This window comes from Pterocles gutturalis, unplaced genomic scaffold (assembly GCF_000699245.1).
Source record: "Pterocles gutturalis isolate BGI_N339 unplaced genomic scaffold, ASM69924v1 scaffold11425, whole genome shotgun sequence".
Classification (NCBI taxonomy): Eukaryota; Metazoa; Chordata; class Aves; order Pterocliformes; family Pteroclidae; genus Pterocles; species Pterocles gutturalis.
Window position 1 is genome coordinate 1 of NW_010140913.1, and position 51,354 is coordinate 51,354.

The 51,354-nt window shown below is 45.1% G+C and overlaps 2 protein-coding genes across 2 annotated transcripts in view; both read left to right on the top strand.

The window, feature by feature from the left end:
• Positions 1-4,162: 4,162 nt before the first annotated feature.
• Positions 4,163-34,122, top strand: TRPM8 (transient receptor potential cation channel, subfamily M, member 8; the record flags this gene model as incomplete). Its single annotated transcript, XM_010083850.1, has 21 exons — positions 4,163-4,340; positions 4,707-4,879; positions 5,499-5,673; positions 6,738-6,805; positions 9,385-9,582; positions 11,884-11,986; positions 12,313-12,431; positions 12,747-13,037; positions 14,137-14,232; positions 15,071-15,200; positions 17,453-17,598; positions 17,993-18,105; positions 18,565-18,781; positions 22,353-22,444; positions 23,487-23,628; positions 25,186-25,357; positions 25,598-25,775; positions 28,506-28,696; positions 30,920-31,037; positions 32,230-32,263; positions 34,072-34,122. Coding segments are annotated over 21 exons (2,985 nt in total), but the record flags the coding sequence as incomplete, so codon positions are not given.
• Positions 34,123-48,950: 14,828 nt separating this feature from the next.
• The window catches only part of SPP2 (secreted phosphoprotein 2, 24kDa), a 5,875-nt gene continuing 3,471 nt past the window's right edge, over positions 48,951-51,354 (top strand). The window contains exons 1-3 of the mRNA XM_010083849.1: positions 48,951-48,999; positions 49,104-49,228; positions 50,580-50,702. Of these exons, the coding sequence (XP_010082151.1) occupies positions 48,951-48,999; positions 49,104-49,228; positions 50,580-50,702 (297 nt within the window). The remainder of the gene's footprint in view (positions 49,000-49,103; positions 49,229-50,579; positions 50,703-51,354) is intronic.

The window sequence follows — 51,354 nt, forward strand, 5'->3', positions numbered from 1 at the left end:
CCTCTGGCCTTTCTAAACCACAACACTTATGCCTTGGACTGGACACTCTGGAGGATGTTGTGGGATGCTGGAATGGGGCTTATGTGACCCACGCTCTCATAGAATAATTTTGGTTGAAAGGGCTCTCTGGAGTTTGCTAGCCAAAACTCTTCCTCAGAGCATATCTGCATAGATCAGCTTGCTCAGGCCCATAACTGATGGAATATTGAATATTTCCCGGGGTGGAGATCCTACAGTTAGTGGAACTTTAGAGGTTTTATTCTGTTGTGGGTTTTTTTTTTTTTCTCATGTTTTTCCTTGGTGTGGAGGAGTGGAAAGAAGAAAACAGCTGGTGTTGCTGTTTCTGATGATTTAGGCTGATACTGTGTGAGGAGTCACATGTGGCTGAGCTCATTTGCCTCTTCTAAATGACTGATATGTGCTGCCAGTGCAGCTTGCTTGAGACAATCAAAATAAATGAGGAAAATCAACGTATGCTATGTAAATTAATCGGGTTTATTTTATGCGAAGTAAAAGAAATGAGAGACATTTGGGTGGGAAGCAGGACTGAAGGTTTTGAATCATGTTTAAACAGATCCAAGTACTTCACGTACTTGTTGATATGCGTATTTTAGCTTCATACTACTGTGTTGTAAGCTGCTGTGTACCTTTACTGAAATAAGAAATTATTTGCTTTATTGCAAAATTTGAGTTCTCAAAGCTTAAATGTTCTTTCCTCCTGTTGTGCCCCCTTCCCACCTTGGAAACTGGTTTGCGTGTCCGTAGTTGTTTCACGAGGACTGTCAGTGCCACTGTATGTGTTTCAGAGCATACTTGGTTCCAATGCTGTATGTAAGTCTGCTCATCTGTCCCATCAGCACATGGGCTGGAGCCATGTCTCTATTCCACATTCTCCTTCCTTACATTGCAAGGCACCTGCAGGTCTTAAATATTGCAAAATGTTTTCTCTCGATCTTGTGCCCAGTGGGAAGAACTTCAAACCCAAGGGAATTTAAGAGTTGCAGACCCTTATCAATGAGGGATGGGAAATTTTACACCTTGCATTGTACTTTTTAGGATGGATGGGTCCTAAAAAGTCCTGAGTGAAAATATTAGATATGAACAGAGCAATTTAAGTCCTGCTTGCACTCTTATTTTTGCAGCATTGTTCGGATCTTGTCACATCCAAGGACATTGCAGTTACTGTATTTTATGTTTTGGCAGCCCTTAATCTGGGAAAAAATGTTTCTCCGAGTACCTTTCTGAGTTCAGGTACTGGGAGGCACTTGGCGTGGCCGGTGTCAGTGGTTTGGCTGGATCGGTGATGGTTGGGGTGCACCAGCCGGCTGTGCCAGGAGGTGGCAACGTTGTACCTCAGAGAAGGAAAGTGGCTGAACAAGGGGATCCCCCTGCTTGGGCACAGCCTGCCTAGGACTCTGGAGGTGGCAAGTGCCAGATGTATAGTTCTGGTACATTGAATGCAGAGATGAAAACAACAAGTTATTCAACTGGAGACCTTACCTGTTGCTGGAAGAAAGGTGGTCATACAGATAGGAGGTGCTTTGTGTGTCAGGAGGGTTTAGGATAAATGTCTGCTAACTGCAGAACTAACAAGATTTGCTGTGGGGATGGCTTACCAGCTCTGCAGAGCAGCTAACGTTTCAGGCAGGCTCCCCTCTCCCGCGGGGGACCCTCTCCTGAAAAACACCCAAGGCTTCACGTGGCTGATGCTGCTTAAAGCAGAAGCTGGGGATGTCCATTAGCTCTCCTGCGTAGCTGCTGCAGCCTGCTAGACTTGCTCTGTGATATTCTCTTCTGAGCCAGGTGCAGTAACTCCTCCTGGGAACCCATCCTGGAACAGATGACTGTTCTTGTGTTTGAGTTAAATGCCTCTCAAGATACAGACAGTTCTTCCTCAAACTAATCCCTTGGTTTTGCTCTCCTGCAAATACTGGGCAATCTGTACAAAATCCCCCGTGATTCTAGTCCGAGTGACTCCTTGTCATCCCCTGGTATGGATTGTATAGCCATGACTGTCTTCCAAAAGTCCATCATCCTGAAGTACTAACAGTGATGAAATCACAAAGGGGGTCTTGAAGAGCATAGCAAGAAAAAGCCAGAGAGCCTTTTACATAAATGGAGACTCAGTAGGTCCCTCTGAAGCCCCATTATCTATCATCTAGCATGTTTTTTGGCATCCTCATACAGTGTTCAAGCTTTACTGCATGTTTGATGGAGTTGTTTTGTGTTATACTTTGTGGTATGTTAGGTTATGATTCGTGTTAAAAGAAATGGAGAAGAGCTGCTCTCATGCTGTTGTGCTGGAGAAAACTATAGCAGCCATGGCCCAGAAATCTCCCTTCTCAAGGACCCTTCTTGCAGTTTAGGAATGAAAGAAATGGGACAGTAATGGGATTGTGTGAAAGAATTCACCCTCAAGACAGGGTATTTGACTTGTCTGTAAAAAAATCAGAGACCAAATATAAGGGCACTTGAATTGAGCAGTTTCATTAACACCACTGATTGAGTTGTAATCTGTGTTGCAGGTTTCTTTAAATGTCTGGAAGTATGTAATGATGTAACTTCCAGGAAAGATGTGACAACACAAAACAACCTATTTCCAGCAAACGCAGGTGAAATGCAGAGTAGGAAGGAAAGGGCATGGTGATGTTCCCGTGCTGAGCGAGCGCCTTCCTTGTGCACAGTGCAGTGCCTCCCCGGGCAGTGTGGCATTGCTGGATAACTGCACAGCATTGTACAACGTCGCAGCTGAATCATACACCCAGGCCAATTTTAGCATTTGGAAGTACAATCCTTGTGTGGTTGAAGACATTGCAAGTGAAAAAGTGCTTAAAACAAAGGGTTGCTCTCACAAAGACAGAGATGCCCTGGGCCTGCCTTGGGTTGAGGACGTGTTTAGATGCTAATCTGTGGAGTATCACCTGGGTCTATCCTCCCTTGCTTCTCCCTTTCCAGTTCATTCAGTGGAGGTGCTTGAGGTAAAGAGCTGAGTGTTTCAGCTGAGAGACTGTGAAACTGAATTTCCCCTTCAGGCTATAGGACAAGGCTCCTCTGTTTAAAGAAGTTTTTGAATGATGTGATCGTATATTGTTTAACTGTGGGTTTAATCTTATGCTAAACAAATGATATGAAAATATTAATGTAGTTGTTTTCGTAGGTGCATTCTCCTTATTTCTCTATGAACTTTGATGTGCGTACATTAACACAAATGGGTTTTTGAGACAGCTTTGCTTCCCCCACCCCCTCCAGAGTGTATGAATTCATGTACCAAACAGTGATGGAGAAGTAAATTCCTGTTGGGATTTCTCAAGCATCCCCTCTTCCCCCCATAATTCCAGTTCTAAGTAACTACAGTTTGCCAGCAGAAATCGGATGGAAGAAACAGAAAAGACAGGATGAGAGGATCAAAACTGTGATGATAGGGGAAGGAACTGCTAACAAAACGAGATGAGAGAATGCAACACCCGTAAGGCCACAAGATACAGGAGACTCCTCGGACCCCTAAAGGACTCTTTAGCTAATTATAATAAGAAGCGGGGCTGGGAAACGAATATGAATGAATGTATTGTGAAACTTAATGGATATGCAACATTTTGGGGAATAAATAGGGGGATAGGTTTTGTGGAAAGGCACGCCTGTTGGTAGAGCAGATGCTCCCCTCACGCCCAGCACTGCTCGCTTATTCTCCACCTACAAACAAAATAAGATTTTAACTTTTTTTCTAGCCGCGAAAGTGCCTTCGTTGATAACAACTTGAAATGCTCTTATGAATATATGCTATGATAGAGAGACCATGCACATGGAGCCTGCAATTTATAGTTTATTAAATTAAGGATTTAATAATGTAATCAAAATACAACTGTAATTAGTTAGTTCACTTACAACAATACTACCACTAATCCAGAATCTAAGCTATAAATAGTATTCTTACAGTTAGTTGTTACACCATAAGCTTCCTTGGTGTTGTGTTCATCCTTACAACATTCCTCTGGATCCCAAGATCCATGCTCTTGCCTTCCTGTAGTGGAAGGTGGCTTGTGGGTGCCTAGTTGCAGAAGGAGGATAAAGATGCATTAGAGAAGAAAATGCTATTCCTTGTCTGTTCCTAGCTGTCACTATTTATCCATTGCTATATTTGTTCTCTTATTTTCTTTCACCCAAGTACATCCGTTTGTCGTGCGACACAGACTCCGAAACGCTGTATGATCTCATGACCCAGCACTGGCACCTGAAAACCCCTAACCTGGTCATCTCTGTCACTGGGGGCGCAAAGAACTTTGCGCTCAAGCCCCGGATGCGCAAGATATTCAGCAGGCTGATCTACATTGCCCAGTCCAAAGGTAAAGATCTGCCTATCTCTGTGTGGTTTTTTTTTTTTTTAATTGCTGCCTAATGCTGTTGGAGAGGTAACAGCTCAAAGGGTCAACAGGGAAGCAGTGTGTTGGATTTTTGTTTGTTTGGTTGGTGCACTTGTGGCAAATGTGACCTCTAATGATTTGGAGTAACAGGGTTGAGAGCTAGTCGTCAGGTGCCCATGATAACATCAGGTAAGTCGTGTAGCATATCTTTTGTGTTTAATTGAAGAACAAATATCTCTTCTGAGGTAAAGTCTTGAGAGGGGATTGGGTTGTGGTATCTTAAAGGTCATGCATTAGGAGGGTGGGTATTCCACTACTTTCTCCCAGGAGATTGGATGTTGTCCCCAGGGGCCTGGATTTTCACAGGAGGCACGCATTATGGGCTGATGAAGTACATCGGCGAAGTGGTCAGAGACAACACCATCAGCCGGAGCTCGGAAGAGAACGTGGTGGCTATAGGCATCGCAGCCTGGGGCATGATTTCCAACCGAGAAAGTCTGATTCGCAGTGGTGATGATAACGTAAGAAACATGTACAGTTGGTGGGGACACAAAGCGGAGGCTTGGCTGTCAGTTGTACCGACTCATTGATACTGTCGTCCTGTGTGTCAGACACACTGCTATAGCTCGCCTTGTCTTTTGTCCACTACATGTTATAGATCATAGCTAAAAAAAGACTCTGCTAGATAAAAAAAAAAACCAACCATTTTAGTTTACTGAGGGTTGTAAGGAGGTTTGGGGGTTGAACTAGATGATCAAGAGGTCCCTTCCAACCTAAAACATTTTGTGACTCTGGGAGGCACTGAAAGTAAGTTTGCCACAGATTTAATGTTTCTGCTGGTTGAAGGAAGTGTGCATTGCTTAACAGGATCTCTGAAAGGACTAAACCGTTGCAAATAACTTCTGTCGCTCTTGTAAAAGAAAACTTTCTCTGCAAATATTTATGCTTTGCTCTTGTATAGGGTTTCTCTCGCTGTCTTTGCTGCTGTTGGGACTGCCAGTGAGCAGTGTCTCAAGTCAGGAAATCCAGACTCCTAACTAATGAGGAATAGTTGGTGGCTAGGGGTTCAGCTCTCACTGGTTTGTCTTTGAAGGCTTGTGCGTGCTCTGCCCTTGTTAAACGCTGTGCTTGTGCTTGTAGGGGTACTACTTGGCCCACTACATAATGGATGATCTCAAGAGAGACCCGCTCTATTGCCTGGATAATAATCACACCCATCTCTTGCTGGTTGATAACGGCACCCATGGGCACCCGACGGTAGAGGCAAAAGTACGAACTCAGTTAGAAAAGTACATTTCGGAGCTGGTTATCCCAGGTAGGTGTGGGCATCAGCTTGCAGACCTCCTTCCCCTTAGTCCTCGCATGCTTTGGGGCTGATTAACGCTATTTTATGAGAACAAGAGAGTAGTGGTGGCATCCCTTGGACGTTAAGCTGGAAGGGATGTGTTAACTGCATTACGTCTTCAGCTCTTTCAGGCTTCTTCAGAGCAACATCCTTCCCCTTGTCTTTCTTTTTGTATGTGATAATAGTCCTTTGTGGGACACAGCAAATAATCCATTTCAGCCATCCAGCCCTTCCCTCTCTTCCTGCTGGGCTATCTGTTGGAAGTTGACCCTTCTACTCCCCACCTGGAATTCCAGGCAGCTGAAGCACAACTACACAGGAGCTGAAATTAGGCTTTTCCCAGAATATTGACTTGTGAGGGTGGTTGGTTCATCTGAAACCTACTCCTAAATAATTTCTCTTTCAGCTCCTTCTTTGCCAAAAAGTAAAAAATTAAAAGCCTTGTCAGGGAATTCTTAGTTAATGAGTTTTTTGTGGTTGGTGTTGTTTTTTGTTTTTTTTTTTTTACTGTGTATCTAAGCTCAAGCACACTTGCTGTTAGTCATGATGAAGCACCCAGAATCATTACGAAACTTAGTATGTCTTTTAAATTCTAGCTCCTAGGTTTACAGAGTTGCTAGCTTTCCTTCACAAATGAAAATGTGAAGTCAGAAGTTCTGAATCTTCAACTTGTGATAAGAACCTTCCACCTAGACTCAAAATGGTCAAAGCAGGAGGTAAATAGAATAAAATCAGGTGTTTTGGGGACTTTGGAGCTAGTAAAAAATTTGATTGGGAGCAGGAAAAAAGCATCAGGTGGAGAAGGGTGTCTGAAGGCAGCTATGCAGAACATTAGGCAAAACTGTGTTTTCATTAAAAACAGGAAATAACTGTTAATAGACTTGGCAAAATCAACAGTAAACTCGTAGTGGAATGTCTGCGTGAACTGCTTGGAAATTCTTTCATTATACTCAGGAAAAATAAGTTGTTCAAACTGTGTTAATGGGTTGAATGTTTTTCCTTTTTTTTTTTTTTTCTTTTGGCATGTTTCACAGAGTCTAATTATGGTGGGAAGATTCCAATTGTGTGTTTTGCTCAAGGTGGAGGGAAAGGGACTTTGAAAGTAAGTTTATTTCCTTATTTCCAGGAGCGACAGTAGGGATATTGCTTTAGTATTTAAAGACAGGTTGCTCCACAAGCAACATGATAAAGTAGACAGTCATATTATTTACTCAAGCTTGCCCAGCACTTGCTATAGCACCTTGCTTGCAGTTGCATTTAAGCTTATGAGGTTTGTTTCAGTTAACATTTTCTATGCAAAATTTCTGTCTCAGGCTGACATTCTGGAAACTTTTGGCTGGGATAGTTCAGTTTTCTTAGTTCTCCCATAACAAATCCAGAACAAAAAAGTTTGTTTCTTGTGTTTATTTGAGCAGCGATCAGAAGAGTCTTTGTCAGCCATGTAGCATTTGATGCTTTTTATACAAATTTGCCTAAACTTTGGTTTGGGAAAACTTGACTTGCCCACGTGCAGTGGAGATTAGTGCAATTAGTGTGAGTTCTAGATCTGTCTCAGTGTTAAACAACAGGATTGTTACTTCCTCCTCTACTTGCAAGAGTGACGATGAGCGGTCTGAGTGAGGAGGGTGGAACTGGGGGAGCAAAGGGACCTGGGAGCAGAGGATGTGAAATCAGGCTGTGTGGGAAGGGAACAGCCAGGGTGGGTGAGGATGAGCTGGCTCTGACTTGCAGCAAGACAAAGAGCTGACATAGCCCGGGCTGAAGGACCTTGAGAGGGGGCTGGGTTTTGCAAGGTAGGATACAATGAAGAGTATGTCAGTGCTTCAGTCAGTAAAACTGAAGCAGGGTGATATTATAATTATCTCTTTCGAAGATGTGATCTTGGTGCTACCTGTTCTGACTGGAGCTGTGCTGTCAATACTGAGGCTAATCAAACTGTTTTGCTTGTCAGGATGACAGTGGGAATTCAACACACAGCCTCTGTTACCGCTTTATTGCTAACACTAATCCATCGGTCTGAACAACTCCATGAAAGTTCAGATCATTATCCCGGCCTCCCTGTACGCTTCCTGGGTGTTCTGGTTCCATTCACATGATGAATTCTAGCTTTGCCCACAGGCAGATTGCAGGTGAATACAGATGGAGTTCAGTGTGTTAATCAGTGGTCCTAAAATGAAGCGAAGCATCCATTCAGGTTTGAGAGCAAAGCTTTGCTGAAAATTACATGTTGAATGTGCCCATCTCCTTTTAGTTCCAAAATGCCACCATCTAAGAGAGGATTTGACCACGGTGAAGGAGCTGTTTCTGTGTGCCATGCAGTGTAGCTGCGTGGGCAGCCTTGTGGTTACAGGGGTGTTACGGAGAGAACTCCAACCCACTGCTGAGAAATGATACGTAACACAGGCTTCCTAGCTAACTAATCAGAATGAATGAAAGCCTTGGTAAATCAAATGCCCCATTCCTGGCAAGAGGCTCCTCTGAAAAGGAACTGGAGGGTTCGTGCCCATCTCTTGGCTATTTGTCAGTGTTACTAGTCCATTGAGACATTCATCTCTGCGTTTTTGCTCATTTGTAGGTGAAGCCATTTTCTCAAGGACTAAAGCGAGTGTCTGACGAGCCCACAGTGACACAGCACAGTTCATGCTGTGGGTGTCTGTCCTTGCCATGCCCTCCTCTTGGCCAGGAGAGACTCCTTCTTCCTTAGCTCCTGTGACTGGTGCATGACAGGAATCAGCCCTAGCACAGGAGAAGTAAAACTGTTTCAAGCTTCTGTTTTAAAGTTCCTGTCAAGTAAAACTCGCACTTTAGCTGGGCTCTTCTTAAGAAAACCACTTGGGTCTAGTTGGCAAGAAAGAACACCTTGCTTTTATCGTGGACCTGTTGTTCAGTATACAGGAGTAATGTGCTCACAGTTTTAATGACTCCAGGTTGATTTTTCTCATGAACCTGTCTCTTCAGGGAGCGAATAAACATTCTGTCTTTCCCCTGATGGATGCATTGACTCCTTTTGTGCAATTTGCCAGCAGACAGCTTGTATTCTGGTGGCTGTGTCCTCAATGGTTGTGATGCAAATGAAACAAATGTCTCCTGTTGTGGTCTTTGCAACAGGGGGGCTAATGGCCCTTCCAGCATTACTTCAGCACCTTTTTTTTTTCTTGCCCATAAGCAGTGTACACCACTTGTGTGAGATATCACATAACTAGCTACTTGGGGACGTTTGGTAACATTGGAGTTCAATATTCTCATGATACTACAGAAGTGATCTCTGTGTAAAAACAACTGCTGCTTGGACATCCAGCAAATAAAGCCAGGGCCCTCGTACGTGAGCAGTGCTGCGCCATGAAACAGCAGTGACTCTGGCTGGGCAATGCTCCAATGTGTCCTGAATGCCATTTCCCCTTGGCAATATTCCTGATCTGCTAATCAGCTCTGACGTTTGGCAGATGGTGATTTCTGTCCCTCAGTTTCTGTGGGGCTCTTCACAGCTCTGTCATCAGGTGGATGCTGTTGTAAAGGGCTGGCATTGGTAAGGTAGCAGTGGGCAGTAATCAAAGTACTACTCATGGGTTCCTGTTTTTCTCACCTAAGTCAAGCCTCCAGCCTCTAGGCTTTCTTAGGGAATAGTAGGCTCTAATAACACAGTCGTGCTTCAAGTGGTCACCTCTCTCTCTCCCTCCCTAGTCTATCAATGTGGCCATCAAGAGCAAGATTCCCTGTGTCGTGGTGGAAGGCTCTGGCCGGATCGCTGATGTTATTGCTAGCTTGATAGAGACAAAAGGCACTTTTACTTCTTCCTGTGTCAAGGAGAGCTTGCTCAGGTATCTGCCTCGCACCATTTCAAGGCTCTCGGAAGAGGAGACGGAAAGTTGGATCAAGTGGGTAAGTGTGTGCTACTGCAGGGAGCTAGCAAGGCTGAGAGTGGGAGAAGGGCAGAGGATACAGGGGGTCAGGAACAGCTAGTGACTTCCAAATCAGGGATGTTGCTCTCTGGTGAGACCTTTAGGATGTACAGGGACATGTCCGTGAGGGTTTAAAAAATAAATATTCTGAACTCTTACAGGGATTGGAACAAAAGGAGTGGGAGATTGCTATCTTTTGGAAAAGTAGCACATGTCTAGGCACAGGAGAGCTAAGGCCAGATGTTTTCTAACTGTCTGCTCCCTGGATGCTTTTGTGGTTCCTCTGGAGCACTGGCTGCTGGATGTGTCTCTTGGTTGATGTGCTGGTTGGTGTTGCAGTTTCTCTGCGTGCTTTGTGAAGGTGGAGAAACTGGATACTTGCTGAATTGGGCCTCACAATGCTAAATCCTGCTGAGGTGCGCAGAGACAAATGGTTATCGCTGCTACCGCATGGATTTTCAAATCATAGTGTTCTACTTCAGGATTCTCTCATTTGTTCCAAAAGTTCTTGTCTTTCTCCCTGCATCGCTTAAGTATTTGGCAGAACAGTCACTTGAGACTAGGAGTGGAATGTTTAGGACTAGGGGTTTGGTCAGTATTTTGCCACAGCAGCATCCCTGCACCATCTCCACTGCGACTGTTCGCGTGGACTTACTGGTACTGTGGGCATAGGGTGCAGCTGAAGGTACAACAATGCACATACACCAGCAAATTCTCCTTTTGCTGTTCTTTGCCTTGTTGACCAGAGCTAGAGCCTTCAAGATATAGTCACTGTTGTGATCTCATAGGTAACTGTTTATTACAAGAGTGGTTTTTGGAGGCTGGGGAAACTGGAGAAGTAAGGAGAGCATCTGCTATTTGCATGGGCCAGTCTCAGGAAACTCTTGTACCTCTCCAGTGACTGACCTTCAGATGGATCTATTTTTTAGCTATGCTTTTGTTCTCAATAAAGACAGAAGAAAATGGAGCTCCAGAAAAATCTTCATGTTCTGTTATTTTTTAGAAGTCTTAGTTCCAACAACACTTCAGCTCACTGAACAATCCATTAACTTGAGCTAATTGGCTTTCTCAATTAACTGCCCAGTGCTTTATCCTGGGATCTGATTCTCTTTTCCTCACTTGGTTAGTCACCTCCTACCCACCTTCACAGTGGGGAGTGATTGTGTATTCAAACCTCCAAGTTCATAATGGGGGATGGAAAATGTTATATTGCTTCTTGTACACTGCAGGCCCCTTCTCTCAGCTCTCTGTGCGCACCCCCCCAGCTTCTTTTTTAGTGAGTGCACCATTGCAAGTTGTTTGCAGGCCCAAACACTCAAGCTTCTGTGTGTGTTTTCTTTGATATGAACCAAACGAAGCTGCTGGTGTTGAAGGAGCTATTGTTACTGGTAAAGCCTGAGTCTGAGCTCTTGGTCAGAGCTTGGCAGAGTGGGTCCATGGGGCAACCTACAAGTTCCGCTGGGCACAACCTGCTCCACTGGACCCTGTTTTGAGCAGCGGCATCTGCAGAGCTTACGATCTCAACAACTCTTTGCTTCTGTATTAAGAAGCTCGCAGGAATAAGGCATGGCCTTTTGCAGAGGCAGTCCTGCAGAAACCAGGTTTGAACTCGGACTTTGAGCTTGGGGACTGCGGCATCCAAACGTGAAGAGGAAGAACTGCCCTCTGAGCAGACCATGAGCCTCTGGTTTCCAGAAGGAGCTCCACACTGGAGAGCGGGCTGCTGCTGAAGGCACTTTTCCCTGTTCAGTCACCTGGCCACGTTCTTCACAGCTGAGCTGAGCTGCCTTGGTGTGCGCCTTGTCCTTCAGTCAAGACTGGCTACGATTATTTGTTCCTTATGTGGTAGGAGTAACTTTATAAGGCTTGGTTATGTGAGAAATGATCTCTGTTTTTGACAAAGCAGAAGGAGGTGGAAACAGTGTTCTCTAATAAACTGCTAGACGTTTGTTGAAACTTGTGCTGTCACAGTCAGTTTTGTCTTTACGAGTAGTTTCTAATTACTGAGATTATATCTTTTTGGTGATGATGTTCTGCAGAGAGGGAATCACAGTTATTTGCTATATGTTCAGAGGATAATTCATCTTTTACTTTGACTTGAAAATAAATCTCATAATCTACTTCTGTCTGGACTTGATTAAATTTTAACTGTACATGGAAATGGGGCTGATGAGAAGCAGCTTTGCTACGATGTGATGGGAAATTTCTTTTAAAGATGCTGTAGGAGATCAACTAATGAACAGCCTAGATTGCTTTGAGATGGAACTTCTTCTTTTTGTAGATCAAAGAAGTCCTTGAGAACCCTCATTTACTGACAGTTATCAAAATAGAAGAAGCTGGAGATGAAATTGTGAGCAATGCCATTTCTTTTGCTCTGTACAAAGGCAAGTGATTGTTTTTCTGTTCTCTTTTTTTCATAGATTATTTTTTTAAATAGATTTAATAGATTAATAGGACACTGAGGAGCCTGAAGGAAATGTGCTGATTTGGATTGATGAGGTGCTCCTAACAGCTCCTATGTTGGGCCATAAATATGTCTCTAAGCCTCCAGCATCCTCTAAAACCCAATCAGAAAGATGCATGTGAGTTGGGGGAAAGACACATGATAGTGGTCTTGTCAGGTAGAGTGTGAAAAGCAGAGGTGAATAAGCATGCCAAGAAGATCTTTTGTCTCTGGTCTTTTACCTAGAAGACTGTTCTTCCTCTGCAGCTTTCAGCACCAATGAACATGACAGAGATAACTGGAACGGGCAGCTGAAGCTGCTGCTGGAGTGGAACCAATTGGACCTGGCCAGTGATGAGATCTTCACCAATGACCGAAACTGGGAGGTACGGACCACTTCTGTCTGAGTACAACGACAGGGGAACAGTGGGAAGGGAGACGTTGTCACAGCAGCCCCTGTCTCAGCACCCCAGCCTCTGTGATGATAAGTAAGAGTGTCTATTCCTCCACGCACTGACACCACTGATTGCAAAGGTTATCTGCCCATGCCAGAAGGACTCTAGGCCATCCAGCAAAGACAATCGTATACAGAAAAAAATTGATTCTGATGACAAAGTGGCAATTAGCTGTGTGTGTCAGGCCCTTAGATAAGCTTGGTGTCTCACACGCTCCTTAATATTTGCTTTTCTGTTTCTTCCTAGTCTGCTGACCTGCAGGATGTCATGTTCACAGCCCTAGTGAAAGACAGGCCCAAATTTGTCCGTCTCTTCCTGGAAAACGGCTTGAATATGAGGAAGTTCCTTACCACAGAGGTCCTTAGAGAGTTGTACACCAACTACTTCAGCAGCCTGGTGTTCAAGAACCTGCAGATCGCCAAGAATTCCTATAATGATGCGCCCCTCACATTTGTGTGGAAGATGGTTGAGGACTTCCGAAGAGGTCTCAAAAGAGATGACAAAAATAGCAAGGATGAGATGGCGATACATCTTTCAGTAAGTGATGAACAGTTTGATTCCACTATGCATCCACTGGAAGGATGAAACAAAAAAATTGTTTCCGGTATAGCAGGATTTGCTTTAATAGTCTGAGCCATGTTTTACATTTAATGTACTGCCCCATTTTACAAATGCATGTAAGGGTCATTTAACTGCAAGGAAAATAGATGAGTGTATTTTGGTGTTGAGTTAAAATATTTTCTATTAGAGCAACCACTCCTCTAGTTATGCTTGGATTTTATACCAATATAAATTCAGAGTCTGGTACAGAAGTGCTAACTGGGCGTGAGGAATCTGGGCTCTTATATTTTGGTACAGACTCTTGTATCTTAAACCTTACTTTCTGTAAGGGTGTCAAGCACCTTCTGGACTTTATTTCGTTGGCAGGCAGCACCAGACTTCTTAGTTACCACATCACAGTAGGTCCAAACATCAGATCCTGATGTGAGTTTTAAAACTGTAGCTCAGGCATCAGATAGGAAACTTTTGAAGTCAGTTTTTGACTTCAGAGATGCAATGCAACACATGTGACATTCAGGGGAAGCTTGATTTAAAAATGCTGGTTAGCTTTGAGAGTTTTCATTAAAGCTTGTGGCTCTTAAAAGTTTTGTTACTCAGGAGTCCTTTTGTGATGGTTTTGCCATCCCCAGGTGCTAACTGCTCTAATGCAAAGAAGATAGTGGTATAGAAATTCCTCTCTGTTTAAGTTTTTGTGAAGTTCAGAGTCTTGCTTAAACACAAAAGGTATATCAGTGTAAAGTCATTGTTCCTTTTGGAGGATGTCAAGCTGTGAGTGAGGCTGTCTGAACTGGAAGGGTTAAAGCAGAAAGTGACTTTGACCTAAAATGTCCTTTAATGGCCACTTTAGGAAAAGCAGGGAGGCTGCTTCTTCCACACCAACAGGAAAATATAAGGCTTTCATATAAATATAAACTAAAGTTAGTGTGTGGTAAGTGACAGATAGCCGAGAGAGAGGATCAGTGGGCTGGCTGTAAAAGGAAGAAGATATGAAAGCAAGAGTGGCAGGCTAGGATTTCTTCCAGTTGAATACAGTTTGGTGAGCTTAGGTCTCAGGAGTTGTTGCTCTTCCTTCCAGGATGAGTGTCCTATCACAAGGCATCCGTTGCAAGCTCTGTTTATTTGGTCAGTTCTTCAGAACAAGAAAGAGTTGTCTAAAGTCATTTGGGAGCAAGTAAGTTGAATTGTCCTTTACTCCTCTTTGCAAACAGCACGGTGGTGTTCCTTTTCTTTGGTTTGTAGGCCTTGGAAGGCTCTAATCCTCATACACACAACCACAAGAGGGAATTGCTAGATGGCTCTGTAACTGCGTTTAATATTACCCCTTTTGTGTTTGGGGGTGGGTTTTATACTTTCCTAATGTTGTGTGAGTCAGCAGCCCAGCTAGCATTTACCTATAGTTGTGTGTTCTCAACTGTGTTCAAACTTGGATGCTGAGTTCCCACCCATTCCACAATGTAGATGTGTTCTGATCCAAGGTGTTTGATTAAAATCCGTTTCTAATGTTGGTTAGGCAGTGCATTGAGTGATAACTATCCAGTACGTCATCCACAGGCTGTAAGTGTGAGGCAAGTGCAAGCAAAGCTAATGGATGTTGCTGCTCACCTTGGTCTTTGTGTCCAAAGCAGAGTGCTGCTTCCCTGCACGTGCAGATGTTTTGAAGGGAACAGACTAACATAGTCCGGGCAGTTTGGTGTACACCCAACTGGTTCAGGATGGTGGACAGTGAAGATGGTAGTGTAGCTCATGGCAGAGCAGTCGCTCTTTCGTGAACCCTCAGCCAGAGATGCAAAGCTGATATATAACTATCAAACACGAGACCTTCTCAGACTGGTCACAAAATTGTTACCACACCAGTACGCTGATGGTTACCATTCATTTTGTGGAACTGGGTCTTCATTTGTAAGTCTTGACTGGGAACTGAGCAGCTGCAAAAAAGGGGGATAACTTTTAAAGAGTTTATCGCATTCTTTTCACAGAAGGCTTTGCATGACTTAACTCTTTCTCCGTAGACCAGAGGCTGCACTTTGGCAGCGCTTGGGGCCAGTAAGCTGCTGAAAAGCATGGCAAAGGTGAAGAATGATATAAATGCTGCTGGTGAGTCTGAGGAGCTCGCTAATGAGTATGAAACAAGAGCAGTAGGTAAGTGCTTTCTTCCAGTCCTCTAGAAATTTAATAGAAGAGGTCAGGAAATTGTTTTCTTTTTTGGCACATGACTTCTTTTAATGGTCTCCAGGTCTGATGTGTAGCAATGATTGCATAGAGATGTTTTTATTTTGTACAGAAAACCAAACTGGTAACCCTGCTGGTTTTGTTCAGCACAATGCAAGGCAAGATAATTCATTCGATTTGCCTGAAATGCTGCCTGGAAATTCAGTCTGATTTATAAAGAAGAGAAATGACATCTCAAAAGGAAGTAGAAAGAAAGCTTCATTTAGAAAACTAGATATCCAACATTAAATGCTTCCCTTTAATGTAAAAATGTGGTTTTACTGCTTGGAAATCTCTTCCATACCATCTGTTCCTAGTAGAAACTGTGTCCTGTCTGAACAGTTTGCCTCCAAAAGTGGGTGTAGGGATGGAGGGTTGGTAGAGAATTTGTTTCATTGGGAAGAAAAGGTACCTAACTCTAATGACAAGGCTGAAAAAGAGTGCCCAGAAATAGCAAGGAGACTGGAGAAATAAAAGAAGCTTTCAGCATGAGTGCTGGTAACATTCAGGTTGAGAAGAGACATCCTTCAAATGTGCAGTACTTTTGGGGACTGAGCATGAACTGCAAAAGGTAAAAAGTAGATTGAATTCCTAAATTCTGAACTGCAGAATCACATAACTTCCTTATTCTAAGTTGTCAAGATCTCTCATTGAGAATTAGGTTTTTTTTCTTCCTTTATATGATCTTCAGTTTATGCTACTGCAAGGACTGTCAGTAATTCAGAATTGAGCCCTGCATCTCATGGGCTGCAGTGACCAATAGTTTCTTATTTCATGAGGGCAACTGGTGCCAGGAGAGCAGGGGGATGATTTTTTTTTTTTAGAACTTCAATTTTCTGGAGCAATAATGCTGATGGTTCCTCAGTGTCTAGTTATCCTGCAGATTATTCAGAGAAGCATGCTAATGAAAGCCAGCACAGCTGGCAGATGTCAGGACAGGGATTCATTTGCAGCACCCACAACTTACAAATTGAAGATTATCTGTGATGCGCCCTGTGGAGCAGGACCTTGGCTCCTAAACTGGGAGGGAGATACAACACAGCATTGCCTCTTGGGCTTTATGACAGGTTATGGCCTTGTTCTCTCGCCTAGTGCAGAAAACAGTGGATCTGTAACTGCAGTGCTCCTGAAAGCAGATTGTTTGCTCCTTTTTTGGGGCTCACAGCAGCTAGGCTAGCTTTGTTTTAATTTGTGTGTCTATCAGAAGGACTGCGAAGCTATTGCGTGCTCCACTAAGGAGTGCCACGGGGCAACGCTGAAAATAACTTGCTCATTATCAGAAAGTGTCTCCTACTTCCTGAGATGAAAGCTGCTTAAACAGACTTTCCTAAAGGTTTTTGTATCCTTCAGGACTGATGGAGAAGTGAGCAGGTCCCACCGAAGTCTGTCTGTCGAGATCTGTCTGCATATTGCAGTGTACGTGGTAACACCAGCTGAAAGTATCAGTGTGTGTGCATCCTTGCTGTCGTGGTGGCACAGCTGTTTGGGAAAAGCCTGGGAAAATGTGCCATTGGAGAAAGGAGATGCTAGTGAATGCTGGCATGTTGTATAAGAGGCTGAATTGCTCTTCAGGGCAGTTGTGCTTTGTCAGATGCACAAACAGAACTGCCTTCAGGTGCCAAACACCCAGAGCTGGAAAGAGAAATAATTTTTCACTCTAAGCACGTTGTAAGTGGCAAAAATCTGTGGGCAGAATAAGATACTTGTTTTAGAAGAGCTACGAGCATGTTTGCAATGCGTTTCCCCGTGAAAAAGCATCAGATTCTGCCCTGGTTGTTTAACGCTGCTGTTAACATGGGACTGCTGAGACCGACTGTGTGTCATTAGATCAGTGTTAAATGAATGAAAAGAAGATGAAACAAGCAAATGTACTGAGTCATTTGAGTAGGAGTAGTTAATCTTTTTCCTACATGTGTTATTGCAGAACTCAATGCTATCTCTGTATGAGCTGATTTAGTACTGCAGTTTTCCATCCAGGCATAAATTCTGCATGAAAGCTGGGGTGGTAAAGCAATGCACCCCTTGCTTTACCATGCTGACAGCGCAGACAGAGTTCTTGTATCTACATGCTTTAATATTACAAATATTACACTTTGGAAGTCACTGAAGACAATTGCATCCAAGTTGGTGGGAAGTTTGAGTCTGAAGTTGGAGCTCAGTGTGGGACTGCCTTTTTCCTCCAGAGCTGTTCACCGAGTGCTACAGCAATGATGAAGATCTCGCTGAGCAGCTGCTGACCTATTCCTGCGAAGCCTGGGGAGGGAGCAATTGTCTGGAACTAGCAGTGGAAGCTAAGGACCAGCAGTTCATTGCACAGCCAGGGGTGCAGGTAATGTCACTGGAAATCAGGTGCACAGATTGCTGTAACTCCTGTCATCTGGGTGGCTTAAAAAAAAGTGAACATTCTTTATGTGAAAATGCTATGTCCGCATTGAACAGTCTGTGAAAGGCAAATGCTCAGACACTGTCTTGGTAGAAGTGAGAGCCTCCAGGCAATGTTTCCCAGCCCTGCGAGCACCAACTGAGCTTTGCACAGCCGCAGCAAAGCTATGTCCTGCAGTACACTCCCAGGACCAGTGTTTGCAGTGCTGTGAAGTGCAATCCAGGGAGCACTGACTGGGGCTGGTGGGGGGAACACGGTGTGTGGCTCCTTTTCTTGAAAGAGAAGCTGGCTGATTTTGTTGCTGCTAGAACAGATGAGGATATTTTCTTCTTCCCTGCAGAATTTCCTTTCCAAGCAGTGGTATGGTGAGATTTCAAGAGACACTAAGAACTGGAAGATTATACTGTGTCTGCTCTTTTTCCCTTTGATCGGCTGTGGTTTCATCTCATTCAGGTAATCAACTGGCTTCTTATTAGCAGAGGCAAAGCAAGTCAATTAATCACAGAATCATAGGGCAATTCAGGCTGGAAGGGATGTTGATCATCCACTCCAACCCTCTGCTCAGAGCAGGGTGAGCTGGAGCAGGTTGCCCAGGACTGTACTCAGTTGGGTTTTGAGTATCTCCAAGGTTGGAGACTCCACAGCCACTCTGGGGAACCTGTGCGAGTGTTCAATCACTCTCAAATAAAGGCATAATCGCTGAATAAACTTTTGAAGGTTGTGTCCTCACTCTGATCTGGAGTTGATATGCCAGTTTATTTGCATACCTAGTAAGTGGATGCAGAATGGCATTACCTTTAATGTCCTGTGCTAGGCTTTGCACCTTTCTCATTTTCACTTTGATCAAGAGCACAAATGTTTCCAGGCATAAAAACTATGCTTTGAGACCTTTTCCCTCTTTTAATTCCTCAGGAAAAAGCCCGTGGAGAAGAGTAAGAAACTCTTCTTGTATTATGTGTCTTTCTTCACCTCTCCATTTGTGGTCTTCTCCTGGAATGTCATCTTCTACATCGCTTTTCTGTTGCTCTTCGCCTACGTGTTGCTTATGGATTTCCAGAAGGAACCTACAGTCCTGGAGATGATCCTTTACGTCCTGGTCTTCATTCTCCTTTGTGATGAAGTGAGACAAGTAGGCAGCGCTTGCAAACCAAAAATGTTTAATGCTAGATTAAAAGCCTTGTGGGTTTTCCCCTCCTAGTAAGGCAGTGTAGGGTGCTTCAAAGTTACAGGGGAACCACTTCCTGGGAGATATGTTCAGGCAACTCAAGGCACAATGAATATTTTTCCCCTGGTGTTTAATTCCTACTTATGCCCCAATGGCTGCGGTGTCCATGCACCAAGAGGAGTGTGTATTGACTTTGAAGCTGTGTGGATAAACTGATGCCAGTGGAGATATTTCTCAGGAATGCTGGGCTTGGATTGCCAAAGCGGTTGGGAATAGGAGGTTAGATTTAGTACATGTATCTGGGTGCATACTTCTAGATCAAGCGATTCTTGCCTCTCTTCTCCACATCCCCCCACCTTTTTTTTTTTCCTTTTTGATCTGTCATTGTGTATTTCTGTTTATCTTTTAATCATAAATACAATTTTTGCTAGTTTCACGTAGTCCCCAGGGCCAGCTTTGGGCTGCCTGCATTGCTGGTCTGGTGTGGGAACAGTGTGTGGGGCTGCCTGTATACCCAGCTGCTTAGTTGGTGTTCTTCTCACTTCATATGTAAGGGGACACCTGAAATATGGTGGTTTTCAGGCAAACTGCTCTCTACCGGTCAGTGTTCAGGGCAGTGGGAAGATGTAGGGGAAATGGGTGTGTGGTTTCAGGGCAGCGCTGCTTTCTGATTGTCCTCTCAGGCATTACCCCCCCAATGAGTGTCTGTGGGTGATCTGCTGGGTCAGACCACCCTGCAGCAACATTTCCTACACGAGCTCGAATGGCATTGCTGAGCATTGATGTTACTGTGCTTCGCTTGCTGGGTGGTCTTTTTCCTTTTTAATCATCAAGGTTGTACCCTGCTTAAGGCAACTTTACTTGCTAAGGCAAATGGGGGAAAAGTAAAAGACTGTTGCAATGAAAACACTAATTGAGTGTTTTTCTGATGATTTAGGTTCTGATGTCTCTGGACCTGTCCTTGCACTTCCTGTGTGTCCCCAGCAAAATCCCTGGGGAAAGCCTTAAGGATAGAAACCTTTTTTCCTACCAGTGTCACTATGTCTCACTACCCTGAGCAGGCAGAAAAACATCAGCTCCCAGTAATCCCATTAAGAGCTAGTGGCCAGACTGCACCAGTTTGATTGTGGGCGTGAAGGCAGCTAAAGCAGACTTTATTGAAGATTGAAAGTTCTCTTAAGTCAGTGTCCTGCCTTCAGACCTATTTTGCTAAGGAGCAAAATGCAGAGCAGTGTCCCAGTCCTGTAAGCTTCTCCGGAAACTTTCTCCCTGGCCTCCTCCAAGTTAGATTGGGTGTGCATCAGTCTAACTCTGCAGTCAAAATTGCATCTGTGTCCTTAATATTTAGAACAAAGAGGTATGTCTCAGATTTTGTATCCACATCAAAGGAAAAGTAAGAGTAACATTCCCTGTGGTCCCACTGTAGCTGCTGCAGTCTGATTGCTAGTTTTGGGGAGAAATCAGCTCTCCAGTTAGAGACTGGTGTGTCTGTAGAGGTGGTAGCTACTAGAAATTGTTCCAAATTTAAAGCAGATTGTTTCACCGCCCAGGAGAACGGCACTGTATCTGAGCCGCAAGCTGCTGGCTCAAGCCTGCTTTCACATCTGATGCTCCTAGAGATTTTTAACTAGCTGGAGCTACTTTCTGGTGTCCCATTTAGAGCTGACGTGGCAATAGCAAAATCAAAGATGCCTTTTTCCTGTTATCTTCTTAGCCACATGGATGTAGCCTCCAGCCAGGTGAGTGGGTAGGCTTGTGGGTTGCACAGGAAAGCCCTGTTTTCTCAAACAGAGAAGGAATCTGGAGAGAACCTCCGTGCATGGTAACTCTTAGCAGTGAGAACTGCTTGGTATTTGAAGGACTGTGCTGCCCGTGCTGCCCTGCGATCTCAGGTGTTCTTATTTCTCTTTTTGCTTCTGTTTTGTCTTGTTTCTGGTTTAGAGCAAAACCTGTTGCCTTTCCTCCATCCACAATTGTGCTCTTAAGGGAAGAGGTGTCAGGCTTAAACCTGCTGCATTTAATGCAGCTGTAGTGCGGTGCTTTGTGCAAGGCGTTTGGCCGCTCTGCAGCTAGCTGTTCACATCAAACACCACTTCACTGCCACTGAGCAAAACAGCTTGTGTTTGATTTAGGGAGTTACTAAAGAGAAACAGCCCCATGTCAGCGATGTCAGATATGCTGTTCCCCCTCAGCGCTCAACCTTTTCTACCTGAAGTATTTAAGAAAGTTGTCTATGGGTCCCCAAGATGCTGAAAACAGTGTCTGTAATATCTTGAGCCTGACATCTGCTCGTCTTGTCCATCTTTAGCGATGTAAATCATCATATGAAGAAAATGCAACAGTTGTGCAACTAGACTGGCAAAGTGGGGCACTCTACTTACAGCTCCCTCTGCATTTAGAAGAAAATTCCTCTCAATCTCTGTTTCTCTTAAAAGTACTGAAAGCAGAAGTGCCTTCCTTGGGTGTGTTAGCTATAGAGAGGGTCACTGATCAGTACTCCACTGAGCTGTGGTTAGAAAACAGAAAAGAATTACGATCAGAGACTCAGTCTGCTTCTTCAGGCAGGTGGAGGTTTCTCCTGGTAAAGCTGCTTGTCGTAATGAGTCACCTCGACTTGGGTTCAGAGGTCGGTTCTTGCACAGACTTTGGATCCAGGGTGTGCCAGCAGTCGCTCAGCCTGGGAAAGGGCAGCTTCTCTCTAGACTTGCAATTCAGAAATAGAGGCAACTAATTAAAACAATAAATTAACTCTCATCTTTGATCAAAACCACGCATGTGTAGCCAGGGAGAGATTACTGACTTAGCTCTGAAAAAAGAGAAGCCAGAATACTTCAACTACCCCAGAACAGTGACCCTTCTGCCTCCCTCCAGTGTTTCATCTGCTCTTATTAAGCCAAACCGAGACTCCTTTGACCCGTTTGGCAGCATCTACCCCAAGGTCCCCTGGCAGCATGTGCATACCCAGTGAGCAGTAAGCACTTGGCTCTTGTCAGGAGTGTTCCTTCCTGTCCCCATGCCCAAGCACCCCTGTGGTTGCAGCGTGTCCTTTGAGCACAGTCATGCACACTGTGGTGCGATGGTTGTGGCACCAGTGTGCTTTACTGGTCCCAGTGCAAAAAGCATTAGCTTGGGACATCTGAACTGCAGCAGAAAATGAAAAAAAAAAAGAAAAAAGGAAAAAAAAGGAGAAAAGAAAAAAAGAAAAAATAGAAAAAGAAGCTCTAAACAAAGAAAATCTTCACCCACGGTCTTATTAGAAGTTAGCAGTAAGAACATGTTGCCAGTAATGTCTAGTGTTGCTGGATATATTTAAAACCCTGTTTTTGGGGAAATTAAAAGCAATCTGAACTCTAGTGTACTTATTATATGTGACAAAAAGTTAACTGGGCAAGGAAGCAATCCTTGCCATTGCAGTGGGTGCAGTATTCACCCGTGAGGACATTCAGTGGGGATAGCTGGGGGGAGGAGGGGCGAGCTTTCTGTGTCGCTGGCCAGGGCTGTGAGATGGTTCCTTTCTGCTCTTTTTCCTTTCCAGTGGTACATGAACGGCAGTAAGTATTTCTCAGATCCGTGGAATGTTATGGATACGCTAGCAATCTTCTACTTCATAGCGGGGATTGCGCTCAGGTGAGTAGTATCTTTTCTTGTGGCTGTGTTATGGCTTTGCTTCCTTTCTTGGGTTTGACTACATCCTGTAACTAGACTTCGGGAAATGATGTGTTCATGAAGCTCCCTGTTCTTTGTGAAGGCCCCAGATACTGGTAAGTCTTTACTCTAAATCTTTAAAAGCACGTGATGATCCTTGAGGTCTTTTCCAACCTTAATGATTCCATGATTCTACGATTCTAAATAAAATAAAGTGATCAGGGGAACACCTGCGCACAGTATTTTATTTTTGTTTACTGGAAGTTGAGTCTATCCCTGGAATCAAAGGTGCCTTTTCTAAACTTGGATCTTTCTAGGCCAGCAGGACAGCCTGTCTTAAAGCTTAGCTTTGGATGAGCATTTTTAGAAGAGGATGACTGAAGTAGGCTTAGGTTCATGACAGTGCCTTCAAGCCTGGCTATGCAGAGCACATCAGACACAGCCGCAGGGTAAGCTGGCTCATAGCTCAGAGTCAGAAGCTCTTTGTGATTTTCCTGACTCCTGTTATTGACTATTTAGTGTGGTAATCTGGAGTCTTTGTGCTCTAGTGTGTTGTATTTAAGGGGCTGTAACTGTACCTACAATAGTCCGACAGAATGTCATTAGCTCACATAAGCTGTTTTACATGAACGGGTGAATTAACAACCGTGACAAAGAAATTATGGAAACGCGTTTTACGGCGCAACTGTTCAGCTGTAACTTAGTTCTTGTTGCCCCCGCGCAGCAGAGCAGTCATTGCACTGTGATGTTTTTGGAGAGCTGTGGGAGCAGCTAGAAGGTACAAGATTTCTTTGCTGGTAGTAGTTGTAGAGGGGAAGAGGAGGCACAGCGATGATGTAGCTGAGGTAGGAGGTGTGTTAACCAGTTCTACCACCCGTCATCAGGTGGGAGAGTGCATGGGGCCCTGGATAGCTGTGCTCCGTTTTCTACTCTCCCCATTTCAGTGTTTCAGTGTATCTTTACCTGGCTTCTGCATGCTTTACCCAACGCTTTTCTCTTAATCTTCTTTTACTGTCTCCATTAGGCTTCACTCATCTGATGAAAGCTCTTGGTATTCTGGGAGAGTCATCTTCTGTTTGGACTACATCGTTTTTACTCTGAGGCTGATCCATATTTTCACAGTTAGCAGGAATCTAGGACCCAAAATTATTATGCTGCAAAGGATGGTAAGATTCTGGCAGCTATTCAAGAGAGTCTAAATAAATTATGTGGCACATCCTTTTTCCTCAAGAGTGGAAATCACCACTGTTCTGATGATGACAGCAAGTTCTCTCCTTCTCTTAAATCTGCTAAATGGGATTAATTAAGATTTAAATAGGACCTAATTAAGAGCAGGGCCTTTTTCTCTCCCTTTGCACAGGGAGAGAATAAAGATCAAGCTGAAGAACAGAAGAGGAAATTTGTTTCCTGGCAGCTTTTGTCTTGCATGTCTCAAATGTTTCAGTGGCATATTCCATCACTCTTGTTGCTCACATGAGCATTCCCCAAACAAGACAGTGATGATAAATGGCATAGGAGGAGGATTTTTGCCTTCCGCAGCATCCATCACACCAGTAGCTGGAGAAGCGGGTGGCGAGGAGCCTCTCATGGAGTGCTCTGGCTGATTCTGTGCTTTGTAGCTGGAGGGGATGTTTCACAGCAGACTGGGAAAGGTACTAGGAAGAGAGCAGAGTTCTCTATCTCACTGATGTGGCTTGCTGTAGGTGTGGGAGCGAGGATCATTGGAGAGCTGGAGTAGGTCTGCCTGAATCTGTGTATGTCACTGGGAGCTGATCTTCCCTCCAGGGATATCTCTGCACGCACACACACATACTCCAAAGAAAAGACATCTGAAGTGTACCCAACATGGGGAGCATTTGGGGAATGGCACTCGAAGGGCACGGGAAGTGAGTGTTGTTAAAAGTCTTTAGGAGAAGGTTTTCCCTGTTTTTCTGCATTTCTGCAGTGGTTGGGTTGTCTCTGTGCCACAGCAAAGGATTGTCATGTATGGAATTTTAAAACCAGTTATGTGGTGGCAATGGCAGTAATAGCGTAGGCTGCAGCTTACCCAGAAAGCCTTTATTTGGCCTTGTACCACTGCTGCAAAGCTGAAGTCTAGGGATTCCCTGGCCTTAGAGTGCCTTATGAGGTGGAAGCAATGACAGGATTGTTTCTTGTACATCATTCTCTTGTTTGGCTTTCTGCAAAGGGGATGAGTTTTTGAGTAAGTCTAATAATAGTGACTCTTGGGGCTAGTGGAAGGGCAGATCACAAAAGTGTTGGCCAGTGTCTGGACTATAAACATTGGTTTGAAGCCATCCAGAGTGGCATTTTCGGAAGTGGTGGCTGCTTCCACCTGACACTCAGCTGCAGGGTCTGCAGCTACAGTTGTTGTTGCATAGATAATCTTTATCTGTGGATCTGCCTTTTGTGGGTGGAACTGTCAGATGCCAGAGGATATCCTATATCCTGAAATGTGCCTTATTTTTAGGGTTGTGTAAATATTTTTGAAGCTCCCGGAATGGGAATGATCAATTATTTGTGTGTGTGTGTGTGTGTTGGTGACTATAAATTTACAAAGCAGTGATGTGGAAACTTGAATTCAAATGGTGCTAACTTGTGTAGGCTTTTCTAATATTTGTTCTTCACACTAATATCAAATCAGGGAGGAAAAAAAAGCTGTGTGTGTTTTGCAGCAGACGTGCGGCGGGGTGCTGATGCGTTTGTCTGTTGTCCTTTTTCAGATGATAGATGTCTTCTTCTTCCTCTTCCTCTTTGCTGTGTGGATGGTGGCCTTTGGTGTGGCCAGACAAGGCATCCTGAGGAAGAACGAGCACCGCTGGGAGTGGATATTTCGATCCGTCATCTACGAGCCGTACCTGGCTATGTTCGGCCAGTACCCTGATGATGTTGACGGTAGCTATCCTCTGCGGGAATGTCTTCTGGGTGTACGGAAGGCTCTGTCCTTTCAGTGTTTGCCCACTCCTGTGTTGACCCCTTTCCTCCAAGCAGCCAGAAGGCAAGGTTTTGTGTCTGATGGGGAGGTGGGGAAGGAGGAGACCACACGTGTTGTGGTCAGTGGCGGTACCTGGGGCTGGACCCGGCAGCAAGAGGGGGAAAGGGCTCACTGTTTGCTCTCCCCTCTCCCCCTCTGAGGTACCACCTACAACTTTGATCGCTGCACCTTTTCTGGGAATGAGTCCAAGCCCTTGTGCGTGGAGCTGGATGCCAACAACCAGCCCCGCTTCCCGGAGTGGATTACCATTCCTCTTGTCTGCATTTACATGCTCTCAACAAACATCCTCCTCGTGAACCTGCTTGTGGCCATGTTTGGGTACGTAACAAGCGAGTGATCATTTGCTTGTGCTCTCTGTATCAGTATCCCTTTGAGAAAGGGAATGAAGTCCTGGGAAATGGCAGGAAGCCAGACCTTGTACTCTTCCTGTGTCTCTTGCAGAGGAATTGCTGGGAATAGTCTGAACAGGGTTCTCAGCTTGAAAGAGACCTCACGAGTGAAGGATGGTGTGGGACGGTGAACAAAGGCGAGGTTATTCCGTGTTTCTCACAGCAGTCTGATCAAAACTGGTACAATGTCCTGGGCATGAACTGCTGCCTGTCCTTTTACTACTTCTCAAGGCATCCTTCACACAGTGGGCTTAGTACAAACCCCGGTGCTTCACACAGGGTTATAGCAGTGCTTTACCAGGTGTGAGCTGCTGCACTATTGCCCTTGCTGGGCTGAATAAACGAGATGTTGTTATTGCAATCTGTTTATGACACTATGGTTTTATTAAGCAGAACTACTGTGTGGTGATGATGGTGTGTTACTGCTCTAGTGGATCTGCTGTTTATTGTTCTGAGTTATACCAGAGGCAATGGGCTGCATCTCCTAGGGACATACAAAAGGACTTTGTCTTGAGAAATGCCATTGCCTCTCTTTTTACTTGGTAGTTTAGCTGTCTGTGGGCCTGCCAGTTAGGAGGCCTGTTCTGCTATCTTGTGAGGTGTTACACCAAGCAGATGGATCACACCTGAAATATGGTGCTGGTACCTGCTGACCCGACACATACCCAGGACTGAATTGCCAAATTGTGCCGTTGTGCACATTATCAAACATATATTGACTGCATTGGGCCAACAAGAGCAGGGAAAAGTTTCCTCAGCTTTTTCTGGAAGTCTTTGTTTACACTGCAAGCTCTGACGCAGAGTTGAGTAATAATGCCAAGTCCTTCATATCAGGAGCGTGTTGCCCTCCTGCCTCACTTGTGGGTTGTGAATGCAGTTGGATCAGTGCTGTGGCTCTGTTCCCCTTCCCAGCCTCGCTGATTTTCTGCTTTACCTTCCCTTGCAGCATAACAACAATACTTACAACCCCTGGGCATCATTCTTGAGGTCTGCTATGTTTATTTTTGTGTGTTCTGATGGTACCTTGGCAGTGACTGGCTTGGCAGGAATTTACTTTGGCAACGAGAGTGTTTGCAGGAACTCCTAAGGACTCTTGGTTTGCCTCAAGAGGATCTCCCATCTGAAGGATAGTGCCAATTTTTCCTGACCTGAGATATATTAGTGTGATGAGTTGAGAATGCCTTGGCTCTGGGATCTGCTCTCCCTTCTGCTCTGAACCTTTCTTCCCATGCTGACCTGGACCCCAAAGACAGTCAGAAATGTGATTTTTGGCAAGGCAGCTAGGACTGGTGCAGCGTATCTATTTATTGTACATGTGTTTTCCTGACCTGCACGGGACCTGGGGACAGAAGACAATGCTTAGATTCCCTAGAAAGGCTGAAAGCAATTCACATTAATAAAGGAAACTGTAGCAGTAAGCCAGCTCTACCCCAGAAGCCTTTGATATTTGTTGAAACACTTACTTGAACAGCATCTCATAGTAAAAGTTCTGGTTTATACAGTTATGCCAGTAAAAACCTAGTTTTTGCCAGTTCAGCTTATTTTGTGGAAGGACCCAGCATGAATTCTCTAATGACACTCTCAGAGCTTTGCATAGTTCACTTTAACAATAGACTGAACAACTTAATCAAGCAGGAGCACTGGATTGTACTGAACTCCGAAAGCCCAGTGGGCAAACAGCAATCCCAGATGTTTTTTTTCTTGATGCAGTTAGAAATGTGTGAATCTGTGATGGCTCCTCCTAAGACCAGTGTGTACATAGTGTTTGTCAATCTTTGATAATCCTGCTGTCTATTAGACCCCAGACAGTCTCTTTATATGTTGTAATTACAATTACATGTTAATTTTAACAACAGAGAATCCAACTTTTTCTTTGCATCCAGTATGTATTGGCTGAAAAGGATAAATATTACATTTTAGATACTTCTGAAATTCAGGGTTGTATTTATCTTCTAAAATGATAAATAATTTCCACCAGATGAAGGTTTTAGCTTGTCTCATGCAGGGGTCCATTAGGACCTTGACACAGGCATTTTGGAAGCATCCATCTGCCATTTATGTCAGCAATGAAAGGTCAGGCAGACGGTGAGCAGTTTGCTCTTGTGGTTGTTGCTTTGCTGGGTTTGTACAGTAGGTTTGATCCATGCCTGGAGCATGCTTAATGCCTCTACTAAAAATCTCAGGAGCTTTTCACTTTTTGTACATGTTCTATTTTTAGGTGGGTTGGGGTTTTTTTTGCTTAGAAAGAAGTTAGCTGTTGAATTCATGAGACACAGTATCTTGCAAAGAAGGATCCTGTTCTGCTGTGTCTAGGCTGGAAGGAAATTGCCTAGAGCTAAGATAGTGCAACTATGTGGAGTATTTTCTCTGTGTTCCTATCTTTTCCAGTTTATTTGCAACTTCAGTTTTTTGGTGTGTTTTGTTGTTGTTGTTTTTTTTTTGTTTTTTTTTTGTTTTTTTTTACTTAGTGCTTTCCATTTTCAAATTTCTCTTTAAAAAGTGGACAAACTCAGCCTCCTAATCAGTAAAACTTACCAGCTCCAGGATGACTTTATGAAAACATGCCTTAGTATAATAAAGGGAAATGCCGTGTTACTTGGCTCTGATGGATGTCTTTGAATAGCTAAAGCTGTCTATATTTTCTTTCTTCGCCTGTTAGCTACACTGTTGGATCAGTACAAGAGAACAATGACCAGGTGTGGAAGTTCCAGCGTTACTTCTTGGTCCAAGAATACTGCAATCGCTTGACTATCCCCTTTCCTTTCGTCATCTTTGCCTACATATTCATGGTGATGAGGAAATGTTTCAAATGCTGCTGTAAGAAGGAAAGTAAAGAGCCATCTATTTGTTGTGAGTAGGATTATTCCTTACTGCCTAGAAGTCAGCTCTGGGACAGGTGCATTGCAGCTCTTTCATGGCATGGTGTGCTTCAACCAGGCAGTTAGTCTTTTGGGAAATTTTCAAGGGCAATGTAGACCTTTGAGGAGGTGGTTGTGCTGGAAATGAGGAGCAGCTGGTTCATGTTTCTCCATCAAATGCAAAACCACTGTGTTACTGGAAAACTCTCTGATAAGATTCAAATCCAAGCCCCTGGCTGCTTCTCAGCTGTAATCTTCCTGCAGTATTCAAGGTGTGTTCTCTCTGGGCTGTGGGGAATTATGCTCCTAACTCTTCATGATAAAACTCTGAGCATTGGGTTTGGTCTGGTTAGAGAGCTTTTGTGTTCTACCTTGAGACCTACTCCACTTGAGTACTGTGCAGTTGTCCAGTGCTTTCTTGTCCAAGCCATTTTGAGGCAGAATTACCTTGGGTGTAAATCAAGTAAGTCTTCAACTTAATCTTATCAGTTTAGGGCTGCCTGTGCTGCTTCCTAGCCTTGAAAAGGTTTGGGGTTTTTTTGTATTAGATCACTGAATAAATTAATGCAGAGCTTGCAGCAGCTGAAAATCATCTTCATGGTCTGCATGAAAGTGTAAACTATCCCATTTGTCATTAGCATCTGGTAGTGCATCCCCCCTGCACTGCTCCCAAGTGGCAGAGATCCCTGATCTTGCATGTTCCAAATATCTAGGTAACTTGTACAAGATGCGGTCTTGGTCTCTGCTTGCCGCTATACCTTCTGCAATTGCATTTCTCTTTGTCCTTCCATTACAGCCTCCAAGGGCAGCCTAGTAGAGACCAATCTTCAGAGGCTCTTCTGCCTGCTAGTGAGGGATTGAAAGAGAATGCGGAGTGTCTCCTGGCCCTCTGGGCATGGCCAAATGGGCAAACCACCTCACAACTGCAGGAGTGGCTGAGTCAGTCCTCTAGCTATTTCCCCCTTGTTTACTCTGCCAGAGAGCACAGACATAAATTGCTTTAACAAATTTTTTCCCCCCAACAAAGGGATTGTTTTCTCTTTTTTTGAGGTGCCATTGAGAAACAGCTGAGAGAGGCTAAGTTGAGTAATTGACAGATTTGTTTCCATCCATCAGCAACTTGACTGTTGCCCTGCAGCACAGGCTGGATTTGTTATTAGTTTAGGAGAAAGATGCCTGCTTTGGGGTATAAAATTCCTTAGCACTGACTAAATAATTCTGGCTGTCCAAATCACTGTTTGGTTTCCTTGCTGGGGAGGTTGTTTAACAGAAGCTATTTCTGCCCAAATGATGTACAGCTGATGTTGCAGTTCTAAAAGTAAAGGGAAGAATTGTTAGAGCCAGAATATCACTGTTTGAGCTGGTGATGGGAACCGAGAACTGCGTGGAGAGAAAGCACGCTAACGTATTGACTATTGCAAAATCCTGGCTTCCCCACTTCACTCTTACGGAAATGGTTGGCGTTTGGGTGCTTAGGCGCCTGTTGGTATCTGGGAGACCAGCTGGGGCTGTGTGAGGTCAGAAGAGCACTGGGCAGAAGAAATGGGACTTAGTCATTTGTCAGCTGTGGGCTGCTTTTAAGCTAACTTATTAAAACCTGTATGTTTTGTGCTGTCCTGTTGGAACAGGATAAAATGCAGAAGTATTATCCTGGAGGACTTTGATGCGTCCAAGTGGTTTGCTTTGTGTCACTCTTTAATTTACAGCATCAATAGGAGTTGCTTTTTAGAGACGACAATGCTTCATCAACTTGAAATGTTTCAGTTCAATGATAAGTCATACGACATGGTTCTTAACATGTGTTATTCCTAACGATCTAATATGGGATAATATGGAAACAAATGGAAAGCTTAAACCCAGATAGGAACTTTCTAGAATGCGCTACGCCTGTTGAAGGGACTGCCATCTCACAAAGGGCTCGTGTTAACCAAGACTTAAAAAATTCTAGAGAGATTTATGGAGCTGGTTGGGTTTTTTGTTTGTATTTTCTTTTTTTTAACCGACTATGTTGCTGGGAGAATACAGTAAGATGCATTAATGTCATGTTTGTCAGATCTGTGTCACAGGTGGGAAGTGGGGCTGCAAATGCTCTGGATGCAGAGAAGGGAATCTTTAGCCTCTGAATGCAAGCACCAACCCAGCGTTTTTGTATATGAGCATTGGAAAGACAAATTAACTGAATCTAGTGGTGGTGTTTTTCTTCACATTTTTCTAGGCTCAAAAAATGAGGACAATGAAATTCTGGCATGGGAAGCTGTCATGAAGGAAAATTACCTTGTCAAACTCAATACCAAAGCAAATGATTCATCGGAAGAAAAAGTCTGCCCCTCTTTGTCTTCGTTCTGTTAGCTTTCTGTTGAATATTTTTAGTGAAGTCAAGTTTTCAGCAGCTCTAAATGTTTACAAACTAATGAGTAGATAAATAAACTCAGCATAAATGTGCCTTTTTATTTTAAAAATAAAATGGTGGCTTATTTGTCAGCTGCTGCAGAATTTCTTCAGAAATAGTTGACTGGGCTGATAAAATGCTAATGGCAATATTTCAAGGGTTATAATGGCATATTATGCACATGATAGCTGGGGAGATGTATTAAACACACTCGTTCCAAATGTCTCTCACAGTATTTCTCAAATTATTTTACCTTTCTGTACTTGAGTCTTTCTATTTTACCTCCAGAGGAGAAAATGTTATCTTCCTGTAGTGTTCTGAGGTCTCCTCATGCAAATAGCAGGGAGTATTTGGTGTTAGACCTGGAGTATCAAACATTCCCATGGCATCAATATACACAGAGGTCTGTAATTAATAGTGCAAGTAGGAAAGACCTCTGGGGAGGGCAAGATGCTGTTTGGAATGATGGTGTGTGGAGGTGGGTGACTTGGACTGCTTTTCTCTGGCTGCTAGATCATGACGCTTTAGGATCTGTCTCGGTGTTCTCAGAGTAATAGTATAAGAGGGAAGAGAAATATGGAGAAAGTTAGAAAACAGCAGCAGTAAGCTGCTGTATACGATGCTGGGACCTAGCTACAAAATTACACTAGCCTGAGCATTTTCCTGAATGAAAGGTAAGGGAAGAGCTCCTAGTGGGTGGGAAAGAGCAGACTCTTCCATGCCCCTCTGCCACTGCTGTGGACGTTGCTGTCCACAACCAAGTGTTAATGTTAAGACTCCCCGGAGGCACTCAGCATTGGATAAGAAGCCAAACAAATACAAAAAATAGCTTCTGTACTGGAAGCAGCGTCCTGACAAGGAGAATGGAATAGCACCACAATAACAGTAATTCGTATGTGAGTAATATACTTGTAATAAAAACGATGCTCTGACTTAGATGCCAAGAGGGCAGTCTTCTGCCAGCTTCAGACTACAGCTGCCTTACCTCCGCTCTTTGGCCAAAATGAGGACTAGATCCCTTGGCTCCAGAGAGGCTTTTGCCAAGCACAGTTTTGCAAAGGGGGGAGTGGGGTTAGCCAAGGCTTCTCTAATACCTGGACTCAGTCTTCTTTCCTGTGTCCTCTCTCTGTTTGCAGGATGGTGCATCGATTTAGACACCTGGATGCAAAGGTAATTGTGTTTCGGACTTCCCTGGGGGATGTGCCTCTGTCTGGTAAAGCAGGTAGCAGTTCACAAGGAGAATGAGCATCACGAAAAGTCATGTGAAGTCTTTGTTACTGTCGTCAGGACCCCATTTTAATTGGGCTTTTTTAGTGTGTTCTTTTGCACCTTTGATTCCGTATGTAGCTTCATTTGTGCTGGAAAATGAAGTAGAAAGATGCTTGCTTAGCATTGAGTAAGTGTTTCTCAGTATTCCTTGTTGGATGGAATAGAAGTAAAAATAATTTCTGTCTTATAAAACTGCAATATTCTGCTGTGCAGCAGGCCCGTGAAACACCAATGGGTAGAAGGGAAATTATGCACTTAGTGCACACCCTGCTCAAATACATATTTGGTCCAGTTTAGCTTCTAGTTCTGAAGGCAGGAGGTAATTCTTTTTGTTTGTTTGTTTGTTTAAACTCTGCTTATAAAATTTAGCGGCAGTTCAGATAGATTGTGGCAAGCCTACAGGTAGAACTGGCAACACCTGCTAAGGAATCAAAGGATGCTCCATACATATTGCAGGTTGGAAGGCCTTTAGTTATGATTAAAATGAACAATTCTCATCCGATCCACAGAAACATCCTGTGCTGCTACCAATCTATTAGAGAGCACATCATTATCAGAATTGTTAGACAGGTGTACTTTTTGACTGTGATCCTGAAAAGATCTTCACAAGGGGTATTTTTTTTTTTGAGGGCTTGATTGAATTATGTATTTTGCTTCTGAATTGGGGAGTTGCTTTGGTGTGAAGAACAGACTTGTTAGAAGTCCAAGGGTGAAAAGGCTCGCATATACTTCAAAATGCTTCTTTTGATTGCTCTCAAATAATTTAGATGACAAAATAATAGCTTGCTTTCAAGACTGAAATGGAAATGGTGGGTGACCAAGTATGTGTCCAGTGATGCTCCTCTTGAAACCCAAAGGAAATACAATAACCTTAATTCTCTACTGAAAAATAATTCCCAAACCGTACCTCTTATTCTGGGAGGGAATGCCTTACAGCAAGCTGGTTTGTCTATTCCTGCCTTCATCTGTAATGACAGAAACGTAGTCTGAGGATGTAACCAAGTCCTAGGCATGAGCCTTGATCATGGGGCAAACTCTTCTTTAAACTTGGTGTGGATATCCCAAGGAGCAATAGGCTGAGTTATCACCTGGGGAAGGTTTGAAGGCAGCTCTGTGTGTCAGAATGAACGCTCCTCAAAACTGCACAGATCCCCAGCCTCTGCTTTGAAGGAGCACGAGGAGATGGAGTGTAGCTGGGAGCTTGTAGCTGCCACGATGCCTGCCTGTTAACTAGGTGACATACATATGCATTAGGGCTCCTGGCATTAATTGCACTGATGAAGAGTGTAATTGAGAGTGTCCTTTCAAGCACTGTTGCATTTCATATAATATTTGGAGAGGCAATTACTTGTTACACATATTACCTACTAGCATTGCTTTCCTGTGAAAGGCAATATTAACACTCCATCGCTTGCCAGCGTCGTGGGACTGCTGAATGTGACAAGCAGTCAGGTACCGCTTCCAAAATAGTGGCTGGCTTCCCCAGGACAGCCAGGGAGGCTGGAGTTCAGATAAGGGGGGTTATGCCTGTTGTTGCTGATGTTGAACACTATTTTCTAGGGTATGTATGTTCTAGGGCATTTTAAGGTACTTACTGCCACTTGCTTGTTTTATTCCTTTCCCTTCATCCCAAACTGCAATTATCTGTTGGAATGAGTTAGATTGAGTTGATGTAAACAAAGCCTTTTTTTTTTTTTTTAATTCTTAAGCTCTCTGATTTGAAAGGCCTTCTGAAAGAGATTTCCAGCAAAATCAAATGAATGCAGCTGAAATCCAAGGGCAGCTACCTGAGCAGGGTAAGCCCTCTTTAAATCCATTCTCTGACTTGAATAATTTATCAGCATCTGTGATGTTAAATTGATATGTCTCTGGAAGAAGAGTTAGTATTAATTATTGATCTTTGTATTGGTGTTGCCTAATATTGGAAAAGAAATAAGAGCTCAACACTATTCCTCATTTGTTTTTTCTGAAAAATAGAATTTTCCATCTGGCGTTTCTAACAATTTTTGGCACTGTTTTACATATCTTATTTTGCTCCTTTGCCTTTGGAAAACCATGAATAACCCAAGGTTAGTTTAGTTGTCTTTGTGCTGGAGGCCCTCTAGAAAATTAGGAGTTGCTGTGCTGGATCCTTTACAGTTGATTCATTTTAACACTGAAGAACGTCAAAACCAAATAGAAAAGACAGAGTTGTGGGTAGGAATAAGGTTTATTTTCCCCACTGTTGAGGTGCGGCATTGTGGCGGGTTGGTATAGCCTTCCTGTGCTGTAAATGATGAACTGCAGAGCGAAGAGTTGACCCAAAGTCTCCAGAGCTGCAGTTCAGCGTCTAGTCGTAAGCCTTGTGTCTTTTTTTCATCAAGTTCTGCAGAAGAAGTGGGTTGGAGCCACAGGTACCAGTGGGACGTGAAAGCCAGGCAGAGTAGCAATGGATGCAGAGAACTCTGTCTTCTTTAAAGACAGCAGGTTAAGCATTAATTGTAGCTGTTGACAAGGATAATCTGGAACAACTTGATCAGCCTGAACATTAGAGCCTGGCTCCTTCTCCTGGAGAGGGTTTTTCTGCAAGACAACTTATACCTGTGCCAAACGTTCCTGAATCAGTTATCTCACCATTTTTCAGGGATAACTTCATATTCACTTGAAGCTCAGCTTCAATGACTTGTAACCACCTAAAAATCTAGAAGGATCACCAGTTACTGGGCGTTTTCTTGGATGCAGTGAACTCCCAGTCACCTGGAGAACAGGCTGTAGAATAATGGAATTCTGGAGGTCATCTAGTCCGATGCCGCTCTAAGCCGCGCCTGCTCAGGTCAAACGCAGCTGCAGTGTGGCTGAGAAATAGGCTGCAGTTCCGTAAGAACAAATGCAAGTTTTACAGTTACCTGGGTGTTACTGGCTACACTGGCACAAGGGGGGGGGGGGGGGGGCGGGGAAATCTGATGAGACAGCAGTTCTGCAGAAAAGTACCTGAAATGGAATATTAAATAGCTTGTGTTGTGTTGTCTGAGAGATGGATGAAATAATCCTCCTGCTGCTTACAGCGCAAGAGTCCTCTGCTGGGTACAGCATCCCATGGTAGTGTTAACCTTCAGGGAAGGTGATGGCGTGGCTGGAGGGCGTTCAGAACAGTGAGAAGAGGAACTGGGAGTCTTAACAACATAATCCATAAAAAGGAGTGAATGAATTGTAGTTAGCTAGCCTGGGAAAGAAGATAGCTGTTTATGATGGAGCTTTTGGGAACAACCTCTCATTAGAGATAATCAGTTCCCTGAGAAAATGGAGTCCCTCTCCAGTTTGTGCCTTGTAGACTATCTAGATGGCATCGTGGTTGTGATCAGACTGTTTTGCACGTGGGCTGATTGTGAAGCTGAGCCTTGGCAGCCCCCAGCACTCGCGTCAGGGTGTGAACAGAGAGGGTAGTGTCTCGCAGGAAGCAGATGTGTGCATTGTGCCGTCTCATGTGAAAGGGAGCGCTGTGTCTGCACTGAGCATCTTCAGTGGGAGATTCTGGATTGGCCATCACAGGTACTTTGCATGCAGGTGTTTCTTTTGCTTTCACTTCCTGACAACCACTATGTCTGCTGCTCCGCTAAGACATCGTGTTCTGGATGGATGCTGCAAAGAGCTCTTTGATCCCAAGTGTTGCACAAGGCATCCTGTTTCCCAAGCGGATGTCATGAGATGAAGGCAAAATGTTGAGGTAAGCAGGGAGCTCTACTGTAATTTTTTTTTCTTTTGCTCACACAGGTACCGATTCAACAAGAATAATTTCTCTGAGCTGGCGGTAACCACCAAGCAAATGGTAACAGATCCACCAGAGTGTCAGTGTACTAGGATTTGGGGTTTTTTTATTTTTTTGATGAAACAGCCCTTTCTGCTTGTTGCAAGATGACGGTAGAACATGAAGACGACTGTTTATCTCCTGGCAGGACTCCCACATTACCCAAGCTCTCCTTTTTCTTCGTCTCCCCTGATGTTCAATGGCAGCAATTAGTCCTTGTCAGCTGCTGTTAGAAAGCACTCCTAATTCCAAGAGTGCTGCCGCTGCTGCCAGAATCACTTTGCTTTTCAATTTCACTCAAAGGGGCTGTTCATGGGTTTCCTTTAGCCACTAATTGCTTGTCTTAATGAATCAATCTCCCTTCCCTCTCCTTCATGTAGTAGGCAGGTCTAGCTTGTTACTTGCATGGTCTGTCAGACCTGCTGAGGTGTGTAATGCTGGCATGCCAGAATACAGCGTATTTCAGCATCATCCCCCGCAGCAAGGACAGCCTTTGGTCCAAACGATCACCCACATCTCGGACTCTGCACGAACAGTGTGGATTTCTTCCCGGTTTGCCTGGAACTGTGCAGCAATGCAGAAGCTCAGCAATCACAACCCCACATGGGAGAGACTTAATTCATCTAGAGAGTGTTCCCAAAGGCCTCATGTGCAGTCGTCGCTTGTTTCTTTTGTGATAATTTGTATGCTCGGAGCATTGCCATTTGTTTAATCTTTCAAACATCTGTTTGCAGGTGTTTGCATTTTGAAAGGGAGAAGAGCTTGTTGGTCAGCTTTCAGTGTTGTGATGCTTTGCTATGGTGAGGTTGCTCTTTCTGCTTTCTGTCTATAATAGTAGGTGGATTTTGTGGCATTTTGTGTGGCATTACCAACTGAAGGAAACCACTACAAACAGCATTTATTTACCTTGCAATGTGTTGTATCTGTCTTCATCCTCAGTGTCTAGGAGTGACCTCCCAAGAGGTTTGATTTTGAAGGTTTAGGTATTTTCCTTTTGCTGGCAGTGGCTGTCAGGGATAGTCCAGAAGCTCTACCATGATTTCAGCTAGTCTGAGGGCTGTCAGGCAGAATACATGGGTGCCACGTGAGGTCTCCAGATGAGTAGTTAGGTAGATGGAGAGAGAATTTCTGCTGAAGCACAGTACTCCCCAGGTGAGTCACCTCGAGCAGTGGAAACACAGCTGCCTGGCTGGAAACCAAATCCTGCGTGCAGCCCTGCCTCTGTGCACAATGGGGTGTTCCAGTCCACGTGTGCTGGGAAAACACGTTGGTCCAAGATGGTGAAGACAAGACGAGGCCGTTTTGTGTGTTTTAGTGTTTGCTTGTACAAGGATATGCAGCACTGTTGTACGTGGGGAATGTTTTCTGTGTTAGGATGCAGCTGGTGGAGGTGCAGCTTGCTGACAGAAGAGGCCAGCACATGCATTCATCACTTCTGGAGCTGCTGCTCTGCTTGTCTTTGTAGCTGAAAATGGAATACTTGTACGGGGAAAACTCTGATAATGCCTTATCAGAAAGGTTACTGCTCTTTTCTCGCTGCTTCCCATTGCCTGACTTTACTGTATCCCATGTGTTAGATGATCCTGGGGGATATAGCACTGCCAATAACAGCTTTACTTGTTTACATGTGGAAATAGTTGAGCTTTCCTGTTAAAAAGTTTATAAAGAACTTGGGCGTTCATTGACTTCCATGACAGCTTGCATCATAAATTACTGAGATAAGTTTCCTGTCTAGAAATTTTTTCCTATGTCATTTGTATGCCTTGAATGTGAACATTGTGCCTTTAGGTCATTCCTTTCATCTATAAAACCTGCATTGTACTTACCAGCAGCTCTAGTGATCTGTTCTCTTGTAAAATGGTGAATGTAACTTTGAACCACATTCCAAAACCTCACAACTCCAGAATCTGTCCCTGTCTGCTGCTGCAGCCCATCGCCACCAGCCTACATCCCGCAGACACTCCTTTCCCTGGGCATGCAGCCCTGTGGGCTCTTCTCCAGGCTCCTCTCCCTCCCCAAGCCTGGGGGTGCCAACGGAGCCCCAGCCCGGCTGCTGGCTGGTAGCTGTGGGTGTCCTGTCAGGGAGGAGACCAGTCCTGGGTGCAGGGAGCACCTGGCCAAGGGGGAGGGTCTGCACCAACCCTTCCTTCCATCCCCTTGTGCTCTCTCCAGCTGTCAGAGTCCAGCAGCAGAAGAGATGAGTTTGTGCAGCAGTCCCTGCGGTACTTGGAGAGCCCACAGGAGTCCATGCGAGAGGAGGCCGTCAGGTTCCTTGGTGAGCCACGACCCCCCGGGGGCTTGGCCCCAGCCCTGGCTCACTGGGTGGTATGTGAGGGGGCAGCAGGAGAAGCTCCAGGTCATCTACAAGGGTGAGTGAGGGCAGCAGGGGCTGGTGGGGAGGAGGAAGGATGCTGGGCAAGGAGATGCGATCCCTGCCCTGGCCGGGGAGGACTCTGCTCCCTGCACAGATGAGGGCAGCCTGGGCAGAACAGAGAGAGATTTCAGGGGCACGTGGGGTATTTGTGGCCAGCACCTTCCGGCTGGTCCCATTGTCCCCTGCTCCCTCCTGGCCAGGGGGAGAGCTGGGCGGGTTCCTGGCAGGAGGGGTTCCTGGGGTCCCTGCAGATCTGGGCTCTGACCTCGGCTCTGTTCCTCTCTGTTCCAGCCCTTCGAGGCGTGGAGGATGACAACAGATCCTCTATCTCAAACCTGGACTGAAACCCTGTTCATCCTAAGATCTGCAGAGAGAAAGCCTTCTGGATTCAGACTAGTAGTGCTCCAAGAACTGCTCTGTAGGACATGGAGGAGGACGAGATCTGTCCCATGCACCAGCTTTCTGTGCTGCTGGAGCTCTGCACAGAGCTGGTCCTGGGCACGGCTGAGGGTATGGAAGGCTGGGTGACTCCTAGCCCCTCCGTTTTCACTCGGGCTGGCAGCCTGCCACAACTGCGGTCCCCAGGGATCAACACTGGGCTCCATGCCATTCAGCTTCATGGACAATGGGATTGAAAGCACCCTTACCAAGTTTGCTGGGGCCACCAAACTGGAAGGGAGAGCAATCTCACAGGGAGATGTGGGCAGGCTGGATGAGTGGGCTAGCAAGAATGGTATGAACTTGAGCAAAGGCAAGTGCAAAATCCTGTGCCTGGAATGACCTAACCAAACTGCCCAGGACAGGCTGGGATCCGTGGAGGTGGGGGACCCTTCTAGTCTGTCTTGGACATTATTGCAAAACAGCTGAAGATAGAGCTGCTGCTTCTTCCTCCACCAGTATTTGGGATTTGCCAACAGTGGATCTGAGCCAAGTTGTGCTCCATTGTCCAAAGACTGTTCAGAGAAAACATGACAAATGCTGTATGCACAGCAGAGAGTCCTTGTGTTGCTTAAAAGAGCATCCTGTGGGAACAGGTCTCTGGTGTCTCTGTCACTGGGAACAGACTGGCTTTTGCTCTCATACTGGAGGCAGGAATTCAGAGGTGTGGAGAAGACAGCAGCCAGCTTGTGTTTGCTGAGGGCCTGGGGCTTTAAATCTGAACCTACACCTGGAAACACCCTTGGAGGTGTTAAAGAGCTAGAATGCCCATCCTGAAAGGACCGTAAGTAGTTAATTCTTGCCAGGGTTTAAGTGTGTGTTTGTTTTCCCCAAGAAAACTACTAATGTGGGTAAATCCCTTTGAAGGAAAGGGGCTTGCTTCCCTGGGGAAGTGCTTCCCAAAAAGCTTCCAGTGAGATGGGTACAAATGTCTCTGTTTGGATCTCGCTGTGGTCCTTCCGCTCCTCCTAGCTGCCCTCCAGCCACCCGTGGATGCTGGGCAAGACTGGGCTGTTCTGGACATGGAGGCGGGCTGATTTTAAGCTTGCACGGGTGCCTACACATTGAGCACAATGATGTTCCTTCAGGATATACCTGTGCTGCCTGGTCTCCGCAGCACGAATCTCGGCACGAAAGCAGTGCCTGGGTGTTGTAAATAAACCCGTCTGTGCTTCCTCGCAGAGGAGGTGGCTTGCATGTTGTTGCCTCTGGGTGTCTCCTGCTTTTCCGTTATTAATTTGATTTAAAACATTGATATGATACTGTCTCAAGGCAACTTTGTGTCAAGTTATTTTCCTGCATTCCCAGTATAAGTGGGTAGCAGCTCTTGCTTTATGCCATTCCTGTTATTTTTTTTTTTGGTGTAAAATGTTAACGTCTTTCCAATAACAACACTGTAAAACTGTCATCCAAGAAACACGTACATCTAATGATCTCCCTGTTTATTTATGATATGAGTTTTCTGCTATCGGGAAATCTTTCTTGTGAAAAGGAATATTAATGAGATCATACAAAATGCCCTTTTTTTTTTTTTTTGAAGTGTTTGCTTAAAAGAGGTAGATTTGCTCTTCATGCTAAATAGCTGAAAAACACTTTTATCTGCAGTGTGGGCTTGGCCTGGGAGACACTGAAATGACATACAGTTAAAAATACTGGCTGGAGCAAGGATATATGAGTAAGGGAAGGCTGAAAGCGTTCTGCTTGCCTAGGCTGGTGGCTGGTATGCAGGTATTGTGAAAAAAGACTTAGGCAATTCGGAAATTAATCATGGGCTGTAATTAAACCTTGATTGGAATAAATTTGCTTTCTGTGAAATCTCAGATTCATAAATGCAGGATTGTTTCAAGCAAAAATGCACAATGAGGTTGTAACCCCCTGGCAGAATTGTGGAGGTGAAGTGGTTCTCAGTTGCTACAAGAAACCCTCTTGTCCCCTCTTGGCTGAAGGGCACCCAGTTCCTAAAAGAAAGGGCTAATTTGCAATGAATAGTTTGTTCACAAACTTCATTTTTTCTTTCCTTTTCTGCTCACAAAGTAGTGAGCAAATAGACATTGTTTCTAAGAGGTTTTGTCTGGACATTGGAAAAGTTTGGGTTTTTTGGTGACAGGTCTCAGTGTAGAATTTGAGCTACACAGATGATTTTTTGGGGGAAACTTGAACACACAAAGTGTCCCTACCTTGCTGGAGCTGTACTTGGATAGAATTAGTTGCTTTGGGTGACTTTTGCTCCCAGACCTGTGCCAGCCTACTTCCCTTAAAGCCTTACCTCTTGCAGTTTGAGAATCTTCACTTAAAAGCAAGAAAAAAAAACCCAAAAGCTTGCTGCAAGCCCTGAAAATGATCAGCAAGATGTAATTTTGGACAATAAAATCCACAAATCCAAAGACAACAATCTTTACCCATTGTATAATTTTCTCCAGTCTTTTGCCTTTCTGGGCTTTGATGCACAAACACTTGACTGTAAGAATCACTCGTGTCAGTGATGGCTTTGATGCTGTTCCAGGCACTGGACCCTCAAAATGCAGAGGAACTCCAGTGCTACTGGACTGTTGAACCAGGGGGTACTTAATGCTGCAAAAACTGCTTCAGGAGCATGGCTCGTGTCACTGTTGGAGTTGGGTTGTCCACGTTAATGTATATCTTTGTGCTTTCTGCCGGTGCTGTGTGATTGCATTTTGCTAGCGTGCATGCCTTGGGATATTTGTTCATGTGCTCAGTTCATCAGGAGAGTAATTTTTGTGTTGGTTTTTGGTTTTGGTTTTTATTTTTTTCTTGGAGCTGGCCGTTGCAATCAGGTTTCTGGGCTAAATGCAGCCCCTCGGAGCAGAGGCAGTGTTCCGCAGCTGGTGATGGATTGCAGCGAGTGCAGGTGAGGCAGGCTGACCCCAGCTGGCAGCCGACCCCCTGCCTGGGCACTTGTTCACTCCCTTCTGCACTGGGAGGAGAAAATGAAAGGGCAAAACCAAAAGGGGGAAAAAAACCCCAAGTGCTCTTTTGGTTGCTAATATTAACCACAGCACTGTGCTGGCTGCTGTGAAGGATGCTAACTCCATCCCAGTCAGACCCAGTACGGCAAGTGATGATTTGGAACAGCAAGCTGCACATTGAGATACACTTGACAAAATGACTCTGTACCTAGGAACTGAGACTGCAAGTGATGACACAGAGAATTCACTTGGAAATGGTTGCTCAGTTTGGCTGGAAGCAGAGTTGAAGAGGATGCTGAATAGTGCTTGAAGATGCTGACAGATGCTTGCAGAGAAACTTTTGTGAGTTGATTGTAAAATCAAATCAAGGATTTAAAGGGTTTCCTCCAAGCATGACTAGAGGAAGAAGTGTTGCAGTGACTCCGTGAAGCAGGGAGGGTGAGTTAGCCTCCCTTTGCAGACTGGGTACAAAAGCTGTGTCGCATGAAAGGGAACCCAGACTCGCCTCCCCTTCCATGGTGCTGCTGCAGGAGGTGGGGTTTTAAGCTTTGTGTACATCCACGTGCAAGGGGGGTTTTGATGAAAACAGTACAACTACAAGATGTTAAGAAAGTGCTGTGAAGTCTGTCTCAAAAGAGAGGTGACTGAGTGAAGTGCAAGACCAGTCCCTTCTAGGCTCTTTCATTGAAGTATTTGTCAGATGCCCTTAACTGAATTCATAAAACTAATTGCTCCAAGTAATTAAATGAATCTTACGGCAAAGTGGTGGATTTTTTTAAGAATCTTTCTAACAGAGAGGACACAGGCACTCATGCCATGTCTAGTCTGGGAGAGCAGGGTCTGTGTTGTTCTAGGAGAAAGGGGTGATTAGGACAAGGCTTGGTGGTGGGATCCAGAGCAGGTCAGCCAGCACAGAAGGACCTAATAGGGCTTGGGCACCAGACTGGTCCCTTTCAGCATGTGCAAGTCTTTGTGGTTCCATGTGAGATTTTCGCATCCCTTGCTAAATGCTGGGCTGCATTTAAATGCAGAACATGAGACAAAGCAGCACCTGGAAGGGCCTGTTTGGCCAATTCTTGGGTTTGCTGCTCGTGACTAAAGCAATTATCTGGAATATCTGCTGATTTAAAGCTTGAGCTCACCACTAGTGACTTTAATGTCTAAAACCTTGTGTAACTGCTCAGAGACTAAAAGAGAGAGATGAAAGTGACAGCTGTAGAAGGTGAGAATCCTTGAAGTTTGTTTGGACTTCTGATTTTTCTGGTTATGGATCTTAATGCCTCGGGGAAATTACGAAAGTATACTAAATATTTTATTGAGAGAAACATTGTAACTTGAAGAAATACCTTTTTTTTCAATTCACGCTAAAAATTCACGACTCATGTTCCTCTGAGTACATACCTTCTCGTGACTTGCAGCCAGAATCAGCCCTGTGTGTGTTCAGTTACACCGCTGCTGAGGTTGAAACAGGATTAAAAGGAGATGCTGGTGATGTGACCAAGTGCCAAAAAGGCTGAGCCCACTTCAGCAGCGCCAGCCACTTCCAATAAACGGCAGCAGGAGGCTCACAAGGGACAGGGAGTGACACTGGTGGCTGCGCTTGGCACCTGATGGCTTCTGAACTGGGAGGTGGATGTTTTGCCTGGTTTCACGAAGGATTTCAAGTTTTACCAGGGCTTGGTTTGACCAGTGGTTGCAAGTAACTTTCACACTAAAGAATGCAAAGGGATGGAACAGCTGGACTCTGAGAACTTGCCCTAGGGATAGCGAGAAAACCTTGAAAATGATCAGTACAGTCAGCAAAACTGAAAACAAAACAAACCCAAAACTAAAGAGAGAGAGAGCTCTTTGGCTTTTCAGGTAGCAGTCTTTGGGTCTGGAGGTAATGTTTGCCTTGCATCAGCTGCAGAGTTGTGCCAGTGACCCTGTAGGAGCTATTACTGCTGACCTGGCAGGCACAGGAAATATAAATATTTAAAGTTTCAAAGGCTCAGAGGAATGAAATGAGAGACCTCTGAGATTCTGCTGCAGCCTGTGATGTTTCAGAACAGCCTCCCAGTGTGTGTTACTGAGGCTTTGTTTGCTGTCGTGTGTGCTTGCTGTTGCTTCACTCTCAAAGTCCACTTCCAGCAGCAGCAGAAACTGCGGCGGTTCGGGCTGCGTTCATGAGCCCAGCGTGCCTGGTGCGCTTCAGACAGGCACTGCCAGCAGGGATAGGCATGGCCTCTGCGTGCTTATGGAAAAGTTTCCTTTCATCTTTGTAAAATCACTGTTAAGACATCAGTTCCAGTGGTTTTCAGTCTTGACATAGAACTTGATGAGCTCTCCCAGAGCATCAGCAGACTTGCAGAGTATGAAGCTGCTGTGGTATGAACTCCAGAGTTAGGAAACGTGTCTGGTTTCATCCCTAATGCTGCAGGGGTGGGCAGCTGAAGTGTCACCATATTGACTTGTCTTTGCTTTATTCTCCTTTTGACCACCAAATCTTTGAGTGCTTTACATCAGAAAGCTCTGCGCAGGGTTGAGAAATGCAGCCAGCATGGCATGGGGTATCATCTTAGAGCGAGAGAGCAGCTAGAGGAATGGGAAGAACAAAGACTTATTCTCCATCCCAGGTGGTCAAGAGCTGGAGACCGTTCCGCAGCCCATGGGGTCACTCTGCACTGGCTCTATGATCGTCTGCTGGTTTCTCAAGGGACATGTAAACACCATCTGAAGGGAATCGAAGCTGAGCCTCAAAGCTTCTGTTAGGCTTCTAGATTTTGCTCAGACTTTCTCCTACCTCTGTCAGCTGAGGCCACTACAACCGTTAGTCTTCTGCATGTGTGAGGAAGAAGTTATCCATGGAGAAGAACCTCTAGGGAGCCTTTAGGTTTTCCTGTGCAAGAGCTAGGGAAAAAAAGAGTGTGTTTTGCATTTAGTCAAGTTTTCTTTTATCTGAAGGGACATCATTAACTGTCATCTGTTGTCTGGATGTCTAGGAAACAAGGGATCAGGAATAGCTGTTCAGTGCCTGGGATGCTGTTTAGGCTGTTTTCAGAGCACAAACATGTGATGAAGCTGGATGATTTACATTTTAAATTAAAACACATCTTGTAATTATCAAAATTTCACTCACAAAGAGAAATTATTGTTCCCCCAGTTGTCTGGGAACAGAGCTGACTTGATTGCTGGGAGTGAAAGCGGTCTGAAAATAGTGATCTAACAGAAGCTCTTTGATTTCCTCTTTTCTTACATAGCGCATATGTGTTTGCTGCGTAGATTGAATTGGATGCAAGCCCCTCCCTCCGCCCCAAGGTGCTTAGCATCTGGAACTTGCTGGTAGTAGAGTCAAAGTTTAGTCCTTAAATTGGGAGAGTCTTTCTCTATCTCATCCCCTCTCAAGTTTTAAGAGGTTTTGTATTCTTGGGGGTTTAACTAAACATTTGTCCTTTCTAAAAAGATGTGTCTGTATGAGCCCATGTGCTTTTTCTGTCTGCTCTACAAGCTCTTGCTAAAAGTCTTCTCAGACTTCTTCAGCCTGGTTAGTTGGGGGAAAAAAATGTTAACCTGGTCAAAGACATAGTGAGCTCTGTTGCTGCGACTCCAATGGGAAGCCTGCATGAAGCTGCAGCCTAAATCTGCAGGTCTTCATCGGCACGTGCTGGGAGCTGGGGAAGGGATGCTTTGCTCTTTCGAGAGCATGTCCCCCTCGGTCTGCATGGCCATGCCTGTTGTTTCCTTAGCACAGGTGAAACAACAGCTTTCTGTTCTGAATGTGCCAATAACTGCAGTCTCTTGAGTTTGGGAATTTGACCTTGGAGGTCTTCTGCAAAGTGTAGAATTTCAGGTTGAATTCCAGTTGCTCTGCACAAATTTAGTGGTGTTTCCCAACCTGATGCTTCAGTTAGTCTCCAGTCCAAAGAATATGATGAAAACATCAGAACTCCTCAGAAACCCAGAATTTCGGGCACTTTGAGTCTGAAAATGTAGGATTAGTTCCACTGCTTAAATCTACTGAAAGCAAAGGTTTCCCAAGAGTGCTTTTTTCAGCCCCTGCCCCAAAGAGAAATGAACCCTCCTTCTCTTGGTGGTTGCACAAGGCAGGTGGTACCTGTGGAGATGCATTCCTGTGAGTGGGGATAACACTGAACCCTGCTCAGACTTACCTGTCCTCCCGCCAGCACATGCACCAGCCTGTTCTCTCCACAGGCTCTCCCTGTCCCCATCCTGCCCATCCCCAGTTTCAGCCTCTTCCCCAGCTCCTGTCTGTTTGTGTTGAGCATCCTTAACCCAAACGCGCCTCTGACACGGACAGTGGATAAAACCAATTCTGCTGTAACATGAATCTGCTGGAGTGTATAATATATCAGTGGAGAGGAGAAATACTTACCAAGTTCATCATAGACTTAATGAGCCAGGATTGGGAGAGATGGAATAGCAAACATCTCCGTTCTCTGGATGCCACAATGCAAAGCCAGAGCTCTGGAGAGGAACTTTCATTTCATTAAACAATTTTATTTTCAAGCCCCACTCAGCATTACTACAATCCTGCTGGCAGCATTTCCTAGTAGCTACTCTAAGAGGAAAATCATTAAGCTCAATAGTTAAAATTGTTACTGGCCTGACTGCAGTGCTGTGGCTTGGCAATTAGGAAGCGGTTTTACAGATTCAGGTTCTGGTGGAATATTAACCGGTCCCCAAAGGCAAGAGGCAGATGGTTCCTTTTCTAGGGATGAAGTTGGAAGCTAAATGTTACCCACACTACCACAGCCAGTTGGTGGCGAAGCGTGCTGGAAGGCAAGATGGACCTTGGTGCTCCCAGTGCGAAGTTCTTTCCGTTCCAGTGGTTTAAGCTGTCCTGTTTCTTGTGTTCCATTACTGCAGCAGCAGCACGCTTGATTGCAGAGAAACCACCACAGAAGCAGGTCAAGCAGTGTTTTGGAAGGTTTCCTCCTTGATTGCAGGCAAGCGTGGTCTTGGCTCTGGTTGCAGAAAAGTTGGGCGTAGCGCAACAAGCTCTGTTCTTGAGAATCTCCAGCTCAGTGTAAATCCTCTTCATGGTGGTGCTCTGGCATGGCTGTAGAAGAAGAATTCTTACTGGCCTCCCCATGGCACAGGAAGCAGCTAAGGAGAACTGGAAGCAGGCAGGGCAGTCCCTGCTAGAGACAAGAGGGTCTAAGAGCCGGGAGAGAGTGTCTTCGGCTGCAGTGAACAAGGAGAATGGATGTACGGAAGAGGCTCTGGCTTTTGACTGGGCAGAGTTTCAATCGGTGTTTTTGATCATGTTCCCAATGCTGAAATCCAAGTTGGCTGGTAAAAAACGCCCACCCCTTTTTGGAATACGCACTCACATCCACCTCTCTCGAAGCGGCGCTGGGGTGGGATGGCACACACGTGGTGTGGCACTAGCCAGTAACGTGCCCCTGGTGAGGTTCCCATTCAGAGCCGAGTCTGCTTGTCCCCACCGGCATGACGTGTCCCTAGCAGAGTCTCTGTGCTCACGTGCAGCTCTGCCAGCTGGCACACAAACTCCTTCCTGGCGTGTACCATGGCTCAACAGGTTCCTTTTCCAGGATCTCACAGCAACAAGGGGGAATGAATCCAGTGACCGCCAAGGCCCACATCTGGGCAGTTGTTTCTGTCGTGTCTGAGAAGCGCACTGACTCTGTGGGGCTTTGCCTTGAAGTCCTCGCAGTGTGTGGGATGCTTACCCAACTCCATCTGTCACCCACGGAGTCAGACCCCACAGCCGTCTGATCGCTCTCCATCCTACAACCTGACAATCAGAAGCAACTTTATCCTTTTCCCTGTTAAATCTGAGCCCTGGTGCTTTTCATGTCTTTCCTTGAGTGCTTGTTATTTGGGAAGTTCTTAAAACAACCCTGTGCCACATAATTTAAGTGGGACTGCGATTTGAAGGTTAACGGAGAAATTTCACACAAGGGATCTTCAAAATGAATGTGGTTAGATGCACCTCTGCCTTGTGAGCAGTCAGCGATGGGTGAACTTCTTTGCAGGCAGCAGTTTCCCTCCTAGCTCCCATGGACAGCCTTTAAGCAGTTAAAACTCATTTTGAACCTTCCTGGAAGTGTTTCGGTGGCTCTGCTGTGGGGTAGCTGTGGCAGAGCGGTACGATGCGTTGCCTGTATCTGCAAAGCAAGACTTGCAAGTGCTGAGTGCCGTGTGTTGGGGAGGGTGCAGCGAGCCCCTGGCCCCCTTGCAGTCTGGCACTAGTTAGCCAAGAGCTGCGGTGTCGTGTCCAGCTCATCCCTCTAATTCCTTATGTTGTTTTCAGTACAGAAAATTGGTATTGAAGTATGGTCAGGCCATAATGTTCCAAAAATCCCATAAATTTCTGTGCTGAAACTGAAGCCTGAGCATCAGGGGGACCTGACAGGGGAAACCCAATGTCCCCAGCCACTCGCGGGTTTGGTTAGCTGGGCTCAGGCTCGGCAAGAGCCAGAGCAACGTGGGAGCTCTTTGGCATGTGCTGAATAGCACAGGTCTTGGGAGCTTGCAAGGCAAACAGACCTGGGTGTCCTGAGGGTCTGTCATGTCCTTCATGTCTGGAAGGCTTCCTTTGGATGCTTTGGCATGTGGGATGATAGTGTCAGATAGGTCTGCATGGGTGGCAGCCCATTCGGAGCTGGGGAATCGTCCCCTCCTTGGGAAATGCCAGCTTGTACGTTCTTCTAGTTGTTGCCGAGACACAAAGGCGCTGGGTCCGGTGCTGAGGGAAGACTTGACTCATCACATGGAAAACTAATGGCTAAAAGTGAACAAAATAACTAGATTCTGCCTTTTGCTATGGAGATACCAGGAGTTCGACATTTAAGTTGCGGTCCCGTTGATAAGATACGGTAGCCCGTCTCTTATCAGAGAGCTACTGCTAAATGGAGAAAAGCTGACAGCAAATATTTACTTTTGGATCAATTCTGTTTAAAGGGCAGTGTTTGGAGCAGAGCTTGGACACAGGAAGGTCAGGTGTGGGATCAAGGCTACATTTATATAAAGACAGAGGAACATGCACTGGAAACCCTTGTGTAGAAAGGGAAGGGACCGGAGGATTTTGAAAACTGCACTATGAGGACCTTAATTTTTGTCCTCGCACTGAGCGTCTTCTCGTGCTCAGGTAAGTTGCTCAGAGTGGAGCCACATCATCTTTCTTATGGTGGTTTCGGGAGGAAAAGCCCAAGACCACACTGAGCTTCTAATGGAACTCTGCATCTGCCTTAGGGCTTCCAGTCTACGACTATGAGCTCCCTGTCACAGAAGATGCTCTCAACGCTTCCATTGCAAGGGTCAATGCCCGGTCCTGGGGGACAAACCTCTACGGTGTTGTCAGGAGCCATGTCACAAGAGTAAGTGTGCAGACAACAGAGATCCTTTACCTGAAATGTGCTTTGCTGTGGTGGAAAAACTCTTTCCACTCAACCCTGGAAGCCCAGATGTAGTTGGAGTTTTCTGGTGTTGCTTGGAAGAGGGTGGGTTGGGGCATTATCTGAAGCTATGGCTTTAGGAACCTGAATATTCTTTGTCTGTTGATTTGCAATTAAAAATACATTAGGCATTCATATTTTCCACTCCTAGAATAGAAATCTTTGAGGGATGTCTTGTAAGATTCTGTTCAGAACTTGATTCAGAAAAGAGCTGGTGTTTTCATATGCCTCTGGCTAATTGTTCTGCTCTGGGCATGAAGTAACCAGCTGAATGTCTGCGCTGCTAATTAAATGCCGTCACAAACACGTTCAGGATTCTCCCTCCAGTCTGTATTTACATCATTTGCCTCTACACACCAGCTCTGGTTTAAATCTACTAGTGTATAAGTGCAGGCAGGAAACCCTTACCTGTTCTAGTTTGTGTTGCTAAGAATTGTATTGGACACCCACTAAGAGCTAAGGAGTTAAAGCTTCCTAATGTCAAGTTAGCGTGTCCTTGTTCCTGAACATCCTCAGAACCATTCTCTTCCTTTAGATGGCGTGTATCAAGTGTTCTGCAAGAATGAATGACAGCATGACTTTTGGATTGATCCAGTTTGGAAAAAACAAAAACAAAACAAAAAAAGCTCGAAAGCAGTGGGGGTTTAGTTGTTTGTTGAGGTTTTTTGCCTGGGTTTTGGTTGGGTTTTTTTGTCTGCTGTATTGAGCTAAGACATTGATTAGACTGTGAGAAGGAGAAAAGAAAATCCTAACGTATCAACAAAAGCAACGGAACTCTCTAAAGCTTGCAGTGTTGCATGCCCACTGCCTGTTGAGGCATCTGAGCTGACAAGGAGCGGCTCTATCAACTGCATTAACTCAGCTGCTTGCTTTCCAAGTCCTGCATTTGCAATAGACTCCCCAGCAGTCTCGCTATCCACAGCAAAGCTGTTAGCACCCTGGTTCCCACAGAAGAGGGGGTGGCATGCAGGGGTGATGCTATGCTTATCCACCTTTGACAGCTCTCATCCCCCCAGCTGACTCTGAGCTGGAGGATCCTGCAGTGGCTGCGGGGTTTCAAGTGAACCCCCCATGGAAAGCTGTTCTACGGTGCTGGTACCAAATCTGCCTAAGAGGGGAACTCCAGAGCACACAGTGATCTGCCCTAAATCGGGCACTGACGCATAGTGCCCTTACGTCTCGCTTCTGCTCCACAAAGCAGCCAGTTTGCAATGTAGTGGGCACGGAAGACTGACAGGCGCTGACTGTGTTGTGTTGACCTTCCTTTTACCAGGTGGACATGTGGAACAGTGACACTTACAGACTAGAGCTGCAGTTCAGCATTCGGGAAACTGTGTGCACGAAAGCTTCGGGGAGAGACCCCTTCACGTGCGACTTCAAAATGGGGCCTTTCGTGGTGAGTGCCTCTGGTGTGAATGTGAACACCCCCCCTCTGTGCAGGATGTTCTCAGGGCGTGCTGAGGAATGAAGAGTGGCTGGCTTGGTGAAAACAAAAACACACCCTGAAGCATGGAGCAGTGTTAGGTGGGAAGGGTCAGTGCTGGGGAACTCTTCTGCCAGGTCAGCGGGGAATACAGGAGCTGCTGTGAGCTGAGAAGGAGATGAAGGTCTTTGAGCAGCATGTGGTGAAAGTGTCTGTGTGCTTTGGGACCAAATCCTGGAACAAAGGTGTGGAAAAACTGACATTTAACCAGCTTTTGTCTCTCATGCATCTAGGCGCTATCATAGAATCATTAAGGTTGGAAAAGGCCTCAAGGACCATCAAGTCCAACAGTCAACCCAACCCCACCCAGCCCACTAACCCATGTCCCCAAGCACCACATCTACACGTTTCTTGAACCCTTCCAGGGATGGTGACTCCACCACTGCCCTGGGCAGCCTGTTCCAATGCCTCATCACTCTTTCAGGGAAGAAATTTTTTCTAATATCCAGCCTAAACCTCCCCTGGTGCAACTTGAGGCCGTTTCCTCTTGTCCCATCACTTGTTACTTTAGAGAAGAGGCAGCACCCACCTCACTGCACCCTCCTTTCAGGCAGTTTCTCTTCCG